General features: G+C 55.7%; 3 protein-coding genes across 5 annotated transcripts in view; all 3 read left to right on the top strand.

Moving 5' to 3' along the window:
- Positions 1–462: 462 nt before the first annotated feature.
- On the top strand, positions 463–20797 carry P2RX1 (purinergic receptor P2X 1). The gene is made up of 12 exons (XM_032138210.2): positions 463–838; positions 11369–11516; positions 11807–11878; positions 12334–12403; positions 12717–12813; positions 13110–13190; positions 13398–13539; positions 16915–17042; positions 18355–18445; positions 18832–18897; positions 19272–19373; positions 19512–20797. The coding sequence occupies exons 1-12, from the start codon at positions 702–704 to the stop codon at positions 19575–19577; spliced, it is 1200 nt and encodes a 399-aa protein (XP_031994101.1). The 5' UTR covers positions 463–701; the 3' UTR covers positions 19578–20797.
- A 3494-nt stretch (positions 20798–24291) lies between these two features.
- Positions 24292–56339, top strand: CAMKK1 (calcium/calmodulin dependent protein kinase kinase 1). Of its 2 annotated transcripts, none has more exons than XM_032138318.2 (16): positions 24292–24436; positions 32128–32530; positions 33430–33477; positions 33919–33972; positions 34376–34427; positions 34682–34815; positions 35291–35327; positions 36208–36229; positions 37422–37510; positions 41366–41565; positions 44373–44426; positions 45462–45535; positions 47199–47286; positions 47513–47641; positions 50303–50406; positions 55026–56339. In XM_032138318.2, the coding sequence occupies exons 2-16, from the start codon at positions 32171–32173 to the stop codon at positions 55189–55191; spliced, it is 1611 nt and encodes a 536-aa protein (XP_031994209.1). In that variant the 5' UTR covers positions 24292–24436; positions 32128–32170; the 3' UTR covers positions 55192–56339. The 2 variants fall into 2 exon arrangements, with proteins under 2 accessions (XP_031994209.1, XP_031994210.1); XM_032138319.2 differs by having other exon boundaries at positions 54349–56339.
- Positions 56340–67346: 11007 nt separating this feature from the next.
- The window catches only part of NCBP3 (nuclear cap binding subunit 3), a 44376-nt gene continuing 43336 nt past the window's right edge, over positions 67347–68386 (top strand). For both annotated transcript variants that reach the window (XM_032138926.2, XM_058431375.1), the window contains exon 1: positions 67347–67554. In XM_032138926.2, coding sequence (XP_031994817.1) covers positions 67372–67554 — 183 coding nt within the window. In that variant the 5' untranslated portion in view covers positions 67347–67371. The remainder of the gene's footprint in view (positions 67555–68386) is intronic.

Here is a 68386-nt window from a genome sequence, read left to right as displayed (position 1 = left end):
ACTGAGGTTGACTGGGCACAGGCCAGGCTGGAACTCAGAACCTCCTTCCTCTCTGCCCTGCTCGCTGCAGGCCCCCAGGGACGAAGCAGCCAACCCTGGTGGGGGAGGGCGGAGGGTGGTCGTGGATGGGGATGGGGCTGGGGATGGAGGTCTGATTCGGGCAGTGGAGGGGAGTTGGGGGAGGCTCCTAACCTGAGGAGACTCCAGCTTCCCCCAGGCCCTGGCCAGAGCTCCATCTTGCCAGGTTTTGCGGGGAGGATAACTTGAGGACTCGGCTGAGAGCTTTATCTTTGCCCCTGTGGCGGGTGGCCTGTGGTTTCCTGCCAACAACTTCTGTTTCCGGAGGCCCGACAAGGCCCACGCAGAGCCAGGAGGGGCAGTGGGGCTGGGCCTGGGTGGCCCCACCAGCCCCGCCCCGTCTATCTTTGGGAATTTATTTGTCCACGGGCGAGGCTGGCCTGCAGTCTGTTGCCTTCCAGGGGCCAAGAGCTGCTCTGACCACCCAGGGATTCTCTCTCCAACCCAAGTGCCTCCAGCTGACCTCTGCTCCGGTCCTCCGGCCCCACCTGCGCTGCCCTGCTCTTCCTAAGGGGCCAGGAAGCCCCCAGAAGCTCTACCATCGACGTGGGTGGTGGCACCCGGCCCACCCTGAGGGCAGAGGCCGTGCAGGGGGCTCGGTTCTGAGCCCCAGCCGGCCCACCATGGCACGGCGGTTCCAGGAGGAGCTGGCCGCCTTCCTCTTCGAGTATGACACCCCCCGCATGGTGCTGGTGCGCAACAAGAAGGTGGGCGTTATCTTCCGACTGATCCAGCTGGTGGTCCTGGTCTACGTCATCGGGTGAGTCCGGGCCCCTCCCGCTGCCTGCACCAGCCCCTACCCCGAGCCTTTCCTCCAGACTCTGAGATCCCTTGCGTGACACCAGCGAGCCCCTCTTCCTCTCCATCCAGGAGAAGGCCTTCCTGGCAAGCCACTGTGCGAGAATAGAAAATCTTCCCACGCACCGTTGAGACGCGGACAGGGACGAGGCCGGAGGGGAAGGCCTGCCCCGGGGCCTTCAGTGAACAGGAGGCAGAGTCTCTGGGTTCTGAGGAGCCGGCTCAGTGTTATGGCTCCTTTGCGTGGTTAGTGGTGTTCAGGGCCAGGGCCCCACCAACCACAGCCACTGAGTCCTCGACCTCTGACCGCCTGCCAAACCAGGCTGCCACGGACACACAGAGGCCATATCCCATACCCGTCACCCCATATGACAGGTTAGAGAGAGGCCGACTCTGCTGCCACCTTCCTTGCCTAAGCGAGGGACATCCAGGGACGTTTGAGGCCCCTGGAGCAGAGAAACCCTCACATACTGAAGACCTGGTGCCTTAGTGCCAGCATGTCAGGCAGAGGACGGAGATCGGTTCTGGTTTCAGGGATGATATAGTTCCTTTCTGGGCATCTCTGGACCTGGCCCGCCGGGCCGGGAGTGCAGAATCAGAGGCAGCGTGGGATGCTCCTGCGGTCTGGTTGTCTCGGGAGCCAAGACAGGCCTGGCAGAGGCTGGCACACTTGTGAGTGTGCATACGGAGCTCTGTGCCTATATGTGTCTGGGCGTGTGTCCCTGGGGCTGGGTGCCCACATGTGGGCACCCTCGTGTGTACATATGGCTGTGCCCATGTCTGCCCTGTGGCCGAGTGTCTGGGTGGCTGATGTGTGTCCCCTGTGTGTGATGCATCTTGTCTACTCACAGTGACTCTGCAGAGGGCTCCTGGAGGCCCCGGGGCCACTGGAGGGGGCTCAGCCCCTGCTGGGGTCCTGGGGGTGCCCAGTAGCCCCTGCCTGCCTTTGCCGTGTAATTCTGAGAGCTCTGCCCTCCCCATTTTTACCGTGGTTCCAAACCAGAACTGCTAAATGGAGTCCAGGACAGGCTGACCCAGGGCCCAAACAAAGACCACGAAGTCCTAGTCCCCTGGAAACTTCTGGCATCCAAAAGAGCCCTCCTTCTGTCCCACCAGTCCCCAAAACCTCAAAGCTGGCCAGGTGGACCCAGGGCCAGGCCCCAGCCTTGGCCTCTCCTCTCTCTTGTTCAGAAACTAATTTGACATCTGTGATGTTGTTTGAGCTTGTGAGGGAAACTGAGGCCCAGAGAGGGTCAGTGGGGTTTCCAGGTCCACAGCAAGTCAGCAGCAAACCCAGGGTTGGAGCTGAGCCCTCCTGACCCCCAGGCCTCTGCTGTGCCTTCTCCTTCCTCACCATCACAGGGGGCTGTGGGTCCTTCCTACTGGGCACTGATGGTGGGATGCCAGGCACAGCACGGGCCAGAAGTCCACCATTAGCATCACTCCTAACCCTCCCTGGGAGAGGCTGTCTGCTCGGGCCCAGCCTACCCTTGCTGGAAGAGGCTGGGAGAAGGCTGTCCTGCCCCTGCGGCTCCCTAGTTCTGCTTTCAGATCTGCAGGTTTGAGGGGCACCAGGTCCCTCCTGCGTGTGGGTCACAGGCTGTCAGCGTTGGAGGGACCCACCCATTCCCAGCCGTAGCCTATGCCCCAAGCTGCTGCCCAGCCGGGAACCTATACCTCCAGTGACGGGGACCTCACTACCGCCCTCCTGCCCGTCTTCCCTCCCAAGACTGTCTAATCAGTTTCCAAATGGATGTGGCCCTTCTAGGTGTCTGTGGGGCTCAGGGCCACAGGGATTAGCCAGGACCTCACAGCTTAGTAAGATATTAACCAGGATTTGAACCCACCTGCATGGCTCCAAAGTCAGCCTTGATATTCTGGAAAGGACACTTCCTCAGAGAGGGGGCACTGGCCTGCCCACGTCACACAGCAGAGGGTGGAAGGCAGGTTCCCTCATCACCAGCAACCCGAGGGCTGCAGGCCCAGGCTTCCAGCGCCTGCTCAGGCGGTGGCGCCTGCTGTCTCTTGCGCCCTCGTCTGGCCACTGCTCAGTACTGCACTGACCTCTCAGCCAGGAACCCACAGCCGCAAACCCAACCCCTGACCCAGCCTGGACTTGGTCTTGGCATCTCCGGGCTCAGCTTCCTAACCGGCCCGTAGGGCACGGGTTGCAGGGGACCCCCCCTAAAGTGCACTCAGCTTAGCACTTTGCTGTTTCCTGAGGAGGGCTTTGCTTTCATGTCTGATCCTGTGGGCACTGCCAGGGGGTGGAAAGGAACATGAGAGAAGAGCCAGGCGGCCCCTGTGTCCCAGACACAGGGCAAAGCCTGGGTGGGGGATGGGTGGACACAGAGACAGACCTGGACAGAGGAACAAACGCCGGAGCACAACTCAGACGAAGGAAGGGAGGTCCCGAGACTCAGAAATGGACAGAGTTACTGAGGCTGAGCAGAGAGGCTGAGATGCCAAGAACACAGACTCTGAGGAGGGAAACTGAGGCTGTGGTCTCTGCTAGTCATGCTCCTCCAGGACATCCCAGGCAAGTGCAGGCAGCGAGTGGGCCTGAGACCAGGAGGCTGAGCTGAGCTGACCCTCTTTCAGATCCAGTTAAGATGGTCTCAGTTAAGGCTGAAAGCAGTAGCTCACGCCTGTAATCCCAGCACCTTTGGGAGGCCGAGGTGGGAGGATCGTCAGCCTGGCCAACATGGTGAAAACCCGTCTGTATAAAATAGAAAAAATTAGCCGGGGTGGTGGTGATCCTGTAATCCAGTTTGGAGGAGCCAGGGAGGCCTTCCTGGAGGAGGTGACACACTGATGGAACCAGCCATAAGCAAAGGCCTGGGGGCTGTGGGCTGGGCTGGTCTGCTGTCAGCTTTCTCTCCAGTCCCTCTGGGTCTCTTCTCAACTAAGTCCTCACTCATCCCCTGTGCCTCCACACAGACCTCTTGAAATCACATGTTCTGAGATCTCCAAGTGGAGATCAGAGTGCACCAATCAGGGAGAAGGATGGATAGAAATTATTGTGGGGAGAAACACATCCAGGGACCGTTTCTGCAGCATCTTCTCCATGCCTGGTGCTGTGCCGGGGAACAGAGGTGGGACATGGAATGGAGAGAGGGAGAGGGAGGAACTGAGGGTGAATTAGCCAGACTCCTTTGGTTCCTGTGCCAAAAGCCCAATCAAACAGATTTAAAAGGAAGGGTGGGCCGGGTGCGTTGGCTCACGCCTGTAATCTCAGCACTCTCGGAGGCCAAGGCAGGTGGATCACTTAAGGTCAGGAGTTCGAGACCAGCCTGGCCAACATGGGGAAAACCTGTCTCTGCTAAAAATACAAAAATTAGCTGGGCGTGGTGGCACACGCCTGTAATCCCAGCTACTCAGGAGGCTGAGGCAAGAGAATCGATTGAACCCGGGGGGTGGAGATGGCAGTGAGCCGAGATTGCACCACTGGACTCCAGCCTGGGCAACAGAGTGAGACTCCATCTCAAAAAAATAAACAAACAAATAAATGAATACATAAATAAAAGGAAGGGTGGGGGTATCCGGTGGTTTATGTAACTGAAAAATCAGTGTGGGCTTCAGACCCGGCTGGATCCTCCGGGATGAAGACACGGGAGGAGTAAGGTTTAGAGGGGAGAGGGGATGAGGAATTCCCACGGGTCCAGTCTTGATTCTCAAAAGAAGCTGTCCAGGACCTGTCTCCCTTTCCTGGCTCTTCTTTCCTCTGTGGGGGCTTCATTCTCAGGCAGGTTCTTTGTCGTCATGGTGGTGACGTGACCACCAGCAGCTCCAAGCTGACATCTTACCAGCTTAGCCACTCCCGAGGCACAAGAGCGGCTCCTTCTCCAGAGCTCCAGCAAAAGTCTCAGGCTCAACCCTTATTGGCCGGGGTCGGGTCCCGTGCCCACCCCAGAACCAATCAATCATTGTGGTCAAGGAAATGGAATGCCCTGATTGGAGGAGCCTGGTTGCGTGCCCACCCCTTCCAGGCTCTCCTGTCGGGAAACAGAGTGTGAACCAAGGTCTTGGGGCGGGAGAGGAATAGAGAAGGTGTCACTGGGACTAGGCTGAAGGGGCCATAAAAGGAGCCCAAGGGAGAGGATGTGAAAGGGAGAGCAGGGGCGATGGCGAAAGCCTTTGAACACCGGGCTGAGGCGCCCGGATTTCTTCTGCAGGCAGAAGGGAGCCAAGGAAGGATGTCTAGCAGGGGAGGGCCTGGGGCAGGCAGGGGTGGGTGTGGGGGCCAGAGGCAGGACAGCTGTGAAGAGGCCGTAGGGATGGGAAGGGGGGATGGGGCTGGACCCAAGGCAGAGGCAGTGAGCACGGGTGACAGAGGGCGTCACCCCGGCAGGCCTCACGCCTGGGGCGGCCCCTGCTCAGCTTCTGCCCGTTGTTGCCGCAGCACGTAACACCTAGCACAGCCAGAGCTTCTGACGTCTCAAGAGAAGTGGGAAGTGAGATTTATGCATGAAAGAAACCGCTTGGTTTTTAGAGGTTGGTGACGTATTCAAAAAAAAAAAAATGAAAAACAGACCGGGTGCCATGGTGCACGCCTGTAAACCCAGCACTTTGGGAGGCCAAAGTGAGAGGATCACTTGAGCTCAGGGGTCCAAGACCAGCCTGGCCAACACAGTGAGGCCCTGTATCTAAAAAAAAAAAAAAAAAAAATTAGCTGAGTGTGGTGGTGCGTGCCTGTAGTCAGTCCCAGCTACTCAGGAGGCTGAGGTGGGAGGATCACCTGAGCCTGAAAAGTTGAGGCTGCAGTGAGCCACGACTGCACCAGTGCACTCCAGCCTGGAGGACAGAGTGACACCCTGTCTCGAAAATAAATAAATAACAATAAAAATAAAATAATTAAAAACACAGATCGTTGGCCTGAGATTCAATTCCACATTCAGTTAGTCATTCAACACACGGTGTTTATCGAGTTCCTATTATGTGCCAAGCACTGTTCTAGACACTAAAAATACAGAAGTGAACAAAACAAACCAAGATCCTGCACTCAAGGAACTTAACCCAGATGCCCCTCGACTTGTCTGTGGGTTGCGTGGGGGCCTCAGGGTGGGCCCCAGTTCTGAGCACATTCCCTCCCAGGCCTGGAGTCTGCTCATGCCCCTCCCCAAGGCTGCTGCTCCCCGACAGCACACACGCCCCATCTGTTCAACTCCTGCCTGTGGCCCATGGCCACACCCTGTGTCCCACCAGCCACCTGGCTTGTCCTCCCAACCCATGCCAGAGCTGCCCCCGCACCTGTACCAGCTCCTCCAGTGTCTCAGCTTTCCCACAACCAGCCCTTCTGGGTCCTTAGATGAAAGCCGAGGGAGGACCAGAAGGACTGGGGGACCCAATGAATGTGGGCATGATGGGGACGGTGACTGTGAGGATGCTGCCCAGGTGTTGAGCCTGGGTGATAGGGTGAGGACAGCACCATTCTCCATGACGAGGACACAGGGGAACAAATTCTAAAGGGAGACGAAGAGTTCAGGTTGATCCAGCTGAATTTCTGTCTGTATAGTGGTTAGTGCTTGGCACGAAATAGATTTCGTAGGCCGGGCACAGTGGCTCACGCCTGTAATCCCAGCACTTTGGGAGGCAGAGGTGGGTGGATCACCTGAGGTCAGGTCAAGAGTTCAAGACCAGCCTGGCCAACATGATGAAGCCCCGTCTCTACAAAAAATACAAAAATTAGCCAGGGGTGTTGGTGTGCGCCTGTAATCCCAGCTCCTCAGGAGGCTGAGGCAGGAAAATCGCTTGAACCCAGGAGGCAGAGGTTGCAGTGAGCCTAGATCACGTCATTGCACTCCAGTCTGGGAGATAGAGTGAGACTCTGTCTCAAACAAAAATAAAAGAATTTATCAGGACATCACCACATTGTAAGTTGAGAATCATCTGGACTTAGCGTGGTTTGACTTAGGATTTTTTGACCTTATGGTGGGCTTATCGGGGGTATTAAGAGCCTTTTTGACTCAGGATGGGCTTATCAGGTTATAGCCCCATCGTAATTCGAGGAGCATCTGTATAAGACCCTTGGGTGCGAGATTTTTGTTTGTTTTGTTCACTTTTGTGTTTGTTTTGTTCAATAGTGTTTGGCACATGAATAGGGGCTGGATAAATACGTGTTTGTTTCTGTTTTTTAGTAGAGACAGGGTGTTACTATGTTGCCCAGGCTGGTCTCTAACTCTTGGCCTCAGGTGAGCCTCCCCGCTCAGCCTCCCAAAGTGCTAGAATGACAGGCCTGAGCCACCACACCCGGCTCATGTTTGTTGAATGACTGAATGTGTGGAATTGAATCTCAGGGGCGAGTGCAGTCTGGAGATAGAATTCTGGGGACACAGCATGTCTGAGGCAGCTCACTCAGGGAATGGGGGCGGATCGACATTGAAAGAGGAATTTGTGAAGGAGGAACAGAGAACAGTGAAAATGGGAGGTTTTCGTTGTATGTGCCCACTGAGTGCCAGGCACTGTGCTAATTTCCTTAAGAGGGACTCATAGAGGCCTGGCGCGGTGGCTCACGCCTGTAATCCCAGCACTTTGGGAGGCTGGCGGGGGGAATCACGAGGTCAGGAGTTCCAGACCAGCCTGACCAACATGGCGAAACCCCGTCTCTACTAAAAATACAAAGAATTAGCCGGGCGTGGTGGGGTGCACCTGTAGTTCCAGCTACTCGGGAGGCTGACGCGGGAGAATCGCTTGAATCTGGAAGGTGGAGGTTGCAGTGAGCTGAGATCGCGCCACTGCACTCCAGCCTGGGGGACAGACTGAGACTCCATCTCAAAAAAAAAAAAAAAGAACTCATAGAAGCTTCCCCCAAACACTTACCTAGACGCTTCCGTCTCCTGGGGCCCAGGCTGAGTTTGTAGTAGGGCCTCACTAAACACTTAATGAGTAAGCAGCACCTTTGACGTAGGTGGCGTCACCTCTGTTTCATTGAGAAAACCAGAGCTCAGAGAGGTGTAGTCTCTAGCCTGAAGTCACACAGCTGGGGAGCAGCAGGGCTGGCACCTGACCCTCAGCCACTCCACCATGTGGCCTTTTCCATGGGAAAGCCATTGGAGAGCCCCAGGACGGGGGATTGCCGATGACAAGGTAGAAAGCATGGTGAGGGTTATTTCTGGAAGGGGAGAGGCTTCTGAAGACGCCTGTGTCTGACATCAGGCCCTCTTGGTTGTCTTCCCAGGGTGGTGACAACAAGGCCAGATCAAGGCATGGCTTTGGAGGAGTGGGCCTGGCACCATAGTGATTCTATTATTACTTTTTGGTTTTTTTGAGACGGAGTCTCACTCTGTTGCCCAGGCTGGAGCGCAGAGTGCAATCTTGGCTCACTGCAACCTCCGCCTCCGAGGTTCAAGCAAGTCTCTGCCTCAGCCTCCCAAGTAGCTGGGATTACAGGCGCCCGCCACCACCATGCCCGGCTAATTTTTGTATTTTTAGTAGAGTCAGGGTTTCACCATGTTGGCCAAGCTGGTCTTGAACTCCTGACCTCAGGTGATCCATCCGCCTCGGCCTCTCAAAGTGCTGGGATTACAGGCGCAAGCCACCGCGCCCAGCCCATAGTTATTCTATTATCACCAGAGTTGAGGTCATGAATGCCAGATTTGACCGACCTTTCCCTTCGACCCTCAGGACCAGCAGCTCCAAGGGCAGACACAGCTGCACGCTGAGTGCATCAGCCCCGGCGTGTGGGCTCCAGGTGGTTCTGTCTCTCCTCTGTGCTCGCCTCCTGGGAGACACGTGGAAGCCAGTGTTGCTCAGTGGAGGTGGGCTGAGTCCTGGGCTGGGTGCCTCAAGCTTGGGGACACTTGAGACCGCCACTCCTGCAGGCCTCAGCTTCCCTGTCTGTGTTATAAGTTGGTCTTGGGCAAAGATAGAGACGTTGCTAAGCTGTTGGGGCGGAAGGTGCCGAGACGGAGGTCAGTTCCTGTCCTGCAGAGGGGCTCAGGACATGGAAAGGCTCCTCCTCCCCTCTGCATCAGCTCCTTCTGGCTTGCACACAGAACCAGAGGCCTTCCTGGAGGAAGGGCCCAAGGAGGGCAGTGGGGGGATGGGCGATGCCCTCGCTCTCCCTGATGGGGCTGGAGGCAGTGTGACAGACTCAGGACACTGAGGATCAGAGGCCTTTGTCATGCCTCCACCTGTTGCTATCTGGGACCTGCAGGGGACAGCAGTGACCAAGCTTAGGCTTCGGGAGCATGTGGCTTGGCCCCAGTGCCAAGGTGAGAGGGGGCTTGGAGAAGAGGTTGGTGGGCCATGAGAAGAAAGAAGAGGACATTGGTGGGTGGCCTCCCTGGGGCCTGCAGCAGGGAGAGAGGTGACTCTGGGACTAAGAGGCCTGGAGAGTTCTGTTACCAGATCTGAGCCCTGAGGGAAGGAGAAGGGAGTCCATTGCTTTGAGCTCCCCTTGGACAGGTGAGCTCGGGGTAGGGTAAGGAGTGGAGGGGGATGACACATCTGGCCACAGGTGCACTCACAGATTTGCCCTGCAGGTATACAGCCACACATCCCATACCCCAACACACACACACACACACACACACACACACACACACACACACACGTTACCCTGAATCTCCACAAAGAGTCTTTCCTTGAGGAAGGGGCCGCAGCCTGGAGAAGAGTGTTATCCAGGACTATTTCATTTGCAAGCAACAGAAACCAAATCCAAACTGGCTTAAATAAAGGAAGGACATTTATTGGTTTATGTAACGGAAAAGTCCAGAAGTAGATTTTTCAAGTATGCTTCAGGTATGGCTGAATCCAGGTGCTCAAACAACATTGTCAGGATTCTGCCCCTCTCCATCTCCTGGCCTGGCTTTCCTCTAGGAGAGCTTCGTTGTCAGGATTGCTCTCTCCAGAAGCTGGCAAAGATGACTACCATAGTTTTCATCTTGCAGCCGCCCTGCTTAGCCACGCAGTAGACAGGATGTTTCTTTCCTGGCAATTCCCAGAAAAGTCCTGGCCTCATTGCTGAAACTCCTCAGATCATGTGCGTGTCCTTAGATCCGTCACTGTTACTAGGGGGATGGAACATTGATTGGCAAGCCTTGGTCATCTGCCCAACTCCTGGGGAGTTAGGAGGGAGTTTAGCCCCACGGAACCTTCCAGACTGAAAGTGGAGTATCCAAAGGAACGAGACTGCTCGATGCTGGGAAGGCAAGGCCAGAATTTCCCAAGAAAGCTGAAAGACCTCCCGACTGAGCCACTCCCACAGTGCCTCGACTGAGGGGCTGGACTCTGCAAGCCCTTCAGAGGACCACCTCCCTGCTCTGTTTTCCTTGCTGTCTCCCAGGGTGTCCCAGCATGGCTGGATCATAATAACAACTAATGTCTATACTGCATTCATTCTGTGCCATCCCCATTCTGAGTGTTTCTACATGTATGAACTACTCACTCACTTGATCATTACAAGAAGTACCATTGTTGGCCGGGCGTGGTGGCTCATGCCTGTAATCCCAGCACTTTGGGAGGCCAAGGCAGGCAGATAACGAGGTCAAGAGATCGAGACCATCCTGGCCGACATGGCAAAACACCATCTCTACTAAAAATACAAAAAATTAGCTGGGTACGGTGGCACGTGCCTATAATCCCAGCTAGTCAGGAGGCTGAGGCAGGAGAATCGCTTGAACCAGAAAGTAAGAGGTTGCAATGAACCGAGATTGCGCCACTGCACTCCAGCCTGGGCGACAGAGCGACACTCCGTCTCAAAAAAAAAAAAAAAAAAGAATTACCGTTGTTATTCCCATTTTGTAGATGAGGAAACTGAGGCACAGGGGGATTGACTAGCTTACCGCAGCTTCCACAGTAAGTAGTGGAGCTGGGATTTAGACCCAGACTGTTAGACATTGAAGACCATATTCTCAGCTTTCGTGCTCTGCTGGGACCTCCGGAAGGAGGAGCACCCTGGGAAGGATTGGGGTCCGAGAGGCTTGGCCTCCAGGCCCCAGCAAACTCTGTTCTTGGAAAAGGATCGGAAAGAGTATTTGAATCAGCAGTTTCTTTCTTTTTTTTTTTTGAGACAGAATTTTGCTCTTCTCGCCCAGGCTGGAGTGTGCAATAGTGCGATCTTGGCTCACTGCAACCTCCGGCTCCTGGGTTCAAGCGATTCTCCTGCCTCAGCCTCCCAGGTAGCTGGGATTACAGGCACCCACCACCATGCCAAACTAATTTTTGTATTTTTAGTAGAGACAGGATTTCATCATGTTGGCCAAGCTGGTCTCAAATTCCTGACCTCAGGTGATCCACCCGCCTTGGCCTCCCAAAATGGTGGGATGACACGCCCGTCCTGAATTACCATTTTCCTAGTGAAAAGCACCGTGGAACTTCAGGCCCCGGCCAGCAGGGGGAGGCAGGGGAGGCTGTCCTGCCTCTAGCCCAAGGTGGGAGCTGTAGGAGCAGATGGTGGCTCAGGGGCACATCTGGGGAGGGCGCGGGAAAGCGTGTGACGGGTCCAGCTGGTGCCAGAACCACAACTCCCCCTCTGTCCCCACCCGCACAGGTGGGTGTTTCTCTACGAGAAGGGCTACCAGACCTCGAGCGGCCTCATCAGCAGTGTGTCTGTGAAACTCAAGGGCCTGGCCGTGACCCAGCTCCCTGGCCTCGGCCCCCAGGTCTGGGACGTGGCTGACTACGTCTTCCCAGCCCAGGTGAGCTGGCTCAGGGCTGCACCTTCCCCTCACAGGGCCTGTCTCAGAGCTGGGTGGGACTCTGTCCCACGTCCCTGTGGGACCAGCCCAGCTCCTCTTTCTCTCTGGACCTCTGTGAATGCCGGGCAGAAGCAGCCTGGTGATATCACCCCATGTTGGTGGCACGGGGTGTGGTGGCTGCTGCGCGTCCTGTGGGCTCTAGGGGCCTCTGCTGGAGCAGCGGTGGGGCCCTTGGGGCTCTTCTCCCAGCTCCCAGCCCACCCCACCCTCCCCCTGCCCCTCACTTCTAGGGGGACAACTCCTTCGTGGTCATGACCAATTTCATTGTGACCCCGAAGCAGACTCAAGGCTACTGCGCAGAGGTGAGGACTTCTGCCCGCCAGCCCCCTTCTGGGACTCAGAGGGGAAAATGACGTGCAGAGAAAGTCTCCAGGGGTACTGGAGAGGAAGCCAGAGAGGCTTCCTGCAGGGGCCGTAGTGGTGGAAATTGGGGCACATATTCACACACAGCAACTGTCAACCCTTGCAGAGCTGAGCCTTCCCGCCCAGCACACGGTGTACCAGGCAGGGTGCCGAGACTTCATGCCCACCCCCACCGCCCAGCTGACACTGGCAGTGGGCGGCTGGGCATGAGCCCAGGGGGCGCCTCAGCAGAGCAGCGTGGGGGGAAACGGGGGAAAGGAGGCTGTGAGCAGGCGTCACTCCAGAGAGGTCTGAGACTCTGCCCCACGCTCTCCCTAGGGCCCTGGGGGCGGGAGGGGCTCTTCTCAGGACCCCACCCAAGGGGCCTGGGGCCAGCAGCTTTCGCCTCCCCCAGCACCCAGAAGGGGGCATATGCAAGGATGACAGCGGCTGTACCCCTGGGAAGGCCAAGAGGAAGGCCCAAGGTAAGGTCAGCCTCCTCCTGTCCCTCCACAGTCCCCCGGCTGTGGACCCTGGCGTCCTGCAGGCCCAGCTTGGTGCTGACCTGCCTCTCCCCACACCCCTCCCGCCGAGGCGGCCTCCGGGAGGGACTCCCTCCTGCCCTGTCCCCTCCTCCCCCCAGGCTTGGCCTGCCCGTCCCGGACCCAGCCACGTTTCTGTCCTTGGCTCCTTTGCTTGAGTGGCCCGTCACTGGGAGCTCCTGGAGAAGGGGTCTGGGGTGGCCTCCTCTACACCCCAGTTTAGTGCAGGCACCCAGGGTTTTCTCTCTGGCCCCAGGCATCCGCACGGGCAAGTGTGTGGCCTTCAACGACACCGTGAAGACGTGTGAGATCTTTGGCTGGTGCCCCGTGGAGGTGGATGACGACATCCCGCGGTAACAATCTGACCTTCCAGGGAGCTAAGAACAGGGTCCCAGGCCAGACAGAGGGGGGCCTGGGTCTAGAAAGGATCTTTACCCCTTTTTCTGACCCCACCCTCACCCCATCCGCGCAACCTAGGCTGAAGATTCCCCTGGGTCCTGGCCACGTTAGAGCATACCCACCCCTCCACCGGCCCAGGGCTGCAGGCGGGTCCCGGAGGCTCGGCCCACTCCCTGCTATGCCAAGCTCTGTGTGGGACACACAGGGGGCCTCCTGGGGAGGGGCGGTGAGTGAGTGTGGTGTCCTCCAGCCCTGCCCTTCTCCGAGAGGCCGAGAACTTCACTCTTTTCATCAAGAACAGCATCAGCTTTCCACGCTTCAAGGTCAACAGGTGCGTGGGAAATTCAGGCAGAAATGCAGGCAGCTGGCTGGGGCTGCTCCGGCAGCTCTCAGCTGTCTCTGTCTCCCTCCATTCCTGCTGGCATGGAAGGCATCAAAGGGGCATTGTGGAGCCTGTGAGGGGTCCCCAGGCTTTGGGGCGTGGTGGGCACCCTCCCGGATGACACACAGCTGCTGTCAACACCTTCCACCCCCATAGGCGCAACCTGGTGGAGGAGGTGAATGCTGCCTACATGAAGACCTGCCTCTATCACAAGACCCTGCACCCCCTGTGCCCAGTCTTCCAGCTTGGCTACGTGGTGCAAGAGTCAGGCCAGAACTTCAGCACCCTGGCTGAGAAGGTATGAGGCATGGTGCCAGGCAGGTGGGGAGGGCTGGGCCGCATGATTCTGATAAAGGCTTTTTAGGTCCAGTTCATCTTCCCAAGTCTCCTTGGTGAGGGCTGAGTATATGTATGGGTCTGTCCCCTGATACTGGGGCCCCCTGAGGGTCGGATCCGTGTCTTCAGCAGGTCCTGGCATGGAACTGGCACAAAGGAGGTGCCCAGAATGAATGGATGTGGGCAGACCTTGTCATCTGGATGTTTGTTGATGTCCTGCTTTAAAAAAAAAAAAAAACTAGATAAAAGCAGCTTGGTCAGGTGCGGTGGGTCATGCCTATAATCCCAGCACTTTGGGAGTCAGAGGCGGGTGGATCACTTGACGCCAGGAGTTCGAGACCAGTCTGGCCAACATGGTGAAATCTCCTTCTCTACTAAAAATGCAAAAATTAGCCAGGCAGGGTGACGTGCGCCTGTAATCCCAGCTACTAGGGAGGCTGAGGAAGGAGAATCACTTGAACCCGGGAGGCGGAGGTTGCAGTGAGCTAAGATTGCACCACTGCACTCCAGCCTGGGCAATGGAGCAAGACTCCATCTCAAAAGAAAAACAAAAACAAAAACTAGCTGGGCGCAGTGGCTCACGCCTGTAATCCCAGCACTTTGGGAGGCCAAGGTGGGCGGATCACCTGAGGTCAGGAGTTCAAGACCAGCTGACCAGTATGGTGAAATCCTGTCTCTACTAAAAATACAAAAAAATTAGCCAGGCGTTGTGGCATGCACCTGTAATCCCAGCTACTTGGGAGGCTGAGACAGGAGAATCGCTTGAACCTGGGAGACAGAGGTTGCAGTGGGCTGAGATCGCACCACTGCACTCCAGCCTGGGGGACAGAGCAAGACTCTGTCCAAAAGAAAAAAAAAATACAAAAATTATCTGGGTGTGGTGGTGGGTGCCTGTAATCCCAGCTACTCAGGAGGCTGATGCAGGATAATCGCTTGAACCCAGGAGGTGGAGGTTGCAGTGAGTCGAGACTGCACCACTGCACTAGTCTAGCCTGGGCGACAGAGTGACTCCGTCTCTAAAAAAAAAAAAAAAAAAAAGCAGCTTGAATCCTATAGCCTATGGCCCTGCGAAATCCTGTGCCCTGGCATCCTCGCAGTCACCTGGGATTCTGGAGAAGCAGTCCCTATGAGCACAGAACTAGCTGACTGGGTTCAAATCCCAGCTCTGCCCCAAACAAGCAGTATGAACTCAGACAAGTCTCTTAACTTCAGTGCGTCTGAGTTTTTGGACCCACCAAGGGGGGGCAATAATGGTGCCAGTCTCGTGGGGTTGTCCCGAGGGTCAAGTGAGTTGACACAGTATGCCTGGCGTGCCCCACTGCCTGGCACGTGGGAAGCCCATACACCTGGCAGCACGTGTTCCTTATTAGTCCTGCCCTTGCAGCTGCCTATTCAGGAACGAAATCAATCCCTTTTTTGTGATGTTACCAAAATAACCCACCACGACACATTTGTCTGTCTACAAGGGAGGTCAGCAAACTTTTTCTTTCAAGGGCCAGATAGTAACTATTTTCAGCTTTGCCGGCTATATGGGCTCCGTGCCAACTACCCAAGTCAGCTGTGGAAGGGCGAGAGGGCAGCCACAGACAATATGTGAACAGTGGACCTGGCCATGATCAGGCCCATGGGCCTCAGTTTCCTGACCCCTGGAGGGGGTTGACGCCAGAGCAACACACATGCTGAATGTTAGACCTCCCTGTTCCTAAAAATCTCCGTCATCGGGGCCGGGCGCGGTGGCTCACGCCTGCAATCCCAGCACTTTGGGAGGCCGAGGCGGGCGGATCACGAGGTCAGGAGATCGAGACCATCCTGGCTAACACGGCGAAAACCCGTCTCTTCTAAAAATACAAAAAATTAGCTGGGCGTGGTGGCGGGCGCCTGTAATCTCAGCTACTCAGGAGGCTGAGGCTGGAGAATCGCTTGAACGTGGGAGGCAGAGGTTGCAGTGAGCCGAAATCATGCCACTGCACTCCAGTCTGGGTGACAGAGCAAGACTCCGTCTCACAAAAAAGAAAAAAAAAAATCTCCCTGCCATCTTCAACTTGGAACTTCTCAGTAACTAGGCTCCTGGCAAGTTGCCCAGCTCCCTGCCCCCTTCTCCGACCACCTCTTCCAGCTCTTCTCCTGTTGCTCAGCCTATCTCCACCTGTCCCATTACTTGCCCCGCCCAGCCAAGAGGAGCTTCGCTTTCTCAAACGTTTTCTTCCCAGTCCAGGTCTTTACAGATTCCTTCTTTAATTAATGCAGTAATTGTTTGCTTGCCTCCCACACCGTGACCTGTGCCAGGAACTCAGGAGTTGATGATGAATGAAACAGATAGCTTTGTCCTCCTGGAGCTTACGGTCTTGGAGGAGATGGGTTAATACATAATCACATTAAATAAACTTATGATTATAAAGTGAGAAATGTTCTCAAAGAAAACACACGAGTGAAACAGAAGGGAATAACTAGGACATATCTGGGCTACAAGAGCAGGGCAAAAATAAATAAATAAATATGAAATGGTCAGAGAGCTGGAGTATGGAGGGTAATGGGAGGGAAGGCCAGTGAGGGTGACAGGACCTCTACCCCAAAACAGTTTCTCGGTATCTTTTCTTAAATAAAAAATGTTCAGTTTTTTTTGTTATTGTTGTTGATTTTTTGAGACAGAGTCTTGCTCTGTTGCCCAGGCTGGAGTGCAATGGCGTGATCTCAGCTCACTGCAACCCCTGCCTCTCAGGTTCAAATGATTCTCTTGCCTCAGCCTCCCAAGTAGCTGGGATTACAGGCGCCTGCCACCATGCCCAGCTAATTTTTGTATTTTTAGTAGAGACAGGGTTTCATCATGTTGGTCAGGCTGGTCTCGAACTCCTGATCTCAAGTGATCTGCCCGCCTCAGCCTCCCAAAATGCTGGGATTACAGGCGCGAGCCACCACACCTGGCTCCAAAATGTTCTATTCTTGAGAGAGTGCTAGTACCAACTGTGAGATGGGTTTTTTGTTTGTTTGTTTTTGTTTTTGAGATAGAGTCTGGCTCTGTCGCCCAGGCTAGAGTGCAGTGATGCATCTTGGCTCACTGCAACCTCCACCTCCCAGGTTCAAGTGATTCCCCTACCTCAGCCTCCCAAGTAGTTGGTATTACAGGCGTGTGTCACCACACCTGGCTAATTTTTGTATTTTTAGTAGAGACGGGTTTTCACCATGTTGTCCAGACTGGTCTTGAACTCCTGGCCTCAGGTGATCCACCCGCCTCAGCCTCCCAAAGTGCTGGGATTACAGGTGTGAGCCACTGCGCCTGGCTGAGACAGGAGTTTTTGATCCTGAAATCCCAGATCTTAACTACTTGTGTTCCTGGCAGGGTGGAGTGGTTGGCATCACCATCGACTGGCACTGTGACCTGGACTGGCACGTACGGCACTGCAGACCCATCTACGAGTTCCATGGACTGTACGAAGAGAAAAATCTCTCCCCAGGCTTCAACTTCAGGTGTCTGCCAGGCCCCCAGCAGCACATTCTTCCTTGTAGTCCTGCGGGCTTTTCTACTCCCAGAACACTTCAGGCCTGAGAAAGTGTCCCCAGAGGAGAGCAGAGGGTCCTGGGCAGCTCTCATTCTGCCTGGGTGGCCATGCAGGAAGCCAGCAGGAAGAAAGATATTGAAGTCTGAAATCCCCTGTCCCTGGGTCTCAGACCCCTTCAGGCCCACCCAGCCAGGACTAGCTGGGGCAATTGCTGACACTGGGAGCTGGGGCAGTGGCTGAGCACAGCAGCCCATACCTGTAATCAGGCGTCTCGGGAGGCTGAGGTGCGATTGCTTTGAGACCAGGAATCTGAGGCTGCAGTGAGCTGTGATGACACTACTGCACTCCAGCCTGGGTGACAGGATGAGACCCCATCTCTTTTTTTTTTTTTTTTTTTTTGAGGCAAAGTCTCGCTCTGTCGCCCAGGCTGGAGTGCAGTGGCGCAATCTCGACTCACTGCTTTTTTTTTTTTTTTTTTTGAGGCAAAGTCTCGCTCTGTCGCCCAGGCTGGAGTGCAGTGGCGCAATCTCGACTCACTGCAACCTCCTCCTCCCAGGTTCACACCATTCTCCTGCCTCAGCCTCCCGTGTAGCTGGGACTACAGGCGCCCGCCACCACGCCCGGCTAATTTTTTGTATTTTTAGTAGAGATGGGGTTTCACCGTGTTAGCCAGGATGGTCTCGATCTCCTGACCTCGTGATCCGTCTGCCTCAGCCTCCCAAAGTGCTGGGATTACAGGCGTGAGCCACCACACCCAGCTGAGACCCCATCTCTTACAAACAAACAAAAAGGAGTTGGGGCCAGGCGCAGTGGCTCACGCCTGTAATCCCAGCACTTTGGGAGGCTGAGGCGGGCAGATCACAAGGTCAAGAGATCCAGACCATCCTGGCCAACATGGTGAAACCCCGTCTCTACTAAAAATACAAAAATTAGCTGGGCATGATGGCACATGCTTGTAGTCCCAGCTACTCGGGAGGCTGAGGCAGGAGAATCACTTGAACCCGGGAGGCGGAGGTTGCAGTGAGCCGAGATCGTGCCACTGCACTCCAGCCTGGCAACAGAGCGAGACTCCGTCTCACAAGAAAAAAAAAAAAAAAAAAAGGAGTTGAGGCAAGAGTTGAGTACAACTTCCCTAGAATGAGGCCTGGGATCCTCTCCGGGGTTGGGGATGGGGCTGTATTCAGAGACCATTAAACCTCCTGCATCCCTGATGCACTAAGAACTCCAGACCCAAGACAGTCCCCTCCATCACCCTCCTGCCACCTCATCCCTTCCCCAAGGTTTGCCAGGCACTTTGTGGAGAACGGGACCAACTACCGTCACCTCTTCAAGGTGTTTGGGATTCGCTTTGACATCCTGGTGGACGGCAAGGTGAGTGTCCAGCGTGAGGGTGGTGGCAGCTGAGACACATTCTCAGCTCCTGTGAGTACCTTTGGGTGTCTACAGTTACAGACAACCGGAAGTTGGGTGGGTTCATTCAGCAGTTTTCCTTCTAATAACAGATGGGGCATGGGGCATGTCCAGGGCAGGGCTTTGCAACCTGTGGCCATGCCTCCCCCACAGTCTCCTTGGGCCCAGGGAGGCAAAGCCAAGGTCAAAACCCAGGTCTACTGACCAGCAGCTGGTGCCCCATGTGGAGTCCGAGGCGGGGACAGTTCACAGCCGAGAGTGGGGAAGTCCCCTTGTCCCAGGTCTGGCCTTTTCCAGCTGGGCCCCTCCCGACGGTTAGCCCTTCTTTCCCTGGGTCCTGTCACCAGGCCGGGAAGTTTGATATCATTCCCACGATGACCACCATCGGCTCTGGAATTGGCATCTTTGGGGTGGTAAGTGCTGGGGTCACCGGCTCACTGTGCTGGGGTCGGCCCCTCCTCTTCTGCAACTCAGTAGCAGCAAGACGTCCCTCACCCTAAAACTTGACTCTAACTGTCTATCATTTTTGAGCCAGCAGCTGCCCACCCCACCACCTACAGTAGATCTAAGAAAACCAAGGCCCAGAGCTGGGGCAGGACAGAGTTGGGGTGGAACCATCTTGGTCCCCTGAGAGTCCTGCAGGACCTCATCCACCCTCCAGGAAACTGGCCTCCAGCGAGGTCAGATCCAGCCAGGGCCACAACACCAGGGACTGAGGTGGGATGTGGAGGGCTCTGTACCCACCCCCGGATTCCCACGCTGTCTCTGTGCCCTTCCCTGACCCCAGGCCACAGTTCTCTGTGACCTGCTACTGCTTCACATCCTGCCCAAGAGGCACTACTACAAGCAGAAGAAGTTCAAGTACGCTGAGGACATGGGGCCAGGGGCGGTAAGAGAACCCCCTGAGCCAGGCCCTTCGAAGGCCTCCGGCGCGTGTGTCTGTGTTGCGGGGGCGGGGGGGGGGGGCGTGGGCAGCTGCTTCCCCAGCACTGACTTGTATCCCCCAACCCTTGCACCACATACACAGGATGAGCGTGACCTCGCAGCCACCAGCTCCACCTTGGGCCTGCAGGAGAACATGAGGACATCCTGATGCTCGGCCCCCGACTCCTGACTGGGTGCAGCGTGAGGCTTCAGCCTGGGGCCCTGGTGGGTCCCAGCCAGGGCAGTGGGGCCTCCTCAGGAAGTCTCCTATCCTCTCAGCCAGGCAGAGAGCAGTTTGCCAGACGCTCAGGGTGCATACTCGGAGAGACCTGTGCAAATCTGAGCTCTGGCTCCAACTCCACACCCCCTGAGGGAGCCCTACCCTAGCCTCAGCCGCTCCTGGTGGGGAAGGGCTGGGGCTGGGCAGGACCCTCCCACACACCTGTCCCCTAGCTTCGTGCTTCTCTCTCTGGACTCTCATTATCCAACCCGTTGCGTCCATTTCTCTAGATCTGTGCTCTCCAATGTGGCAGTCAGTAACCGTAGGTGACTAAGTTAAACTAAAATAAAATGGAATGAAACACAAAATTCAATTCCTCAGTTGAACTAGCCACATTTCAACTGCTCAGTAGACACATGTGGTTAGTGGCTGCCATACTGGACAGCTCGGGGCATTTTCACCATCGAAGAAAGTTCTATTAGACAGCCCTGCTTGAGCCCTGTTTCTTCCTGGCCTTCGGTTTCCCTGGGGAACTTATCGACAATGAGAGCTCCTGGGCCCACCCCAGACCTCCTGAACCGAAAGCTCCAGGGCTGGCCATATGATCTGCATGGATGGCAAACTCCCCAGGCCATTCTGGGACCTAAGTTTAAGAAGTGCTGTCCTCGAACTTTCTGACTCTAAGCTCCTGAGCGGGAGTCAGACTTAGCCCTGAGCCTGCACTTCCTGGCAGGTGCAGACACTGAACAGGGTCTCAAACACCTTCAGCGTGTGTGTTGTGTGCTCACGTGCCACACGGTGTCTCAGGCACACAACCCAGTGTACACACCACCTACGTGCACACAGCATCCTTCCACAGTGTGTATGCGAACAGCTTGGGCCCTGCAAACACAACCATCTACACACATCTACACCCCCAAGCACACACACATGGTCTGTGCCATGTCACCTCCATAGGGAAAGGCTTCTCTCCAAGGGTGCCAGGCCAGGACAGCCCTCCTAGCCATGAATCCTTACTCAGCTACCTCGGGTTGGGGTGGGAGCCCCAGCCAAATCCTGGGCTCCCTGCCTGTGGCTCAGCCCCAGCTCCCAAGGCCTGTCTGGCTCCGTCTGAACAGAAGGTCTGGGGGAAGCGAGGGGTGAAGTACAATAAAGGGAATGAGGACAAACCTCTGCCGTCCGTGCTTTCTTTCCAGACCTCTCTGAAACAGTGTGCTCGCCTGTGAAATGTGGGGCTGAGCCGGGCAATCTCTGAGATCCCTCTGGATCTGCCGGTGGGGACCAGTGAGCCGACTCATACGCCCGGAGCCCAGCAGGGTCAGCGCTGGGTGGAGAGGTCAGCTCACCTCTGTCCATGGGTTGCCATCTTGGCACATCCCTGAACGCTGGCACTCTTCCCAACCCTCCACAGCTGTGAGAGGCCTGGCAGTGGGACAAGTAGAGAACCCCAGGAGTGGCCTCATGAAACAGTGGGGAGGAAGGGGCTGCCTGTGCCAGGAGGGAGATCTGGGGGAATCCCAAAGAGGGGAGGAGGGACTTGACTGAGGCTGTGTGGAGGGCCCTGCTGTGGGCATGACCTCAGGCCTGGACTTACAGCCAGGTAGGATCTCTGGGCAGCGTCCCCCACCCAGTCACCATTCTCCATCTAGACCAGTGCCGTCCCGTAGAACCTTCTGGAATGATGGAAACATTCTCTATCTATGCTGTCCAATAGGGTACCCAAAAGCCACAGGTGGCCTCGGTGGAAATACGCAGCCAGGGAAATGAAATTTGTATTTTATTTACCTTTAATTAATTAATCAATTTTTTTTTGAGACGGAATTTTGCTCTGTTGCCCAGGCTGGAGTGCAGTGACACGATCTCAGCTCACTGCAGCCTCCAGCTCCTGAGTTCAAGCAATTCTCCTGCCTCGGCCTCCCAAGTAGCTGGCATTACAGGTGCCCGCCACCACGCCTGGCTAATTTTTTTTAATTTTTTTATTTTTAGTAGAGACGGGGTTTCACCACCTTGGTTGACCAGGCTGGTCTCAAACTCCTGACCTCAGGTGATCCACCTGCCTCAGCCTCCCAAAGTGCTGGGATTACAGACGGGAGCCACCATGACTGCCCAATTTACTTTTAATTAATTTAAATAGTTACATGTAACTAGTGGCTACCAGAATGGACAACACAGGCCAGCCCCTGCCATCTCCCTCAGGGCCTTGGCCTTCTGCCCTCTTCCCCAACCAAGATCCATCACTTAGATTTTATAAGACTGGAACTTCCTCTTCTGCCCCCCTCTTCTTTCTCCAGACACACCTGCTTTTGCACTTCCTGCCCCCTTCCCTTCCGAGTGAGCAGAAAAGGGTCCCTCCTCTGTATTTGCCTCACCACCCAGCCCAGAGGCTGCCCAGCAGAAGCCACCTCCGTTCTCCTACCCCTACATCTGTCCCCTTCTCCTGCCTCCTCCTGGCCCAGGTTCCCCAGCAGCTCTGCCCCCTCTCCCCTCACTGCAACCCTTCCAGAAAGACCAGTCCACACTTCCCTCTGCAATTGGCCTCCACCCCAACCACTTCTCCTAGGTGCCCTTGCCAAGGTCACTGGCAGTGTCCTGGTTGCCAAGTCTAAGCAGACACTTGGGCCCCATATCCTGCTTGGCCTGACAGCTTCTGACATTGTTGTCCAAGCCCTCCTTGTCAACGGATTTCCTTCCAGCAGCTCCTAGGACACACCCTTTCCTGACTTTCCAGCCTGTCTGGTGTGCAAGGAAAAGACAAGTTTCAACTGCAGCTCTGCCACAGTTCACTGTGTGTCCTTGGGGGAAGTGGCTTAACTCTCCAAGCCTCCTCTGTGAGTCAAGGATAATAACAGCTTTTTTTTTTTTAATAGAGACAAGAGTTTCACTATGTGGACCAGGCTGTTCTCAAACTCCTGGGCTCAAATGATACGCCCCCACCTCAGCCTTCCAAAGTGCTGGGATTACAGGCATGAGCTACTGCACCCGGACAATAATAGCTTTTAGCAGGGTTGAGGAAAGACCTATAAACAGCGCCTGGCATACAGTCGAGCTCTGCCCCTCAATCTATCCACCCTCTCAATGGTGGCGTCCACTAGTTGTTCCAGATATCTGTTCTCCCTGTAGCAATTCGGTCCTTGGTTCTTGGTTGGGCATGTGGCTGCCCAGAATGGAAGTTGCATTTCCCAGCTTCCTCTTGCAGCTGGGTCTGGTCACGTAAGTAAGCTCAAGTGGTGTATGTGAAAGTGCCATGTGGCAACTTCTGCGAACTTTCCTGAAAAGAGAGCTGGTGCAGACCCTCTGCCCTCTTCATCCTTTTCTCCACTCCACTGCCTGGAATGCGTATGTGATTGCTGGAGCTCTAGCTGCTATCCTGAAGTATGAGGTCAAAAGCCACACCCAGAAGTTGCTGGAATTATTCATTCAACAAACATCCATTAAGCACCTATGCCATGTGACAGGCTGTGTGCTGGACGAATCAGGCACAGTGCTTGCCATTGAGGAGCTCCCAGTCCTGATGAGGAACAGGCAGGTAAACAGATGCCAGGTACAAGGAAGTACCTGTGTGGGGCCACTAACCCATGCTAGAAGTGGGGAGGTCATGGAGAAGGTTTCCAGGCAGAAGTAGGATTGAATTGAACCCTGAAAGACGAGTAGGCATTAAACAGGCAGGTGGTTGGGAGTAAGGTTATACAGGGCTTGATTAGACCTGTTCTCAGGGTGAGCCATAGAAAATGCCTCTCGGTGGACTTGTGTTCCTGAAAACTTGCTCTGGCTGCCAGGTAGAGAAAGGCTAGTAGGAGGTGAGACTGGATGGGGCTGGAGGCCAGGGAGGAGGCTGCTGCAGCAATCAGGGGCAAGACGGTGGTAGCCTGAGCTAAGGGAGTGGAAGTGGGGTGGAGAGGAGTGGGCCGATTCCAGGGATAGTTAAGAGGCAGCATGGCAGGGCCTGGAGATGGACTGGTTGGAGCAGGAAACAGGGAGGCAGCAGGTGACTCCCAGGCTCCTGGCTCCACTTCGAGACAGGGACACAGGAGGTTAGGTTTGGGGGAAGGCTATGGGGCAAGTGGTGGTGCCAGAGGATTCACACGCGGAGGCGTTAGGGGAAGAGGTGGGGGCAGAGTTCCCAGGAACAGCCACAGCGAAGGTCATCTCACTGTCCTGCTGAGTTCCCTCCACTCCCTCGGCCCTCGCTAGGCCATTCCTGTCGCCGGCTCACCGAGCAAGCACTTCACTCTATGCTAAGCCACCTCTCGGCCTCTCTGCCCCCGCCCCGCAGAAGCTACACTCCTGGGCCTGCCATTCAAGGCCTTCCTCCCCGGGTCTCGCCCCTCCCTCGCACGCACCGCGCCTCGCCCGGGAGGGAGGGGCGCTCTGGCTCCCGCAGGCCGGGATGGGGCGCAAAGGGTTTGGCGGGGAAGCACCGTCCCCTGCAGGCTCAGGTGAAGGGCCCACGCCGCAGCCGATTGGGACTTCGGGGACCCCAGGACACCGGGGGCGTGGCAAGGTCGGCCCCGCCGCAGGGGAAGGAGGGCCCCTCCGGCGCCGCCAGCCGCGGTCCCTTAGTCCAGGAGGGGGCGGGAGTCCCGGGCTCCGATTGGGCGGCGCTGGCGGGGCCGTTCGCTCCGACCAATGAGTGCGGGCCGGGCGCGGCGGTGGGCGGGGCAGCGAGCGCTGCCCGGAGCCGCGGCGCCCGCGGGCTGAGCTCGGCGATCCGGGCCCCAGCGAAGCGGTGGGGCGGGGCGGGGCAGGGCGCGCAGCGGGAGCGAGCGGGGCCGCCCGCCGGGCCGCGGAGACTGTCGCCCGGCGCCCAGGTAGGGATCGGCAGGGAGGGGACGCGGGCTAGGAGCAGGAGGACTAACGCCTTAACACCTGCCCCGAGCCTGCAAGGGAGAGGCGGGGGGGTCTGCGAGGCAGCGTCTACGAGGGAGCTGGGATCAGCTCAGGGCGGGGATCCTTCCCTTTCTGTTCCCGGGGCCGGGTCTGCGGGGTGCCTCGCGGAGTCTGCTCGGGTCTGCGCCGGCCGCCGGGACCGCATCGCCGTGGGTGCCCCGCCGTCTGCGTTCTTCCCCGCTTCTGTCTGCGGACCGCATCCATCCCCGGCACCGTCCCCCGCGCCCGGCTCCTGGTGGAGGCCGCGTCTGTGCGGAGTGGGCCCGGCCCGGGGCACCCACGTGCGGTTCTCCGCGGAGCGCTCCTCCCACGGCCCTCCGGAGCGTCTTCCTGCAGGAGCCGGGGGCGGGGTGGGAGATGAATGGGGCGGCGGCGGCGCGCGGCTCTGGCTGCGCAGGGTCCTGCCTTGGCTGGGACGAGAGGGGGCGGCAGAGGCGGGCGCTGCGGCTTCGGGGCCCGGGAGGCGCAGGGCTGGTGGCTGGGGGGAGTGTCCACGTGCGCGGGGACCTGCGTGTGCTGTTTGGAGGCGGGTGTGCGTGTGTCACGTGGACGCGGGAGTGTGCCTGTGTCTGCGTGGGGGGTGCAGGACAGGATGGAGTGGTGTGTGAGGGCGGGTCACGCGGACACGGGCGTGTGCCTGTCAGAGGAGGGGGTGTGCTCAAGTCTTGAGGGCGTTGCAGGGCTGTGCAGAGAAGGCTGTGTCACAGGCCACAGGACCGGGCCTTGGTGGTGTTCGCAGGGCGGGCACAGGAGTGTGGGAGGGGCACACAGCCTGTGCGCTGGAGGATCCCAGGGAAGTGGCACTGGTCTCCCCAAGCCCTGCCCTCTTTCCTCCAGTACATACAAATTGACCCCCCACTGCGTCCCAGGCGCACACACTCTGGGGACCCTTCGCCTCCTCCTCGGTCTCCCACCCTCAGTCCTCACAGCAGCCACGGGAGTCGTTTTAAACTTCACCTAACCGAGGCATTCCCCTGCTCACAACCTCCCCCTGGCTTTGGGGGCCTCCTGGGCTCTGTCCACCAAGCTCTCCCCACCCCCAAACCAAGCCCGGAGTCCCAGCCAGGAAATGACTCTCCTATGCACAGTGTGAACTTCCATCCTCTCCTCGTCCTGAAATCCTGCTCAGTGCTCAGAAGAGAGCTCAGGTGCCACCTCCTCTAGGAAGCCATCCCTGAGGCCAACACAATGAGTGAGAGGGCTTTCTCTCCAGATGTAACTCCTCTTGCTATCAGGTGCCTCTTACGTGGGGAAGACTCCACTCCAGCCACGTCAGCCTCCCTGGGGTTCTTCATACTGAACAAGCACTGTCCCCTCATGGCGTTTGCACCTACTGGTCCCTGCACCCGAAATGCTCTTCCCCTGATAGCTACACTGCCTCCTCCCGCTTCCTTCCTTCAGGTGTCTGCTCCAATCCTGCACCCAAAAGGCCTTCCTGAACCTAACTGTATCAGCAGCATCTCCCAGCCCCTTTCTCTTGATCCTTCTTACTCTGCTGTATTTTTCTTTCTAGTATGCACCACTTGACATATCATATCTGAATCACTGGCTTTCTTGTTTGTTGCTTCTTGCCCCCACGAGAAATTAAACTGTATGAGAGCAGAGACTTGGTCTTTTTGGTTCACTGCTGTATCTCCCCACACAGGCTTGCACAGAGCCTGGCAGACAGCAGGTGCTCCGTGACTATTTGTGCTTGCATCCCAGGCGTCCATGTCCCTGGCTGCTCCCTAGCCTGTGACCGCCCCCCCCGCCCCCCGCCTCGTCCCCAGTCTGAGGCCACTTCTGCTCCTCTATCCATGACATTCCAAGTTCCTGGAAGGCCAGGTCTGGGAGAACTATAACCACATTTGCATGTTGGAAATCTCTCTAGCAGCTGGTGTGGAGGATGGGGTAGGGTGGGGTGGAAGTGTTAGCCTGGAGTCAGGGAAGACCCACATGGCGGGAAACGAAGCAGTGGGTGGAATCTGGACTTCTAAGGGGTTTGACTTGGTGACCTCACCTAGCCGGTAGTGGGGAGATCAGGGAGGGCTCTCAGAAGAGGCGATGTCTGAGCTGTCCAGGCAGCAGAGGAGAGGGAGGTGTGTTCCTGGCAGAAGGCACAGCTTGTACAGAGGCCTGACAGCAGAACAGAGTCTGCAATTTGGGAAGCTGTGGTGTGGCTGGAGTGGAGAGTAAGTGTGGGGTTGTGGGGAGCAAGGATGGGCAACGGGGAAAGGACGAGTGACAAGGAGGGTTCCTGGATTGCTAGCCTGGGTCAGGAAAGAATGGGGAGGGTGTGGTACCCGTCTTGCAATGGAGACAGAGGAGGACAAGCAGGTTGGGGGAAGATGCTGAGTTGAATCTGGGGCCTGTTGGATCTGAGCTGCTGGGGAACATGGATGGGGAGGCGGCAGCTAGCTGGAAAGAGTGGGGCTGGAGGCACAGACCTGGTGTGGAGGATGAGGAGGGGCAGAGGATGAGGCCTGGAGACCATCAGCCTCCATGGGTGGGCCAGGACGATGCGCTGGGGGTGGCTGTGCTGAGTCAGGCAACAGCCCGTATCGGTGCTTGGGGGCTCCCCAGGGATGGCGGGAGCGGGCGTCCTCACAGCAGGAGTCGTCAAGCATGACTTGGCACCAGACGCCTGGGCCTCCCTCAAGGGGACTGAGTCATCCTGGGTGGGGGCGGGAGCTGCGGAGGGCACCCGTTGCCAGGGCCATCCAGATACTCGTCAGAATCATAAACACAGGTCCAGTGAGGCGGCCCAGGGATGCGAGGACCACCTTCTATGTCTGGCCTGGGTGGCCGCCACCTCTGCGGCTTTCCCTTCTGTTCAGTCCTCTGCTGTTCAGTCCACAGCCTGCGCGCACATATTCCCTCCTGTGTGGACACATCCCCTCACCTGGACGTAGCTGGTCCCCTGCCTTGGCTTGGCACTGGGGTTCACAGCAGCCTTCCAGAGCTCAGAATGAGGCCTGACTGGGGGAGCTGCTTGAACCTGCGTGGGCAGCAGTGGGGTCTGCCTGCTCTGGGACGCCTTTGAGGGATGCAGCTGGATGGGGCATGTCCTGAGGAAGAAGCCAGACCAAGTGGGCGTCTGGAGCCAGGGGCCCACATTCCTTGGGAGTGGCCAGACGCTTGGGGGGTGGGGCACAGCCTAGGAGGAGAAACCTGGGTGGGGGGTATGTGCCAGGCCATCTTGGAGCCGGGGGCAGAGGTGGGGTTGGACCTTGTACATCAAGGCTCTCTTGGACGCTTCTAGACACAGCCACATCCCAGCCCCACAGTGCTGTGGCACAAACTACTCCTGTGTCCACACCTCATTCTATTCCTTCCATCGCCCTGGGAGTTGGCAGGACGGTGGCCTTTTGCTTGATGCACATGTTAGGAAACAGAGGCTCCAAGAGGCTCAATGACTTGTCCGAGGCAGCAGATCCCCAGTCTGGGAGGACAGGATTGCAGTAGTTTTTCCCAAAGAGGGAGGGCTTGAGTCTGGCTGTTCATGGCCACAGGACTAAGCCAGTGCCCATGCCCGTAGGAATCCTTTGCTGTACCATGGGCCTGGGTCCCAGCCTGTCTGTCCATCTTTCTGTTTGCCCACATGGCCCTAGTTATCCACCGAATTAAGTTTCTACAGAGTATCTACTGAGGCCTGAGCTTGGGAAGGGCCTTGAGACACCCCCTGTGTGAGCCTCCAGATGGGCCTGGGTTTCCGCCTGGGGCACAGAACCCAGCCCAGCAGGCAGTGCCAGGCTGGTGGGACCAGTGACTATGGGGGAAAGTCCAGATATGAGCTCTGGGACCAGGATCCCAGGGCCCCCAGGGGCACGGGCCACCCCCTACCCTGGGCATATGTACACGGAGACCTGCAGGCACACACGCGCATAAGCACACCTGCACACACACACATCACACCGAGGTTTTCATCTCCATGCGGTGCGCTCCTGTGTGGGGACCCACAACACACACACACACTCACACATACACACCGCCACCCCGGTCCACAGCCTGCGCGCACATATTCCCTCTTGTGCGGACACACGCCCTCACACACGTGGCCGTGGCGCCAGGCCACCCCCTACCCTGGGCATATGTACACGGAGACCTGCAGGCACACACGCGCATAAGCACACCTGCGCATACACACATCACACCGAGGTTTTCATCTCCATGCAGTGCGCTCCTGTGTGGGGACCCACAACACACACACACACACACACACACACACACACACACACACACACGCCACCACCCCAGTCCACAGCCTGCGCGCACATATTCCCTCCTGTGTGGACACATGCCCTCACACATGCGGCCAGGGCGCCAGACCCTGTCTCCCGCACATATATTGCCTCCTGTGGGGACACACGCCCTCACACGCATGGCCGGGGCGCCAGGCCCTGTCTCCCGGGCACACGGCAGGAACCTCGGGCCTCCCCGGCCAGCCGCCTCCCTCGCAGACGCGCTTAGTCACCTGAATTTGATCCAGGCGGGAGGGAGGGATGGGGAGCCTGACGTCAGCCCTCGCAGCCGCCTTCCGCCCGCCCGCGCATCCATCTGGGCCGCAGCGTGTCCCAAGCAATCACAACAGCGGCAGCACAACAACAACTCACTTTTAGGGCACCTCCTTAGTGGCAGGCCCTGTTCTGAGTGCCTTACGGGCATTCCCTCCTCAGCATCTCACCACGTGCGGTGAGGTGAGACCCACTAGAACCCCATTTTGCGGGCGAGGAAAACCCAAGGCACAGAGGCGAAGCCACCTGCTCACGGGCTCCCAGCCAGGAAAGGGTGCAGCCTGGCTGCCTAGCTTCAGAGCCTGGGCGCCAAACCGGGTAGCACGGCTCAGGCTGGAAGAGGAAACCTTCTGCCCCGCCTTGCTGGGTGACCCCGGGCCCATCCCCACCCGCTGGGCCTCCCTCTACCTATCTAAGAAAAGCGGGGAAAGGTGTTCAAGGGTAAAGGAGGATGGCCTCTTGCTGGAATGGCAACCTTAAGGAAATATGCAAATTTTATGGGCCCGGGCAGCCCCTGGCTTCTGCCTGTGGCGGCTCTGAGTCCCGTAGTCCCTGCCTAGGGCCAAGGAGCAGGAGCTCCTGACTCTGGAGTTCGTTCTCTTATGTGTGCTGGGGCCTGAGGCTTGCTGGGGTTGCCTCTCTGAGGCTGCTTTCTCATCTGTCTAATGGGGACAGGGCTGTAACAATCACTATGGCAACCACTCATTTATTCAACAAATATTTATCGAGTTCCTATCACACGCCAGGCACTGATGATCTTTTGGAGACAAGGCAGATGAGAGTCCTAATCTCATGAAACTTACATTCGGGAGGGAAAAACAAGGTGTGCGGAGTGAGGGGAAGGGGCGGAGGGGTGGGCACCTGGCGGGGCCTGGAGGGCGTTCCCAGCTTTGGCTTCCTCCTTCTTATGCTGTCTAGTTTCCAAGCTCTCCCCGAAGCTGCAGCCCCACTGACTGCTCCCTCTCACCTCCTCCAGGGAGGCCTCCCTATGCCACAGCCTCTCACCTCCTCCAGGGAGGCCTCCCTGTGCCACAATCCCACTCCCTGTCCCCTTTCACCTCCTCCAGGGAGGCCTCCCTGTGCCACAGCCTCTCACCTCCTCCAGGGAGGCCTCCTTATGCCACAGCCCCACTCACTGCTCCCTCTCACCTCCTCCAGGGAGGCCTCCCTGTGCTACAATCCCACTCCCTGTCCCCTCTCACCTCCTCCAAGGAGGCCTCCCTGTGCCACAGCCGCACTCACTGTCTCCTGCCCCCTCTTCTTGGGAGGCCTCCCTGATACTCTAGCCTCACTCAGCCTCCTCACCACCTTCACCTCCTCCAGGGAGGCCTCCTTGATGTTCCAGCCTCACTAACTCCCTCTCACTCCTCTGGGTCCAGCTTCCATGCCTTTTCCTGTTCCCAGTGTGGAGCCTCCTCTCTTCCTTTCTCCATGTCAGCACCAGCCCCACCGCCTCCAGGCTTCCACTCATTCAACACACTGCGTAGCAGGCACAGGGGGTCTGGACCTCACCTTTACCCTCAGTTTACCTCCAAACCCTGCTGTGAGCCTGGAAAATATGGGAAGGCAGGGAATCCACAGGACAAGTCGGGAGACTGGGGCTCAGAGTTGGGAAGGAGCTCGTCTAGGGCCCCTTGGTAGGTCAGCAGGCAGGACTGGAACCCAGCCCTGGCTCCTCAGTGGCCAGTGGACTCCAGCCAGCCCTGCCTCACTGACATCTGTCAAAGCAAGGGGATGGGGAACGAGGGGTGGAGCAGGCGCTTCACCATGCGTACTCTGGGTCTCCCTGAGACCCATTTTCTCAGTTGCTATGTGGGTACAGAGGAAGTTACCAGCAGACAGGAAGGATGGAGGGTCAGGAGTTCACTCACTTCCTTCTCCTGAGAAGATGCAGAGTCCAGCGCAAACAGGGGGAGGGGCATCAGGTTGGGCATGGCCAGCGCTCTACAAGCCTGGGACAGAGATGGGGGTCTCAGGCTGAGTGTCAGGGTTCAGTCCGGGGTCAGGATCAGTCCGGGGTCAGGGTTCAGTGTCAGGGTTCAGTCCGGGGTCAGCCCAGGGTCATGGCTGAAGGTGAGGGCTGGGGCTCACCTCCCTGATGTTTCAGCTGCCACGCAGTGACTTTGAGAGCATGAGTCTCGGGGATGTCATGCCCCTGTTTCACCCCTCATTCCCCTCATTCCCATCCCCTTGCTTTTTTTTTTTTTTTTTTTTTTTTGAGACAGAGTCTTGCTCTTTTGCCCAGGCTGGAGTGCAGTGGCGTGATCTCTGCTCACTGCAACCTCCACCTCCCATGTTTAAGTGATTCTCCTGCCTCAGCCTCCCAAGTAGCTGGGATTACAGGTGCACGCCACCATGCCCGGCTAATTTTTGTATTTTTAGTAGAGACAGGGTTTTGCTGTGTTGGCCAGGCTGGTCTCGAACTCCTGACCTCAGGTGATCTGCCTGCCTCGGCCTCCCAAAGTGCTGGGATTACAGGCATGAGCCACCATGCAGGGCCCATCCCCTTGCTTTGACAGATGTCAATGAGGCAGGGCTGGCTGGAGTTGGGAGCCCCAGGGAAGTCTTCCTGGAAGCAGTGAGAGGGATGGAGGTAGGAGGCTGAAACATCAGGGAGGGCTCCCTGGAGGAGGCGGGTGGGTCTGAAGCATCAGCAAGGCTTCTGAGTTACTAGTGCCTGGCTCAGCTTCCAGGAGGCAGTGCTGGAGTGCTCTGCTGTCAAGGGTTGGGACTCATGCCTCACAGGGCTGCATGCTGTGCTGGGGCTGAGCTGACCCTGAGCTCTGCCCCTTCCAGTGCTGCTGGGCCTCCAGGCTTCTGCCCTGTCTGTCCTGATTCCAGAATATCAGATTCTCTCTGCTTCCCTGTGAAGCCAGCAGGCAGAAGTGACTGCCTCTGTTACCGGCAGGGATACTGAGGCCTAGAAGGCTGGCATGCAGCAGAACCGATGTGAATTCATTCAGTTCATAGGGACAGACTTGAGTTTGGGTGTTGGCAATCCTGGTAGAGGGAACAGCCAGGGCAAAGGCATGGAGGTGGGACCCACAGGGCTGTGGCTACCTTACCTGGTAGCCAGCCTGACACCCAGGAATGAAGCCTTCTCTGCCCTCTTTTCTCAGGTTCCCAACAAGGCTACACAGAAGACCCCCCTTGACTGAAGCAATGGAGGGCGGTCCAGCTGTCTGCTGCCAGGATCCTCGGGCAGAGCTGGTAGAACGGGTGGCAGCCATCGATGTGACCCACTTGGAAGAGGCAGATGGTGGCCCAGAGCCTACTAGAAACGGTGTGGACCCTCCACCACGGGCCAGAGCTGCCTCTGTGATCCCTGGCAGTACTTCAAAACTGCTCCCAGCCCGGCCTAGCCTCTCAGCCAGGAAGCTTTCCCTACAGGAGCGGCCAGCAGGAAGCTATCTGGAGGCGCAGGCTGGGCCTTATGCCACGGGGCCTGCCAGCCACATCTCCCCCCGGGCCTGGCGGAGGCCCACCATCGAGTCCCACCACGTGGCCATCTCAGATGCAGAGGTTGGTGGAGCAGAACGAGGGGTTGTTCAGGAGCCCCTCAGTAGTCTGCAATGAAGACTCTTTCCTGCCCCTGTCTGTGCCACACAGCTATCTAGCTTTGGTTTGCATACCCTCAGAGCTGGGGAGATCACTACCTAACAATATAGCCTCTTCCCATCCAAGGGAGCTCCAGCTGAGCCAAAGGCTGCCTTCTCTAAGTCCTGCTATTCCCACTCCCAGCCCAGGCCTAGGAAATAGGTCTCTCCCTGGTCCCCTATGTAGTCTTCTTAGAGATGTGAAGATAGATGCTATGTTCCCCCTCCCCCTAACTCTTCCCCAGCTTGCACCCCTCGCCTCTAATTCTGCCTCTTAGAGTCTGCTCTGACTCAGAAGTGGCCAGCCTGCCTCCAGCCTCTGGGCTTCTGCTGGAGTTCTTGCCACTTAGGTCTGAAAGTGAACTCAGGTTCTAAGCAGTCTACAGATGACAGGGGCTGAGCTTTCTGTGCCTGAACCCAGGCTCTCAGCCTCTGTTCCCAGGGCTCCTCATCTTGTCCTTAGAATCTAGACCTTCTCATTCAGCTGCTTCTGGAAATAGTTGCTCATGGGTTTCTCATGGACTGGGGTCTCCCAGACTCCAGAATCCAGACAGGAATTAGCGTTTTCCCTTCACCACTGCATCTGGGGAACAAAGCACAGCCATGGCGTCACCATCCATGTTTTCAAACATGAGCCACGTCTTCTCGTCACATACGGGGGCGATGGCACCACCAACTTCCCCATCCAAACTCAAAAGCTTGGTGAGACCTGGGGGTCCGGGAGTGAGGGAACTGTGGCCAGAACTGGACCCGGAACGGGCTCTGGGGTAGGAGCAGTGCTGCCTCCGGACCCAGCTCCACCTGCTGCTCGCTCTCTCCCCATAGGACTGCGTGCAGCTGAACCAGTACAAGCTGCAGAGTGAGATTGGCAAGGTAGGAGTGGGCAGGCCGAGAGCAGTGGGGGCTTCGGGATTCTCTGCTTGGTGTTGTTCCTTCTCCTGTGTGGGAGGGAACGGGAGGCAGAGCCAGGCAAGTCCTAGCCTGGAGGTGAGGACAGTTTCGTGCCCTGTGGGAAATACCCAGGTACCCAGGGGGAGAGTGGAAGATGACTCCTGAGTCCTGACTCCCAGAGTTCTTGACAGTTGACAAGGAGAGACTGAGGGAGGCATGGAGCCGTGTTGAGCCAAGCAGGGGCAGTTACCAGTGCGCAGGAGTCCCCTCCCCATCTGCTACAATATTTGCCCGTGAGCCAGCTGGTGGGGGGAGGTGCAGATGGGGTGCAGGAGAGACCGGAGCTGCTCGGCTCCCCACCTCCTGAGCTGGTCTGGGAGGGGTTGCCCTGTCCAGGTGAGGCTGACTGATGCCTGTCTGCAGGGTGCCTACGGTGTGGTGAGGCTGGCCTACAACGAAAGCGAAGACAGACACTATGTGAGTCTGGGGATAGGAGGGAGGTGTTGCCCCAGCCAGGCCCTAAAAGGCTGAGGGGTGGGGCAGGAGTTGTGCTCAGAGATAGAGGACAGGGCTGCCTGAGAATGAGCTCCCTGTCCCTAGGGGTATGCAAAGGAATGAGCTTCCTAACCCTGGGGATATGCAAGCAGAGGCTGGATTCCTCGGAGGGGAGAGCTCCAGAAAGGCTAGCTGGGGGAATAAGGGGAAGGGCTAGGCTCAGATATGGCCACCCCCTAACCCCGCTTAACACATACCTGGGCCACACCCTCAGGACCAGTAGCAGATGTCCAGTGTGCCTCTCTGGACCTCAGTCCACATGTACCAGCCTGTTCTAGCCCCTGGTGGCCGCATACTAGTGACGCTTCTGTCCCTCCTTCCTTAGGCAATGAAAGTCCTTTCCAAAAAGAAGTTACTGAAGCAGTATGGCTTCCCACGTATGTATCTTCTGGTCCTGTCCCTGGGAGCTCCTAGCCTGGGAGGCAGAGGAGGAGACCTCGGTCCTGAGCTAATTTTGGCTAGGAATGGGGTAGAGAGGGAGATGGCGTGAGCAGAGGCCTGGGGATGGAATGTGCCTTGTGGGTTGGGACAAGACCATAGGTGTGCGAGACTCTTGCTTGAGACTGGTTTTGGGGCCACGGTGAGGCCCAGCCACCTGGAACAGGTGCTTGAGTTCTCTTCCTGGTCACAGGTCGCCCTCCCCCAAGAGGGTCCCAGGCTGCCCAGGGAGGACCAGCCAAGCCGCTGCTGCCCCTGGAGCGGGTGTACCAGGAGATTGCCATCCTGAAGAAGCTGGACCACGTGAATGTGGTCAAACTGATTGAGGTAGGGGGTGGTGGTGAGCAGGTGGGAACCAGCACCTGAGTCTCATGGGAGCCGCCTCTGGTGCTGGGGAGCCCCTAGCACAGACCCAGGGATCTTACCCAGGGAGCAGATATGGCTGAGGCCTCCCAGGACAGGGCCAGACTTGGGGTGGGGCTGCAGGGAGGCTTTGGGGGCCCAGCCTGGTCAGGGATGTTCCCAAGTTCCCACAGAGGGTGAGAGGCTGCCCCAGAGGCAAGAAGTGAGCCCCTCATTGCAGCAGGAGGGGAGGAAGGCTGGATGTCATGTGGCGGGCCAGGCTGGGGGTCGGTGACTCCTGAGGCCCCATCAGTCTGGCACGTGTACATTTCCTGCTCCATTGTTTGGGGTGCTTGCAGTGCATACTAAGGATTCTGGGGCTGGCAAGGACCAGGAGGCCTGGGACCTCCAACCCCGTGCCTCCTCAAGCCCCACCCCCATGTCTACTCCCTCTGACCAGGTCCTGGATGACCCAGCTGAGGACAACCTCTATTTGGGTGAGTGACCTGGCTCATTCCCACAGCAGCTCACTCAGGGCTGGCCCAAGGGCTCGCTTGGGACATGTATGACCTTCAGGTGGGCGGTGTAAATGCACTGACGTCCTGGGGACAGAAGAAAAACACACGTTCTGAAGCCCCGGGTTCCCTTGCCCAGCCCTGCAGAACCAGGCCCAGAATATCCAGTTAGATTCAACAAATAATTGCCAAGCCCCACTCCCTGCTTCCCTCTGAGCAGCAAGACAGTGGATCCACGTGGGCTGTGCGCTCAGGTAGATGCAGGAAGCAGGCCGCACGGGTTCCCAGACACTGCAGCTCTGTGCCTCAGTTTTCTCACCTATAAAACAGGGATACTAGTAGTATCTACCTCATAGGGTCGATGTGAAGAGTAAATGAGTAATTATTTGCAAAGCACATTCGTTATTATCTTTGTTAATAGTAATGTGATTATTTTAGTTCCTTGTGTCTGGTTCAGGGCTGGGCTTAGAGGAGGTCTCAGAAAATGGGGCAGAAGAAGAACTGGCTTAGGAATTAGAGGCTGAGGCTTTAGTCTCCACTCCCTACCCTACCTGCCTGTCTGCTATGACCTTTAGGAAAATTTCTGCCCCTTCTCTGTGCCTCAGTTTCCCCCTCTGTAAAAGGGCCCCATGCTGATGCTGATGGTTCTCACCTGGCACCTGAGGATCAGATGAGGCAGGTCCATAGCAGACCCCACTCTCATGCACTTATTTGCTCTGATATCCCAGGATCCCCTGTCCTGTCCCTGCCTCGAGTATGCCTGCATGCCTGCCCCCTCTCCTACCCTCCAGAACAGGGAGGGACCTTGGCATCGGCTGCTTTGCCAGCCAGCTACACCTTACCTTCTTGTCTTTTCTTTCAGTGTTTGACCTCCTGAGAAAGGGGTGAGTTCCCCGTCCTGATCAGGCAGGTCAATTCTCATCCAGGCCTTCCTTCCTTTCCCTCCCTGTGTCCCCAGCCCAAGGGTCAGCTACTCTAGGAGAAGTCAGAGACGGAGGCCCTGCCCTTAGGGGTAAATAAGAGACCAAGAGGACCATTCTTTGAAGGCTGATGGGGGTCAGTGAGGCTGAAATAGGCAGGGAGACCTCTGGAAAAGGGGACGGGTTTTGACCCAGGCCTTGAAGGACTAGGAAGATATGGATGGAGGAGAGGGGGAAGAAAGGAGTGTTTTTTAGGTACAAGTGTAGAGGTGGGACTCAACTCTTACCGGTATTCAAACCACAAAGGGTTTTTCAGCTTTCCAACAAGTCTGTGAATGGAGTGGGTGGGATTCCATTTGCTCCCATTTGTGAGAGGGAAAGCTGAGGACCAGAGAAGGTACGTGGCTTGCTTAAGGTCACACAGCGAGTCACTGATGGAACCCAGGCTTCCACATGTCTGCCCTATGCGGCTTTTCAGGGTATTTACAGAGCAGATGACATGGAATAACGAGCACGGGGCTGGGTGGTCCAGGACCCTCACTGCCAAGGCTTGAATGCAGGCTGCGGCTTGTCTCTTTGCCTGGGCGGCTCCCTACAGGCCAATTTGGGGAGAGGGACAGGGAGTGGTGTCCCTTTAAGACTTGGAGGCTTTCAAATGTTTTGACCTCTATCCAAAACAAGAAATATATATTTCTATTGCTATCCATATCTGTAACTAAAACCAAAGTTTTACAAAACAGCATATATCTTTACTACATGCAATATATTCTGATATATTCTACTTATTTAGGAAAAAAAAAAAGCAGTTGCCACCCACTAAATTGATTTCATGATCCTCTCTTGGGTCTGGATCCACGGTTTGAAACACAGTGCTCTAAATGGCATCTTTGCAATTGTTTGATTATAGACAATTAAGTACTTAGAAGAAGGAATATCAAGCCAATCAGAAATTAAGAGAAAGCTGATTTGAAATTATGATTGAAACGGGATACGTATGAGTATGTGTGCTTTACGTTTTTTATTATGTAGCAGAAAAAGCTAATATCTTGAGTTCTAGGGACTCATGTGGCACAGGTTTCCCGGGACGTCCCGACCGCCTGAATGGCCAGGTCCCCTGATTTCGGCTGAATGCCCCTCCCCACATCCTTCTCCATAGGCCCGTCATGGAAGTGCCCTGTGACAAGCCCTTCTCGGAGGAGCAAGCTCGCCTCTACCTACGGGACGTCATCCTGGGCCTCGAGTACTGTGAGTGCGGGGCAGCCTGCCCACCGGGGCTGAGGCTAGGGGATCTGGCAATCAGCAGAGCCCAGGTTGAGCAGGCTCTGAGCAGCTCCTGTCAGTCAGAGCTGGCCTGCCAATCAGCTTCAGTGGGAGTGGGGCATGCCCGTGTGGGCGGGGCCACAGGCCTCTTGGGGAGTGTGGGTGGGGGGTCGGTGGACTTCACTGGGCATGTGCCAGACAGATCCTTCGTCGTGTCTGGTCCTGTGGGTCTGAGCCCTGACTGTTCTGTATCTTTCTTCTGCTGAGTTCTTAGCCTAGCTTAGCATTGCCACGGGGCCTCAAGAGATGTGGGAAGGAAGGGATTTATGTCCAGCTGCTGGGGGAGAGTGTGTCCTGGCATGGGGCGGGGGGCATGGTGGCAGGGTGGGTTTACCTGTGAGGGGCCCTAGCCTGATAAGAGCTCAGGAGGGTGATGTGAGCTTGGCCTCTGTCTCATTTCATTCATTAGCTGCATTCACTTGCCTGGGGGCAGAGGGGTGAAAGACCCAGAGCTGGGTTCACGGCCTAGTGGGAGGGACAGGAATCTAGGCAGGCAGATCATATAGCGTGGTGCCTGCCAAGGCTGGGAGCCTAGAGGCTGTAGGAGTGCCCGGGGGGCTGGGGAAGTCTCCCTGAAGAGGCTACTTACGATTCGGGTCCTGAGGGATGAGTAGAGTTCCCTGCTCAGGTTTTGAGGGAAGGGGGCAGAAGACAGTGTGACCGGCATAGGCGTGTACTCTGAGTCTGGGGAGACGTGGAGTCTGGCTGAAGCCTCCAGTGGGCAGAGGAGGGCAGTGGTTAGTGAAAGATGCTGCTGGAAACACTGTCCAGGCCACAGCATGAGGGCTGGGAATGCCTCCCCTGAGGTCTTTGCTGACTTGATCCTGCCAGCTCTGTGAGGCCCTGAGAGCTTTAAGCATGGGGAGGGGTGATGGGATTTGTGCCTGAGAAAGCTCTGTCTGGCAGCTGTGTGGTGGCTGGATTGGAGTGTGTCATCGGAGGGTGAGAGGCAGCCAGCTGGCCAGGGAGGAGGCTGTTTCTGCAGCCCAAGTGACAGATGGTGAGGTCTGGATTAAGGCAGTGGCAGCGGGGTGGGGATAGGAAGGAGGTGGGGTGGTCAGCATGGGGTGACTTGCCGGTCTGGAGAGAGGAGAGCCCCTAGACACCTAGGGTCCTGGCCTGGGTTGGGGACCAGGGGAGATGCCCATCTCTAAAACCTTAGCTCACGCCTGTAGTCCCAGCACTTTGGGAGTCCGAGGTGGGTAGATCACCTGGGGTCAGGGGTTTGAGACCAGCCTGGCCAACGTGGCGAAACCCTGTCTCTACTACAAATACAAAAATTAGGCTTGTGTGGTGGCGGGCACCTGTAATCCCAGCTACTCGGGAGGCTGAGGCAGGAGAATCACTTGAACCTGGGAGGTAGAGGTTGCAGTGAGCCGAGATCACGCCATTGCACTCCAGCCTGAGTGACAAGAGCGAAACTCCATCTGAAAATAAATAAATAAATGCATACATATATACATACATACATAAAAATAAAAAATAAAATTTTAGCTTGGTTTCTTGGGAGCCTATTCTTTCCCTGGGGGAACAGGGTGGGGATCTGGCTGAGGTTTGACCTGCCGTGACAGAAACAGGACTGTCTTTATCCTGCTCGAGCCTCTCTTTGCCTTCAGATTAAGCATCTCTTTGCACATATGGGGAAACTGAGGCACACAGAGGGGAGGGCTTTGCAGAAAATCCCTACCAAGGGCCTATAGGCATGGGATGGGAAGGGGACATTTTACCCCTGGTATGGTCAGCAGCAGGCACAATCCTGTACCAGCTTTGGCTCCACCTCCTTCCTATTGTGGTCCCTTCTCTCCCCTGAAGTCCTGTTGTCTGCTATCCCCTAGCCTCCACAAAGAAATGAGTTTATCTTACCTGGTTCTTGGGTAAAGCCTCATCAGGACCCAGCTAATCACAGTGAAGGGCTTCCCTGGGGCAGAACGGTTAGCGCCAGGGGCTGGACAGGTGGATGAACAGAGGCACGAGGGTGCTGAAGACCTGCCTTGTGATTCTGGCCCCAAGAAGGGAGAGTTGAGGCTGCCCTGAGAGGGCTCGGTGGTCAGGGCGGCCAAGGCCTGGTTCTCAGTCGATGGGGGCAGGTGCGACGATGCAGGTGATGAGACGCAGTTGGATCTGGAATAGATGTGAGAAGCTGAGCTCACAGACCTTGCTGATGAGCAGAGTGTGGGGTCTCAGAAGAGGAGTTGAGGATGATCTTGAGGTTTTTGCCCTTTCACAGAATGGAAAAGAATGGGGAGCAGCAGGGGCTTTTTGTTTTGTTTTGTTTTTGTTGGTGGTGGGGGTTGCAGGCAGAGAAATCAAGTTCTGAATTAGACATGTTATTGCACTATGTTCAGATATACAGAGACATATATCGATGCCTAGCTGCCTAGTTATCTACCAAGATGTCTATTGGAAATCCATGTGGGTAAAGAGCTGAAGTTCAAGGGAGAGGCTAGGGTTTGAGAAAAGAACATGAGACCACTTTCCATGGTCAAATATCCACCCCCCTGAGCTTCTGTGCCCTGATGGGTGTGTGTCAGATTCCTCGTGTGTGCCTGGCTCATAGTAGGCAATCAAGAAAGTGCCACTGGTTTTATGGTTGTTGTTATATGGCACCCGCCCTCTCTGCCCCCAGCCTCCCTCTCCTCCTCTCCCTTCCCCTCTCTTCTCTCGCCTTCTCTCTTCCCTCGTCTCCAGCATCCTGGGGTCTGTTGGTCCAGGGGAAGGTATTTGCCAAGGAGGGAGCCCATAGCTCGATGGTTGTGGGATGGAGTCAGTGTCTCGCATGGCTGGGACCTTACCAGCCATGTCAGCTTGAGCCACCTGTCACTTCATGGTGGTGCTGGGCCCAGGAAGCAGGGCAGGCCTCCAGCCTATTAGGTCATTTCTGATTTGAGATTCAACCTACTATATGTGGCTGACCTTACACCCCAGCTGTGTCATCCTGCTCGTCCCAAGGCCTGGGATGCCATTCATCTCTGAAACCCCATCAGCCCATATCCCGAGGGCTGAGATGGTGCCTCTGTAGGATAGCAGAGTCCCTACAGTCTTACTCTCAGTCCCAGCAGCAGGGACATCTTTGCCTAGTCTGGGTGGGGGATGGAACTGGAGAAAGGTTTTGATGGGCTTTGGGCCTGCAGATGGCGCTCACAGGGAAGGGGCAGAGCTGGCCTAGGAAGAACTCTGCTCCCAGCTGGGCGCGGTGGCTCACGCCTGTAATCCCAGCACTTTGGGAGGCCGAGGCGGGTGGATCACCTGAGGTCAGGAGTTCCAGACCAGCCTGACCAGCACGGCGAAACCCCGTCTCTACTAAAAATACAAAAAGTAGCTGGGCGTGGTGGCAGACACCTGTAATCCCAACTACTCGGGAGGCTGAGGCAGGAGAATCGCTTGAACCTGGGAGGTGGAGGTTGCAGTGAGCCAAGATCGTGCCATTGCACTCCAGCCTGGGGGACAGAGCGAGACTCTGTCTCAAAAAAACAAAAACAAAAACAAAAAAAACAGCAACTCTCCTGCCCTAGTCTCCTCTGACCTCCCCACTCAGCAGCAGGTCCCTTGTTTGTCATGGAGAGGGCGGTGGACTTGGAATCAAAGACTCCTAAGATTCCAGTCCTGGCTCTGCTGCTCACAGCCTGGGCTCAGTGTCTGCACCTGCATGGAGAAGATGGCCTTGACATCCTCTTCCCAGGTCGTCACCTGGCCGGCATCCCTGGCTGGGCAAGGACGGGTGTGGGGTCCTGGCCAGTGGTGCCCAGGCCAGCGCTCGGCTCAAGCTCCCCTTCTCTACAGTGCACTTCCAGAAGATCGTCCACAGGGACATCAAGCCATCCAACCTGCTCCTGGGGGATGATGGGCACGTGAAGATCGCCGACTTTGGCGTCAGCAACCAGTTTGAGGGGAACGACGCTCAGCTATCCAGCACGGCCGGGACCCCAGCGTTCATGGCCCCCGAGGCTATTTCTGATTCCGGCCAGAGCTTCAGTGGCAAGGTGACTCGCAGGCCCTGGGCCAGGCTGGGGTTCAAGTTGGGGATGTAATAGCTTGCTGCGGGGGCCCGGTTTCTAACCTGAGGGTGCCAGGGTCCTTGTGTCTAGGGAGTGACATATTTGCCTCTTCCTTGGAGTCTGACAAACTCCGCACCTTTGACCTTCTCCTGTTTTCCAGCAAAGTGGTCCCAAATCTCCCTTGCAGATATTTACTGTTGGTTGCTCTGTGCTGGGTTCTGGACCGGGCTGTGGAAGAGGCAGAGACAAAGAGAACCCTGTTTCCTGCCCTCTGGATGGTTTCGGGGGAAGTTGGGGGTCCCCGCAGATCTTGGGACATGGCAGGATTTGAACTGGCCCTTGAAGAATGGGGAGGATCTGAGCCAGACCTGGAGCCTAGAGAATAAACCAGAGAACAGAGGGGCTCAGGGTGGGCGGCAGAGGGCAAACGGCCTGGGAGTTTGGGCTTTCTCCTGAGTGACAGAAGCATAGGCAAAGTCGTCTGAACAAGAGGTTACACAGTCTGGCTCAGCTCCCTGGGCACATGGCTGTTTCACCTGTGGAGTGCCAACCACCCCACTGCCAGGGAGGCTGTGGGTGAGAGGCATTTGGACACGTGTGAGTAACCAGGAAAGAGGTCAGGAGGCCGGGCACATGCCTGTAATCCCAGTGCTTTGGGAGGCCAAGGCGGGTCTCTTAAGGCTAGGAATTTGAGACGAGCCTGGGCAACACAGCAAGACTCCATTTCTACAAAAAAATGAAAACATTAGCCAGGTGTGGTCATGCGCACCTGTAGTCCCGGTTACTCGGGAGGCTGAAGTGGGAGGATCGCTTGAGTCCAGGAGTTGGGGGCTGTAGTGAACTGTGATCACACCACTGCACTCTAGCCTGAGCGACTGAGCGAGACCTTGTTTCTAAGAAAGAAAGAAAGAGGTTGGGGATGTTGATAAAGATTTTTTGGCCGGGCGCGGTGGCTCACGCTTGTAATCCCAGCACTTTGGGAGGCCGAGGCGGGCGGATCACGAGATCAGGAGATTGAGACCACGGTGAAACCCCGTCTCTACTAAAAATACAAAAAAATAAGCCGGGCGTGGTGGTGGGCGCCTGTAGTCCCAGCTACTCGGAGAGGCTGAGGCAGGAGAATGGCGTGAACCCAGGAGGCGGAGGTTGCAGTGAGCTGAGATTGCGCCACTGCACTCCAGCCTGGGCGACAGAGCAAGACTCCGTCTCAAAAAAAAAAATAAATAAATAAAAATAAAAATAAATAAGATTTTTTGAAATGTTTTATTTTCATATAATTCTAAATTTACAGAAAAGTTGGAAGAATAGTACAAAGAAATCCCATATATCTTTTTACCCAGATTCACCAGTTATTGACATTTTGTCCCACTGGCTTTTTTATCATCTTTTTCTATGTATCTGTATTCATACTACATTTTTCTGAGCCATTTGAAAGTTACACTGAAGGTATTATGCCCCTTTATCACTAAATACATTAGTGGATATTTCTTAAGAACAGGGACATCCTCTTAAATAACCTCAATACAATGATTAAAATTAGAAAATTCATCACTGATAAGACTTATATATAGGCTGGGCATGGTGGCTCACGCCTGTAATCCCAGCCCTTTGGGAGGCCAAGGCGGGTGGATCACCTGAGGTCAGGAGTTTGAGACCAGCCTGGCCAACATGGTGAAACCCTGTCTTTACTAAAAAATACAAAAATTAGCTGGGCATGGTGGCAGGAACCTGTAATTCCAGCTACTTGGGAGGCCGAGGCAGGAGAATCGTTCAAACCCAGGAGGCAGAGGTTGCAGTGAGCTGAGATCATGCCATTGCACTCCAGCCTAGGGGACAGAGCGAGACTCTGCCTGAAAAAAAAAAAAAAAAAAAAAAAAGACATATATAATCCACAGACCTTATTTAAATGTTATCAGTTGTCCTGATACTGTCCTTCATAGCTTCTTCTTTTTCTGGTCCTGGAATCCAATCCGGGGCCACTTGCTGCATTTGCTTTCTTGTCTGTGGTGTCCTTTCATCTGGAAGAGGGCCTTGGCCTTCCTTTGTCTTTCCTGATCTTGACATTTTTGAAGAGAACCAGCCTGTTATTTTGTAGAATGTTGTCAGTTTGCATTCGTCTGGTGTTCCCTGATTGGATTCAGATGATGCATCTGGGACAGGGATATGTAGGTAGAGACTGAGAATCATTCGCGTAAGCAGGAAAGTGGAAACCAGAAGAGGTGGCGTTCCGGGCGGAAGGTAGAGAGAGCACACATTGTAGTCCGGGGCGCGGGGAGGCCTGGGGGTGCTTGGGAGCCCGGAGGAGTTGTTGCAGTGGCAGTGGACGAGGGTGTGAGTGGACAGGGCCTCTGTGTGGGCAGGGGCTGCTTGCAATATCAGGGAGAAGGTGGATTATGAGGAGAAGGGATGACTCCTTGAAGCCCGAGCTGGTTTAGTGAGCAGAAGTTCCACATATACCATCATTCCTTGGGTGCATCTGTGACACGGGAGCGGCCCATGTGACCCTCTGGATGAAGGAGGTTTTGTACCTGTTGAGTTGGAAACATACCTGGTTAGAGCCTGTCCCAAGGAGACTGAGAACCCCTGGAGGGTGGAGGCCTTGTTCTGGCCGCCCCTGTGTCCTCAGCACTCAGCACGGGCCCAGCATCGAGCAAGCACCGGGGAGTGTTTGTCGAGTGAGTACATGACAGAGGAAGGAGGTTCCCTGCAGGCCTCTCCTGCAGACCGCTGGAGCTGGGTGGGCAGAGGTGGCTGTGCCTGTTGGGGACTGATGTGGGCATGTTTCTTTCCAGGCCTTGGATGTGTGGGCCACTGGCGTCACATTGTACTGCTTTGTCTATGGGAAGGTGAGTGCCGGGGATGCCAGCAGAGCTGGGGCAGGTCCAGTGAGGCGGGCACGGGCGACGGATGCAGGCTCTTCCTTTCTGTCCTTAAGTAAAGTGGCTTTTGAAAGAGCCCACCTGTCTCAGAGAAGGCTGAGAGAGAGAAGAGGCTTTTTCTGTCTTTCTCTGGTCCCCTGCGGAGGGATTCTTGCAAAGGAGTCACAGGACAGCAGACACCCAAGGGGAGGTGCTGACGGTGGTGTTGCCACCACCCCAGCCAGAGTGCTCCCCGTCCCTCTGTCCCTTGACGCCATTCACTTATTGAGCCACGTGTTCACTCCCTTGCTCATTCATTCGACAAATTGTCCTTCACCCTTACCCTGGCTGAGGCTGGACCCTGGGGACACCCAACGCTGACGTAACAGTGATCCCGGCCGGGCGCGGTGGCTCAAGCCTGTAATCCCAGCACTTTGGGAGGCCGAGGTGGGTGGATCACGAGATCAGGAGATCAAGACCATCCTGGCTAACATGGTGAAACCCCGTCTCTACTAAATATACAAAAAAAAAAAAAAAATTAGCTGGGCGTGGTGGCGGGCGCCTGTATTCCCAGCTACTTGGGAGGCTGAGGCAGGAGAATGGCGTGAACCCAGGGGGCGGAGCTTGCAGTGAGCTGAGATTGCGCCACTGCACTCCAGCCTGGGCAACAGAGCAAGACTCTGTCTCAAAAAAAAAAAAAAAAATACTGATCCCTACCCTCAGGTGCTCAGGGGCAAGTTTCAGTGAATGTTTCCCAAGTCCAGGCCTGGGTGAGGCCTGGCCAAGGGGGTAATGGTGGGTGGGTGACCAGCCTGGTGTTCCCTCAGCAGCTCATTCATTCAGTCAACATTTGTTGAACATTTGCAGTGTGCCAGGCCCTAAACAATGAGTTGAGGTCCTTCTCATGTAATGGGAGCCCAGAGCTGCCCCCTATCCCTGCCCCAACCAAAGGAGGGGGGCTGGTCCCCTGGCACAGGTCAAGGCCCTGGACCCACATCCTTTGTCTGCCTCTCCACCCCACAGTGCCCATTCATCGACGATTTCATCCTGGCCCTCCACAGGAAGATCAAGAATGAACCCGTGGTGTTTCCTGAGGAGTGAGTTGTCCACCCAGGGGACCAAGGGGGCTACCACCCACTCCTGGTGTCTGAGTTTTAGCAGAGCTTTTGCCCTTTGAGGACCCCACCCCAGCCTGCAGATATGAAGGTGGCAGTGCTGTTCCTTGGGAGGGACCCCTGAATAGATGGACGGGTGGGACTCTGGAGCCAAGGGTCTCCGCGACGTCACTGTATGGATGGGAACCCTGAGATCCAGGGATGACCACAGGCATCATTCACACCACTCCTTCACCGCAGGCCTGCCTGGGGTCAGTGGCGCCAGCCCCACCCAGCCCCTGGACTCAAGGGGAACTTCTCCTTCCACCACTCAGGATCGGGGAGCTTCAAGATGCCAGTGCGTGCTCCCCATTTCACAGATGGGAAAGAAGACGCTCTGAAGGAGAGCGGTCAGGGGGCTGCGACTCAAGCCACTCCTCCCCACTCCTCCCATCGTGACTGACGTCTCTGAGCATAGCAGGGATGTCAGGGAGGCCTCTTGCTCATGCACGGTTCGCCTCATGATGGTTTGGCCACTGTGGCAGCCACAGCCTGAGCTCCCTGGCTCCTCTTTTCAGGAGTGCATTTCAGGAGTGAAATGGAGGCCCAGTGTGGTGGCTCACGCCTGTAATCCCAGCACTTTGGGAGGCCGAGGTGGGCAGATCCCCTGAGGTTATGCGTTAGAGACCAGCCTGGCCAACATGGTGAAACCCTCTCTCTGCTAAAAATACAAAAATTAGCCAGGCGTGGTGGTGCACATCTGTAGTCCCAGCTACTCGGGAGGCTGAAGCACGAAAATTGCTTGAACCCGGGAGGCAGAGGTTGCAGTGAGCCTGGGCAACACAGCAAGACTCTGTCTCCAAAAAAAAGAAGAAGAAAGAAACTGAAGGCCGGGTGCGGTGGCTCACGCCTGTAATCCCAGCACTTTGGGAGGCCGAGGCGGGCGGATCACGAGGTCAGGAGATCGAGATCATCCTGGCTAACACGGTGAAACCCCATCTCTACTAAAAATACAAAAAATTAGCCGGGTGCAGTGGCAGGCGCCTGTAGTCCCAGCTACTCAGGAGGCTGAGGCAGGAGAATGGTGTGAACCCGGGAGGCGGAGCTTGCAGTGAGCTGAGATCGCGCCACTGCACTGCAGCCTGGGTGACAGAGCGAGACTCCGTCTCAAAAAAAAAAAAAAAGAAGCCTGGGGTTTGGGCAGAGAGAGTTGGGGCTGATGTGGCGCTGAGGGGGCTGCTCCCTCCCATCTGAGTCTCCCATCTCTGCCTGCACTCTTCTGGCTGGCACTGTGCCAGCCTGCTAACCTCCCTGGGCCTCAGTTTCCTCCTCTGTCAAATGAGAGAGGATCTTCTCTGGGTGTAGAAAAGGATGAGGTGGTGAGTGGGACTGAAGCCCCTGGTGTTCCATAAAGCGACTCTCCTCACCATCTTTGCTACCCAGTGGGGTGTCCAGCACCCATGGAAGTCTGTTTGTGCCTCTGTCCTGGAGGGAGACTTTACCCCCTGCTCAGGAAAGCCTCTCCAAGCACTTGTTGTGAAATTCCCGCCTGCTGTCCGGAACTCAGTCTTCCCATCCAAGGGATGAGGGTTTCGGGAGGAGAGGTGGACGGGAAGGGGTCCTCGTCAGTGGTCCCACCCTCCTCTCCTTCCTTCGCCCTCTCCAGGCCAGAAATCAGCGAGGAGCTGAAGGACCTCATCCTGAGGATGCTAGACAAGAATCCTGAGACAAGAATTGGGGTGCCAGACATCAAGGTCGGGGAACTGGAGGTCTTGGGCTGGACTGGGCTGGGACACAGAAAACAGGCGTCAGTCTCCCTTTCTGGAGAGAGGGACACCAGGATGCATGTGTGTTGGGTTTTAGTCTGTGGACTTTGGACCCCTCCAGGTAATTCTGGTAAAGGTCTAGAGTCCTTTGCTGACTGAGTGTCTGCCTATGGCCTGACCTCTCCCCCTCTCCCTGCCCTCCCGGCCCCGACAGTTGCACCCTTGGGTGACCAAGAACGGGGAGGAGCCCCTTCCTTCGGAGGAGGAGCACTGCAGCGTGGTGGAGGTGACTGAGGAGGAGGTGAAGAACTCGGTCAGGCTCATCCCCAGCTGGACCACGGTGGTAAGAGGGCCAGGGTAGACGCTCCCTTGTCCTGGAGGGCCTGGGGGGCCTGAGCCTTGCTCTGTGCCTAGCTCCTTGCGGGGACAGAGGCCTGCCTGGCCAGCCAGCTGTGATCCTGGGCCACTGGAGCCGCCATTCTGCTGGAGGCCAATGGAGAAGGAGGTCTTGTGGTCGGGAGACCAGGAGGCTTGGTGAGGAGAGTGCCTGATTTGAAGAAATACCGGGTGTGGGGCTGGGCGTGGTGGCTCACGCCTGTAATCCCAGCACTTTGGGAGGCCGAGGTGGGCGGATCATGAGGTCAGGAGATCGAGACCATCCTGGCTAATACGGTGAAACCCCGTCTCTACTAAAAATACAAAAAAATTAGCCAGGCGTGGTGGCGGGCGCCTGTAGTCCCAGCTACTCGGGAGGCCGAGGCAGGAGAATCGCTTGAACCTGGGAGGTGAAGGTTGTAGTGAGCTGAGATCATGCTATTGCACTCCAGCCTGGGTGACAGAACGGAAGCATTTCCTTCCCTCCAGATAGTTACTGAGCTTCCGTTCTGCAGGCACTGCACAAGGTGCCGAGGACAAGGCAGGGGAACGGCCTGGGCAGCCTTTGGATTGGAGAAGTGGCCCCAAAGCCCATGTATCAGGCAGCGCCTGTGTCTCCCCCAGAGCCGGCATGTCAGACGGCGCCTGCATCTCCCCCAGAGCCCGCGTATCAGTTAGAGGGCGCCTGCGTCTCCCCCAGTGCCCGCTGACATTTCAGTTTTGCTCCTCTTCCTCTGCTCAGCTTCTGTGTTGGTGCTTGGAAGTGATTCACGTAGTCCCTGGTGGCCACTTGGGGCCACTGAGAGCCCTGCCCTGCCCCTGCCTGAGAGTCGAGTGAGTGAGGGCAAGCACAAGGCCAGGAGCCAGAGCCGGGGCCACTGCCGTTGGCGGGGCCTGTCCTTGCACTTTATCCCCCTCTGCAGGGTCCCGGCCCAGCTAGGACCAGCTGGCTGAATCCCTGCCCCCTATGCTTACTTGGCTCTGTGGGGTCCCTGGAACCAGGCAACTCCCACGGGGTCCCCAGGACCGCTTCCCTGCTCTTAGCCACCATCTCCTCTCTCCCAGACCACTGGAAGAAGCTCCCACGCTGTACCTTGCTTCTGCTCTCACTCCCCGTCCCCCTGGTCAATGCTCAACTCGGCACCCAGCATGGTCCTGGTGGCATGAGTGTGTCACCTCCCAGCTCAGAGCCTACTTCTCACTTGGGCTGCTGTGTCCCTCAGAATCAGACCTCCAGCCTGTGCCCCGCCACCCGCCCTGTTTTTCTGCAGGGCTCCTGCCCCGTCCCCCCATCATGCACTCGGCTCTGGCCACATGCCATGGAAGGGGCTGCCCAAGAGCCTTTAGATTTCGCTTCCCTCTGCCTGCGGAGCCCCACCCGTGATGGCCACGGGACTCGCTCCCTCACTTTGGCTTTTTACGCCAGGGTCCCCTCCTAGAGAGAAGCGAGCCTTCCCTGACCCTGTAGCTTCAGGCTCCCCTGCGTCACACCTCATCGCCATTCCCTTGTTTTATTTTTTTCCTTTCCACTTACTGACATACATATTTTACTGATTTTTCTTCTTTACTTATCGCCTGTCTCCCCCAACTAGAATATAAACTGTATGATGGCTGGGTGCAGTGGCTCACGCCTGTAATCCCAGCACTTTGGGAGGCCAAGGCAGGAGGATCACTTGAGGTCAGGAGTTTGAGACCAGCCTGGCCAACATGGTGAAGCCATGTCTCTTCTAAAAATACAAAAAATTAGCCGGGTGTGGTAGATGCCTGTAATCCCAGCTATTCAGGAGGCTGAGGCAGAAGGATCATTTGAACCCAGGAGGCAGAGGTTGCAGTGAGCCGAGATTGTGCCACTGCACTCCAGCCCTGGGCAACAAGAGTGAAACTCCGTCTGAAAAAAAAAAAAAAAAAAGGCTATATGGCTATATGAGGGCAAGAATTTTGGCCTCAGTGTGGCCCCAGTGCCTAGAGTAGTGTCCAGCACACGGTAGGCAGCCAGTGGTGACCAGTGTTGACAGGATGGATGGAGACAAGCGAGTGAGTGAAGGGACTGGCAAGCGTGCCGCTGGCTCTTTGCATGCGTGTGAGTCGGCGTGTCTGTGGGCAGGGCATGGAACCGTCCTTGTCACGGAGGAGGGACAAAGGCAGAGAGCCAGGCTGCGGCAGCTGCTCCCCTCCTGGCAGCCCCACTGGCTCGGCCACCGGCTGCGGCTCAGCCGCTTCCCGGGCCGCCCTGCAGTAGCATCTTGGCATCCTCTCTGCGGCCGGAAGGTGGGAAGGATGGCACAGCATCCCTCCATGGCATTGCTGCCGTAGCGAGAAGGTATCTTCTAATGGACTCCCACTTCCAGCCCTGGCCCTCCCCACTCTTTCAGCCTGGCCTCTCGGACCCTTCATGGGCTGGTCCCAGCCCCCTCCTCATGCACCAGCGGCACCCAGCTCCTCACCATTCCAGGAATTGGCCCCCAGCCGCCGGCCCCCTGTGTTCTTGCCCCTGCCATTTCATGCTGTGCTGACTGAAATGGGACCCGCATTGCGGCCCCCTTGGCAGCTGCTCTCGGGGAATCGGAGCAGAGGCTCCATGTCTGGGAGCCTGGGGCCTGTGCTCCTCACGCCGCCGTGTTCTCCTCAGATCCTGGTGAAGTCCATGCTGAGGAAGCGTTCCTTTGGGAACCCGTTTGAGCCCCAAGCACGGAGGGAAGAGCGATCCATGTCTGCTCCAGGAAACCTACTGGTGTAAGTACTGGTGGGCCGGGGCCTGCCGGGCACTCCCTGGAGTTGGGTGGGGAGGCCTGAGGCCCATCCTCCCACTCTCAGTGTCGCTGGGCCGAGGCCAGAGCCTGGGGACTTGGCCAGGTCTCGGAGTTGGCCCCATTTGCATCTCTGTCCCCAAGGTTAGTCGGGGCTAGAAGGGACCTTTTGGGCCCAGCCCTTGCTTCATTCCTGGGGCCAGCATCCCTCACACACACACTTCCAGGGATGAGGAGCTCACGCAGCCCCTCCATGGGACAGGAAGACCCTTCTTCCATGAAGCTTGATGTCACTCTCTCACTGGGTCCAGCCCCTCTGGGGTTTCAAATCTGCGGCCCCCTCAGCCCTTGGCAGCCTGGCAGGGGTTTGCAGACAGGCTGATGTTGGCTTCCTGTAGGAGGCTGGCGGGCTGTAGAGGAGGGGTGCTGGCCCCTCTGCCTCACCCTGGGGACTGTCGGCTGCTCTCCCAAGTGGCCCAGGCTGCCTGCAGCCATTGCTGGGGCTCTGCGCCCAGTCAGCGCTTTGTGAGTGCTTGTCTGGTGAATAAGCAGGGACAGGCTGGCCGGTGGACCGCGGGAGAGGAACCCGCATTTACCGAGGGCTCCCTATGGTGAGCCACGCCTGTGGGTTCACCACCTCCTAGGAGGGTCCAGCAAAGCAGCTCCCCAAGCCTGTGCGCCTCATCCTCAGCAGTTCCACCTTCTTCCACTATAATAAAAGCCAGTCTGGGATGCTAACAAGGCCTGTGCTGGAGTTTGTACACAAACTTGCAGAGAGAAAACCGGCGGGGTCCTGAACCACAGCGTGGTCCTGGGACAGCCACTGCCTTCCTCTGGCCCCGGAGGGAAGCTTCGGGGAAGGGGCTGGTGGGAGTTGTTTGCCCCACCCCAGCCTGCTCTGTGTGGAAGGCGCACTCCCCAGAGGGGTGAGTGCCACGTGCTGTCTGGGTGCCTTGGCTTCACGCTGTCATCTGATCTGTCCAGGACCACCATGTTGGTTTCCCGTGAGGCCTCCCTCTCGTAAGAGAGCCCTTCAGAAGGGTCGGGTCCCCTCAGAGTGGACAAGCTGACATCTGCTCCCTGCTGGAGGTCGCTTGCACCCAGGGAGAGCCTCATAATGAGGTGGGGGGCCTGGGAGAGGCCTGGAGGTCCCAACTGCAGCTTTTCTATCATCTCTTCAGTGAGGTGGTTGCGGTTGGGGGAGGATTCTCTGAGCTCATCCAGGAATGTAGGCCCCTGATGCTGGAATTGTGCTTAGTGTAGGGGTTTTGGGCGGGGGGCGCATATATAATTTGGCATCCAAATGGGGACTTTTTTTTTTTTTTTTTTGAGACGGAGTTTCACTCTGTCACCCTGGCTGGAGTGGAGTGCAGTGGCATGATCTCGGCTCACTGCAACCTCTACCCTCTGGGTTCAAATGATTCTCCTTCCTCAGCCTCCTGAGTAGCTGGGAATACAGGCGCCTGCCACCGTGCCCGGCTAATTTTTTGTATTTTTAGTAGAGATGGGGTTTCACCATCTTGGCCAGGCTGGTCTTGAACTCCTGACCTCGTGATCCACCCGCCTTGGCCTCCCAAAGTGCTGGGATTACAGGCATGAGCCACTGCACCCGGCCAAATGGGGACATTTTTGAGAGTAAAAGGGGAAGCCATTAATAATTATGCCAGCACGGCCGGGCGCAGTGGCTCACGCCTGTAATCCCAGCACTTTGGGAGGCCGAGGCAGGCAGATCACAGGGTCAGGAGATCGAGACCATCCTGGCTAACACGGTGAAACCCCGTCTCTACTAAAAATACAAAAAATCAGCTGGGCGTGGTGGCGGGCGCCTGTAGTCCCAGCTACTCAGGAGGCTGAGGCAGGAGAATGGCGTGAACCCGGGAGGCGGAGCTTGCAGTGAGCCGAGATCACACCACTGCACTCCAGCCTGGGCGACAGAGCGAGACTCCGTCTCAAAAAATAATAATTATTATGCCAGCACGGTGGCTCATGCCTATAATCCCAGCATTTTGGGAGGCCAAGGCAGGATTGCTTGAGGCCAGGAGTTCAAGACCAGCCTGGACAACATAGCAAGACCCCATCTCTAAAAAAAAAAAAAAATTAGCCGGGCGTGGTGGTGGACGCCTATAGTCCCAGCTACTCAGGAGGCTGAGGTAGGAGGATTGCTTGAGTCTGGGAGGTGGAGGTTGCGGTGAGCTGAGATTGCACCACTGTACTCCAGCCTGGGTGACAGAGCCAGACCCTGTCTCAAAAAAAAAAATAATAATAATAATAATAATAATAATTATGCCAGGACAACAGGTGGACACCTGGTCCTTCTGACTCAGAGCCTGTGGTCCAGCACCCCCTAGTGGCGGAACAAGCCAGACACAGGATAAAGATACATTTAGTGCCTAGATTGTGCCTGGCAAACAGTGACAAGATGGGGCTTACTACTTTCCAGCTATAAAATTCTAGAATTCTGTGACCCAAGTTTAATTTAGGGTAGAGCTTTTTTAAAAAAAATAGAGATGGAGTCTTGCCACGTTGCCCAGGCTGGACTTAAACTCCTGGCCTCAAGCAATTTGCCCACCTTGGCCTCTGAAAGTGCTAGGATTACAGGCATGAGCCACCACACCCAGCCTCCAGGTTTAACTTTGAAAGAAGATTTTACCTCATCATCAAGTCCCAATATTTATCCTTGATAGGCTGTTTTGGTTTGTTGGTTTGTTTGTTTTGAGATGGAGTTTTGCTCTTGTTGCCCAGGCTGGAGGGCAGTGGCGCAAACTCAACTCACTGCAATCTCCACCTCTCACATTCAAGCAGTTCTGCCTCAGCCTCCCAAGTAGCTGGGATTACAGGTGCATGCCACCACCACACCGGCTAATTTTTGTATTTTTATTAGAGACGGGATTTCACCATGTTGGTCAGGCTGGTCTCAAACTCCCGACATCAGGTGATCTGCCCACCTCAGCCTCCCAAAGTGCTGGGATTACAGGCGTGAGCCACTGTGCCCAGCCATAGAGTTTTTTATACTTTGGGATAATTGTAGAAGCTCCGTAGTACAGTTAAGTGGGGTTGGTCCTTTTTAAAGACATCAAAACCCATTTACTGGTTATTTTAAAAAGAGACATTTTGGGAGGAAAATTAGATATAGAAATCTGTTGAATATGTGACAGAATCCCAAGACTGATAGATGGACTCTGCCCTGTGAACAAGGCAAAGAAAAATGCAAAATGAAAGCCTCTCTACCCAGATCTGCTGGGGGCTGACTGAGGTCAACACAGAAGGCCCTCAGGCCAGGCACGGTGGCTCACGCCTGTAATCCCAACACTTTAGGAGGCTGAGGTGGATGGATCACTTGAGCCCAGGAGTTTGAGACCAGCCTGGGCAACATGGGGAAACCCTGTTTTTATAGAGATAAAAAAATACAAAAATTAGCTGGGCGTGGTGGCATGTGCCTGTAGTCTCAGCTACTCAGGAGGCTGAGGTGGGAGGATCGCTTGAGCCTGGGAGGCAGAGATTGCAATGAGCTGAGATTGCACCACTGCACTCCAGCCTGCGCGACAGAGCGAGACCCTGTCTCAACAACAACAACAAAACCACACACACGGAGAGAAGGCCCTTGACGAGGCTGATAGTCAGAGGATGTAGGGAAGTCAGCTGGGTCAGACCGCGAGCGGCCCCGGAGGCTGTGCTGGGAGGTTTAGACTTCATCTCTGGTCAATGGGGGGCCACGGAGGCATTGTGGGCTGAGGCCGGGGGCTGGGAGGGCGGCAAGGAGCGACTGCCGTGATGTAGGGAGGCCAGAGGGAGGCCAAGCTTGGGGCAGTGGGTGAAGAGGGCTTTGAGAGATCGTAGGATTCAGATTCCTGGGTGTGTGAGGGAGAGTGTCTCCCTGAGTGCATATTCTGACCCTGAGGTCCCTCTGTCCCTGGTGTCCTCTGAACAGGAAAGAAGGGTGTGGCGAAGGGGGCAAGAGCCCAGAGCTCCCAGGCGTCCAGGAAGACGAGGCTGCATCCTGAGCCCCTGCATGCACCCAGGGCCACCCGGCAGCACACTCATCCCGCGCCTCCAGAGGCCCACCACCCTCATGCAACAGCCGCCCCCGCGGGCAGGGGGCCGGGGACTGCAGCCCCACTCCCGCCCCTCCCCCATCGTGCTGCATGACCTCCACGCACGCACGTCCAGGGACAGACTGGAATGTATGTCATTTGGGGTCTTGGGGGCAGGGCTCCCACGAGGCCATCCTCCTCTTCTTGGCCCTCCTTGGCCTGACCCATTCTGTGGGGAAACCAGGTGCCCATGGAGCCTCAGAAACGCCACCTGGCTGGTTGGCATGGCCCGGGGAAGGAGGCAGAGGCAAGAGATCAAGATGGCAGGTGGAGGCCTGGCTTACTGCAACTGAAGAGACCTCCCGCTGGGGCCGGGCAGGCCTGGCTCAGCTGCCACAGGCATATGGTGGAGAGGGGGGTACCCTGCCCACCTTGGGGTGGTGGTGCCAGAGCTCTTGTCTACTCAGATGCTGGTATGGGGGCTCGGACCCCTCACTGGGGAGAGGGCCAGTGTTGGAGAATTCTGATTCCTTTTTTGTTGTCTTTTACTTTTGTTTTTAACCTGGGGGTTCAGGGGAGAGGCCCTGCTGGGGAGCATCTCACGAGCTTTCGTACAGCTTCCATGGTTCCCAGCACACCCCACCATTATTTGGCAGTCAAGTGGATGGAACTCACTTTCCTGGACTGTGTTTCGCATTCAGCGTTTTCTGGAAAGTGGACTGAACAGAATCAAGCTCTGAGCAGAGGCCGAAGCGGAAGCACCACATCGTCCCTGCCCATCTCCCTCCCTTGATGATGCCCCAGAGCTGAGGCTGGAGAAGACACCAGGGCTGACTTTTACCGAGGGCCATGGACGCGACAGGCCTGTGGCCCTGCGCATGCTGAAATAACCGGAACCCAGCCTCTCATCCTACACTGGCCTACCCATCTGGCCCCAAGAGCTGCACTCACATTCCTACGACGAAGGACAAACTGTCCAGGTTGGAGGGATCACGAGACACAGAACCTGGAGGGGTATGCTCACCGGCAGGTGGCCTCTGCGGCAGTTGCCTCACCCTGAGGACATGAGCAGTCAGCCTGCTCAGAGCGGGGGTGCTGGAGTGCGTGCAGACACAGCTTTTCTGGAGCAGCCTTCACCTTCTCTCTGGGATCAGTGTCTGGCTGGCCGGCGTGGCATTTGCTGACCGAATGCTCATAGAGATTGACCCCCACAGGGAAATCACACAGGACTCGGACACTGCCCTGGAAACATGGATGGACAAGGGATTTTGGCCACAGGTGTGGGTTTCCTGTTGGAGGAGGGCTTATTTGGAGAAGGGAGGCTGGCTGGGGGAGACACCTGCATCCCGCTGCATCTCCGCGCCCGTGGGTGCATGTCACGCCTCCACGCGCACACGCATGCGCGTGCCCATCTGCTGCACACAGCTCACTCATATGTCCTGCACTGGTACATGCGTCTGTAATACAGTTTCTATGTCTATTTAAGGCTAGGAGCCGAATGTGCCCCATTGTCAATGGGTCCACGTTTCTCCCCGGCTCCTCTGTGCTAAGGCAGTGTGGCCCAGGGCTTAAAAAGTTACTCGGTACTGTTTTTAAGAACACTTTTATAGAGTTAGTGGAAGGCAAGTTAAGAGCCAATCACTGATCCCCAAGGGTTTCTTGAGCATCTCCGAGCGTCTGGTTTGGGGGGACCACGTCAATCGGACCCACCCTTGGAAAGCTCGGGTGGGCCCAGTTGGGATGCTCACCCCGTCACTGAGGGTTTTGGTTGGCATCGTTGTTTTTGAATGTAGCACAAGCGATGAGCAAACTCTATAAGAGTGTTTTAAAAATTAACTTCCCAGGAAGTGAGTTAAAAACAATAAAAGCCCTTTCTTGAGTTAAAAAAAAAAAAAAAAAGGCTTGTGTGTACATTTTCTGCATCTGGATATACGCTGTTTCTCAGCAGCTGGAACAGCTGGCTTTGTTGAATTTTCTGGAAGCGTCTGAGGCACCGTAAGTCCCTGAGCAGGACAGTGGTGAGAGGTGCTCTTGGGGGAGGGAGGGAGAGGGAAGGTTTGGCTCAGGAGGTGACGGGGCTGCAGTCCAGGGTACAGCTGAGGCTCCTGGGTGGCTCCGTGGCCACTCCTTGGGAAGAACTGCCTGTTTCACAGGGGCTCAGGAGGCCAAGGTCGGGTCCAGGTAGGAGCCATAGCTGCTTCTTTTGGGGCAGAGGTCCCTATGGTGTCACAGGAGTGCCTGTGACACCAGCCTAGTGACCTCCCATCCCCACTTAGCCTTAGACACTGGTACAGACTTTTAGGACCCCACACCTCTGTTCCCATGGTCATCATTGAGGTCACACAGAAAGATGTCATCATTGAGGTCACACAGCCCTGAGCTTGAATCCAAGCTTTGCTACGTAAAACTTGTGTGACCTTTGGCAGGTCATTGGAGGAGCCTCAGTTCCCTTATTGGTGTCATGGGAATGTTCCTGTGGGGTTTTTTGTTTGTTTGTTTGTTTGGGTTTTTTTGAGACTTGCCCTGTTGCCCAGGCTGGAGTGCGATGGCAAGATCTCGGCTCACTGCAACCTCTGCCTCCTGGGTTCAAGCGATTCTGCCTCAGCCTCCTGAGTAGCTGGGACTACAGGCATGTACCACCACGTCCTGGCTAATTTTTTGTATTTTTAGTAGAGATGGGGTTTCACCATGTTGGCCAGGCTGGTCTTGAACTCCTGACCTCAGGTGATCTGCCGGCTTAGCATCCCAAAGTGCTGGGATTACAGGCATGAGCCACCGTGCCCACCTCCCATGGGGTTTGAATGCAAAAAATGCAAACGTTTTCTTCTGCTCTCACACCACAACAGTGAACACAGAAGACTTCTGTGACCAGCCGGGCGCGGTGGCTCACGCCTGTAATCCCAGCACTTTGGGAGGCTGAGGTGGGCAGATCACGAGGTCAGGAGATCGAGACCATCCTGGCTAACACGGTGAAACCCCATCTCTACTAAAATACAAAAAATTAGCCAGGCGTGGTGGCGGGCGCCTGTGGTCCCAGCTACTCGGGAGGCTGAGGCAGGAGAATGGCGTGAACCCGGGAGGTGGAGCTTGCAGTGAGCTGAGATCGCGCCACTGCACTCCAGCCTGGGCGACAGAGTGAAAGTCCGTGTCAAAAACAAAAACAAACAAAAATATGTTCTGTGATCAACTATGTGGAGTCCCCCCCGCCCCATATCCCTTCTGCAGCAGACGCCAGCCAGGTGTCTTCTAACTCAATTCCAACACTGTCTGCTTGGAAACAGTATCGGATCCCACAGGTTGAGGACACAAGCCCACAAGACAGTCCCTCAGTCAGACACCAGTCACAAGTCCCGGCCTCTGGAGTTTCTGTCCTACTGGCTTCAAGTTGGGGTTCCCACAGCCCTCTCTTTGGGTTTGATCAATTTGCTGGAGCAGCTCGCAGAACTCACGGAAACACGTTTACCGGTTTATTATAAAGGATTTGGCAAAGTATACAGATGAGGCGATACACAGGGCAAAGGACGCGGGAGGGGTAGAGAGCTCCCATGGCCCCCCAGGGTGCCGCCCTCCAGGGATCTCCATGTGTTCAGCTCTCCGGAAGCTCCCCAAACCCTGTCCTTTTGGGGTTTTTGTGGAGGTTTCAATACCTAGGTATGATTGCTTAAATCATTAGCCATTGGTGATCAACTTAACCTTCAGCCTCTCTCTCCTCCCCAGAGGTAGGGGATGGGCCTGAAAGTCCCAACCCTCTAATCCTGCCTGGGTCTTTCTGGTGACCAGACCCCATCCTGAAGCCACCTAGGGGCTGCCAGCCACCAGTCAATTCATTAGCAAAGAAAAAGCTATCCCTGGCCGGGCACGGTGGCTCACGCCTGTAATCCCAGCACTTTGGGAGGCCGAGGCGGATGGATCACGAGGTCAGGAGATTGAGACCATCCTGGCTAACACGGTGAAACCCCGTCTCTACTAAAAATACAAAAAATTAGCCAGGTGCGGTGGTGGGTGCCTGTAGTCCCAACTGCTCTGGAGGCTGAGGCAGGAGAATGGCGTGAACCCAGGAGCCGGAGCTTGCAGTGAGTCGAGATCGTGCCACTGCACTCCAGCCTGGGCGAAAGAGCGAGACTCCGTCTCAAAAAAAAGGAAAAAGCTGTCGCTTCGGAGATCCTGAGGATTTCAGGAGTTGTATGCCAGGAAATGGGCTCGAAACCAAGGATGGTTCACAGTACTGCAGGGTTCTCGTGACGGTAAATGAAGTCCTTGTGCCAAGCGCCTGGTACAGTGCTCAGCACATGGTAAATACTCAGCAAATGACACCCTTAAAAGGAACCTCTCTGCCTCAGGTCTGCCGGACCCAGCCTTGGAGGGTCACGGTCTCAGCATGTCCTGCATGACTGGTATTTGCCCAGCTGTGGAGCTTCCCTTTGGGTGAAGCTTCCGTCTGGGTCCATCAGAGCTGATGAAGACCAGGAGGGAGACCAGGCTACAGGCTGCCCAGTGGGGTGATCAGGTTTTCCGTCTGGGTCCATCAGAGCTGATGAAGACCAGGAGGGAGACCAGGCTACAGGCTGCCCAGTGGGGTGATCAGGTTTTCCGTCTGAGAAACAGACCAGAGCTGCTCCTGCGTGCTTTCTGGTGGTCCTGCGAAGCTCCCGTGAGGGGCTGTACCACGCCCTCTTCAGGAGGGGTGCTGGTGGCCAGGCTGAAGCTCCCCAGACACCAAGACCAATAAGCCCATCTTGTTCTCATTTCCTCCCCACCGCTGGAGCCCCTCAAATGCAGCGTCGCCATCTCTCACCTCCTCACTAGTCTTCTAGTCTTGGTCCTTGGCTCTTTGGTCCATGCCCTCCCTGGCTGCCCGAGTGATCTTTCTGAGCACCCACCTGACCATGCCCCTCTCAGAACCCTGCCATGGTCCCCACGGTGCTCGGCCTGGTGCTCAAGGCTCCACCAGCCTCTCTGGATGCCCTCCCCACTCATGTCCCACTGACTCGCCTTGCTCCCATTCCTCTTCAGGCCCACCCATTCCGGCGGGACACTGCCTCCCCTCAATCCCTGCCTCTGCTTGTCAAGGTTGACCCCGCCCTCCAAGTCCTGTTCAGCAGCTGGAAAAATCCCTAAGTGGGTTCATTGAAATGGTCACCAGATCCATGCAGAATTGCAGCACAGGAGGGCACCGGCTAAACTTCTCACTCGGTCCCCACCAGAGTCCAAGAGGGACCGTGCCTAAGGCACTGCAGCTTTCACAAGGACGAGATTCTCCGTGCCCTCAGGTGTTCCCGCTCCTTTAAGGCAATCTGTGCCAATATCTATCTACCTCCCTTGGAAACCCACCCCAAAGCTGAGAAAGGGCTCCCCGCTGCAGTCTACCTGCCTGCTCCCACCCCAACCCCCAGCTCCCCATTCCCCATTCAGTTCGAAGGGGTAGTCCTAGAATCTCCTAGGGAGCTTTTAAAAAATCCTCATGCCTAGGACCCACCTTCAGAGATTCTGGTTCAAATAAATGGTCAAGGATGTAGTCTGGGTGTCAGGATTTTTTTTTTTTAAATATTTTGTATTAAAAAAATTATTTTAGCAGTTTTAGGTTTTTAGAAAAATTGAGCAGAAGATACTGACAGGGCCAGGAGTGGTGGCTCACGCCTGTAATCCCAGCACTTTGGGAGGCCGAGGCAGGCGGATCACTCGAGGTCCGAGGAGTTCGAGACCAGCCTGGCCAAAATGGTGAAACCCCGTCTCTACTAAAAATACAAAAATTACAAGGGCATGGTGGCGGGCACCTGTAATCCCAGCTACCCAGGAGGCTGAGGCAGGAGAATCGCTTGAACCCAGGAGGTAGAGGTTGCAGTGAGCCAAGATCACGCCATTGTACTCCAGCCTGGGTGACAGAGTGAGACCCTGTGAAAAAAAAAAGGAAGGAAGGAAGAGAGAGACAGACAGACAGTTCCCATATATCCCCTCAACCTCCACCTCCTGCCCCCCAATTTCTCTTATTATTAACATCTTGCATTGGGGTACATTTGCTTCAATTTATGAGCCAATATTGATATATTATTGTTAACTAAAGTCCACGGATTACATTAGGACTCACTGAGTTGTATTATTCTATGGGTTTTAACAAATGTATAATGACATGTATTCACCATTACAGTGTCACATAGAATAGTTTTGCTGTGGCCGGGCGCGGTGGCTCACGCCTGTAATCCCAGCACTTTGGGAGGCCGAGGCGGGCAGATCACAAAGTCACGAGTTGGAGACCAGCCTGGCCAATATGGTGAAACCCTGTCTCTACTAAAAGTATGCAGATTGGCTGGGCGCGGTGGCTCACGCCTGTAATTCCAGCACTTTGGGAGGCCGAGGCAGGTGGATCACGAGGTCAGGAGATCAAGACCATCCCGTCTCTATAAAAAACCAGAATAGCCAGTTGGGGAGCAGTCTAATATAGATTTTATATATAGAATGGATGAATATGTATATATATACACATATAATGCTGGGCATGGTGATGGGCACCTGTATTCCCAGCTACTCCAGAGGCTAAGGCAGGAGAATCACTTGAACCTGGGAAGCGGAGGTTGCAGTGAGTCTCAAAAAAAAAAAAGTTTTGCTGCCCTAAAAATCCTGTCCTTTACCTATTCATCTCTCCCCCTCCTTTCTCCCTTTGATAACGACTGATCTTTTTACTGTCTCCATAGAATTGCCTTTTCCAGAATATCATATTGTTGGAATCACACAGTATGTAACCTTTTCAACTCCCCAGGTGATTTTTTTTTTTTTTTTTTTTTTTTCGGGGTCTCTTTCTCTTGCCCGGGGTGGGGGGTGGGGGGGCAGTCTCGGCTCACTGCAACCTCTGCCTCCCAGGTTCAAGCAATTCTCTTGCCTCAGGCTCCCGAGTAGCTGGGATTACAGGCGCCCATCACTATGCCTGGCTAATTTTTTTGTGTTTTTAGTAGAGACGGGGTTTCACCATGTTGACCAGGCTGGTCTCGAACTCCTGGCCTCGTGATCCGCCTGCCTTGGCCTCCCAAAGTGCTGGGATTACAGGCGTGAGCCACCGACAGCAGGGGTTGACATGAATAGCCCTGGTCTAGAATTTGGTAAAGAGAGGTAGTAGCTCTGAGGCTCTATGTCACTAAATCTAGTATGGGCAAAAGTCTCATTTCCTTTTGATATGTCCATCTGTCTGTCATCCATCCATCCATCCTTCAACATTTGTCCCGGGCTTCCTGTAACCAGGCTCTGAGTTAGACACTAAGCCAAACCATCACAGTTGCTGCTCTCATGGTTCTCGCTTTCTGCTGCAGGAGACAGACACGAATCAAGTTGCCATGCACGTGCTTGGATGATTTTGAAGCAATGGGCGCTTTATAGGAAAGGCCTGTGGTGAGTGGCTCTCTGCGAGTAGTTAGGAAGGCTTCCCAGAGGAAGGAAGGTTCCAGCTGTGATCTGAAGTTGAGACAGAACTCACTAGACCAAGGGAAGGAGATGGAAGAAAGCTCTGAGCAGGGAGCCTGGCTTGTGCAAGGGCCTGTGGGAGGAGGGAGAATGGTGCTTTCCAAGAACTGAAGTGTTGATGCTGGGAGTGAGGAGAGAGTCGTGAGAGATGAAGCTGGAGAGCGGACAGGGGCTGCAGCATGTGTGCTGAAAAGACAGATCACTCAGGCCAGGCGCCGTGGCTCACGCTTGTCACCCAGGCACGGTGCCTCATGCTTGTAATCCGGATGTGGTGGCTCATACTTGTCATCCTAGCACTTTGGGAGGCCAAGACAGGAGGATCACTTGAGCCCAGGAGTTCAAGACCAGCCTGGGCAACAAACTGAGACCTCAACTCTACAAAAAACAAAAATTAGCGGGATGTGGTGGTGCATGCCTGTGGTCTCCGCTACATAGGAGGTTGAGGCAGGAGGATCACTTCAGCCCAGCAGGTCGAGGCTGAGGGAGCCAAGATGGCACCATTGCACTCCAGCCTGGGCAACAGAGCAAGAACCTGTCTCAAAAAAAAAAAACCAAAAAACAAACAACAACAACAGCAACAACAACAATGAAGATTTCTCTGGCTACAATGTAGAAGGATGGGAATAGAAGAACCAGAAAAACAGAGAGGGCAGTGAGGAGGCCGTGGCAGTGTCCACTCAAGGGATGGTAGTAGGATGTGGCCAGGATGAAAAAAGGCAGACGGACATGAGGGATATGCGGGAGGCCAGAGTGACAAGACCATGCATGGGCTGGTCGTGCGGGTGGGAGAGGAAGGGGTCGGGGGGCCTCAAGCTTCCAGCCATGCCCACCTGTATCGACTGTGGTGCTGATCAGGGAGGGAGGGAACGCAGGAATAGACCCGCCTTGCTACATTCAAAGGAAGACGTCCAGGAGGCAGTTGGACGTGCGGATCTGGAGCTCGAGGGAGAGACAAGAACCGGAAATGGAGACGCGGGGGCCCTCAGCATGTGGACAGCCGTGGAGTTGGAAGCCATGCGTGTGATGAGCTAGTCGAGGGAATGAGAAGAAAGGGGCCCAGGACTGAGCTCTGGCAGAATGCCACTGTTGCGGAAGTTGGAAGAACCTGCAAAGGCCCTAGGGCAGGAGTGGTGGAGAAAAAAGAAAACCACGAGTGGCATGATCACAGCAGAGCATGTGCGGTTTCGGGAACCGGGAGTGGCCCTCAGCGTCCATGATGCCGAGTGCTCAAGGGAGGTGAGGAGAAGATCGAGAAAGTGAGAGACATGGCCGGGCATGGTGGCTCATGCCTATAATCCCAGCACTTTGGGAGGCAGAGGGGGGGGTGGATCACGAGGTCAGGAGTTTGAGACCAGCCTGGCCAAGAGGGTGAAACCCCGCCTCTACTAAAAATACAAAAATTAGCCAGGCATGGTGGTGGCGCCTATAATCCCAGCTACTTGGGAGGCTGAGGCAGGATAATTGCTTGAACCCAGGAGGTGGAGTTTGCAGTGAGCCGAAATCACGCCATTGCACTCCAGTCTGGGTGACAGAGCAAGACTCTGTCTTGGGGGTGGAGGGGAAGAAAGTGAGGGAGATGGAGAGAGGGAGAATGGAGAAGGTGAGGGAAGACGGTCCTCGCAAGAATTTAGCTATGACCGGGCGCGGTGGCTCACGCCTGTAATCCCAGCACTGTGGGAGGCTGAGGTGAGTGGATTACCTGAGGTCAGGAGTTCAAGACCAGCCTGGCCAACATGAAACCCCGTCTCTACTAAAAATACAAAAAAATTAGCCAGGCATGGTGGCAGCCGCCTGTAATCCCAGCTACTCGGGAGGCTGAGGGAGGAGAATTGCTTGAACCCAGGAGGTGGAGGTTGCAGTGAGCTGAGATCCAGCCTGGGTGACAGAGAGAGACTCCATCTCAAACAAACAAACAAACAACAACAAAAAACAAAAAAACAAAAAAACAAGAATTTAGCTATGCAGTGGATGTGGCACATAGATACAGTGCCCCCACCAGGGTCAGCTGCCTCATGACCTTTTCTTCAACCACGGAAACTTTTCCTTAATGACTGATGTGCGCATGTTGCAAGGACAGACATGAACTGAGGAGTGCGAGGTGTGCAGGTCGCGGGCACCCAGCTTCCAACTGCACTAAAGAACATCCCTGCTTCAATCAGCAGGGCATCAGCTCAGGCCAGTGCACCAGGCTACCAGCCCTCAGGGAGCGTCTGATTTCTCCGGAGGAGCTTGCATTACCTTTCCATGGCTTTTCCCTGTGCCACTCCAGGAGCGGTAGGGTTCCATTATTTTTATTCCCCTCCTTGCTGGGTAAGAGAGGAAAGGAATAAGCAGAGGGAGAGGGCTGGGTGTGGTGGTTCATGGCTATAATTCCAGCACTTTGGGAGGCCAAGGCGGGAAGACTTCTTGAGCTCAGGCGTTCAAGACCAGCCTGGGCAACATGGTGAAACCCTGTCTCTACTAAAAATACAAAAATCAGCCGGCCATGGCCGGGCGCGGTGGCTCACGCTTGTAATCCCAGCACTTTGGGAGCCCGAGGCAGGTGGATCACGAGGTCAGGAGATCCTGGCTAACACGGTGAAACCCCGTCTCTACTAAAAAAAAATACAAAAAATTAGCCAGGCGTGGTGGCAGGCGCCTGTAGTCCCAGCTACTCGGGAGGCTGAGGCAGGAGAATGGCATGAACCAGGGAGGCGGAGGTTGCAGTGAGCCGAGATCGCGCCACCGCACTCCAGCGTGGGTGACAAAGCGAGACTCCGTCTCAAAAAAAACAAAAACAAAAACAAAAACAAGTAAATAATTCTTGGCCAGTAGTAATGCAAATGTTTTCTGTCTGGTGGTAAAGGGAATCCCGGAGGTTATAGTTTCTTGCCTTATAGGACATTAACTTGCCTTGTCAAATTCATCTCAGCATTTCTTTGACTGACCAACCACATATTCATTCAAGTTCCCCTTCAAACTATTCTTACTATTTCTACTGGTTTCCTCATTTACTAGTGACTGGGTAACAGCTTTGACGTGTTCATTTTACATCTGTTTGAGAGTCATGTTTTTTAACTTTTTGAAAATCAGCCCTTACCACCTTCCTAAATTCTCTGTCTCCAACTCAGCAGGCTGCATTGCGAACAGGAAAGGGGGTGGGAGACGGTGACTAAGGTGACCACAAAGAGCAAGGCACGGAGGGCTTTCCTGACAAGCGCCTAGGAGCCTTGATGTTTGCCTGATGTCCCGGCTTGTCCTGGACTCATCATGTACCTGCCAGCTGGTGTGCCGGGGCGCTGGGGCTCTTCTGAATGGCACCGAACTGCAACACTGAATCCTCACCGAATTGCATCCTCAAGCAACAATGCGCCTCCCCAGGAGGGAGAGGGACCTGCCCAGCCTTCTCTACTGGCCTCCTGGTGTCCATAGCTGAGGAGGGATTGCTTCTTCCTCTCCCATCCCCTAACCCCACAGGCCTAGTAATGGTGGGGGCTGTGACTGTCACCTATAGCTGGCCACCCCAACTATACATTTTGTTTGAAATTAAACACACACACACACACCCACACACACCCACATGTATTCTATGTATGCATTGAACCCATTTTTTTTGTTGTTTTTTTTTGGAGACGGAGTCTCCCTCTGTCACCCAGGCTGGAGTGCAGTGGCATGATCTTGGCTCACTGCAACCTCCACCTCCCGGGTTCAAGTGATTCTCCTGCCTCAGCCTCCCGAGTAGTGCATGCCACCATGCCCGGCTAGTTTTTTTTTTTTTTTAGTAGAAACATGGTTTCACCATGTTAGCAAGATGATCTTGATCTCCTGACCTCGTGATCTACCCACCTTGGCCTCCCAAAGTGTTGGGATTACAGGCATGAGCCACCACGCCTGGCCTCAACCCAATTTTTAAAACTACTTTGTGTCCCATTCATCAAATAAAACTAGTCCTCTAAAGAGCTCTGTCTTGTGTTTATCCTGTGGTTTAGCCCAAATTTAAGAAAAACTGTGATGTACTGCTTCCTTTCTGTTGGACCCTATATCTACATATAAACTATCACATTTAACCCTCACGACCTCCTTTGGAGGTAGGTAATGGTCCATTTTAGTAATGAAGGAACTGAGACTCCAAAGTGCTAAGCAGCTTGCCTAAGGTCACACATGGTGGATGGGGCACGGCCAGCCAACTCGAAACCCAGGTGTGTCTGATGCTGACCATGCTCTTCCTTGGTTTATCATTATTTGCTCCTCCATGGTCAGAGCTGGTAGGGCCTCAGGGCCTCAGAGACTGTAGGGTCTCACCTATGCCCTCCTCAGATGGGAAAACAGACCCAAAAACCTGTCCAAGTTTACCCAGGGAGTAAGATGCAAAATCAGGACTCAGGCCAGGCTCGGTGGCTCACGCCTGTAATCCCAAGACTTTGGGAGGCCAAGGTGGGTGGATTGCTTGAGGTTAGGAATTTGAGACCAGCTTAGCCAACATGGTGAAACCCTGTCTCTACAAAAAAGAAGAAAGAAAGAAAGAAAGAAGAAAGAGGAGAGGGAGGAAGGAAAGAAAAGAGAAAGAAGAAAAGAAGAAGAGAGGAGAGGGAGGAAGGAAAGAAAAGAGAAAGAAGAAAAGAAGAAGAAGGAAGGAAGGAAGAAAGAAAGAAAGAAAGAAAGGGAAAGAAAGAAAAAGAAAATCAGGACTCAGAACAGCAGCTGATCAGTGACACCCTCGGGACCCGTAGACAACCCCTCTCCTCCACCAGGCTCTCGTTAGAAATATCCGCAGGAAACTATGCTCACAGGTCTACAGTGGATGGCACCTTCAGGAGTGAGGAAATCGGCGTCCAAGTTCTGGCCTCTGGGCAGGTCCCTTCCTCTTGGAGTCTCAATTTTTGTGTATGTAACATGGGCTAATTTTGGGGAGACTTTTAAGAGACAAAGACTGGCAAGGCAAGTAACTTTATAAACCTACAGATTGCCCAGAGGTGATATATCAAGGCTCATTGTAAACTCTGGAAGACTTAGATCCAGCTTTTATCCCTTAAATGGCGTCACCTTGGGTCAATTTCTATGCCTCAGTTTCCTTATACATGAAATGGGGGTCATAATAGGATCTACTTCATAGAGTTGTTCTAAGGGTTCGAGAGCTTGGAAGTGTCTGTCCCATAGTGATCGCTCAGTAAAGTTGGCTTTTAGTACAGGTTTAGCCTCAAGGCGCAGCTACATTGTAACCCTTGACTACCCCGGTCTCCTCCAAGCTCCGTCGCTCCCGCAGGCCCCGCCCCCGTCCCAGCTCAGTCCCGCCTTCTCCTCCCCAGGTCTCGCCCGCGCAGCCCGCCCGGTTTCCTCCCGCCACTAGGGGGCGGCGGCGCTGAGGGCGGCCTTCTGGCCGAAGCCGGCGACGCTCTAGGTGGCTGCGGCAGCTCCTCTGTGGCCAGTGGCAGCGGCGCTCTAGCCGGCGGCCGTGAGGGGCGGGCTCTCAGTGGTGCGGCCGGCAGGCAGCGATGGCGGCCGTACGGGGCCTGCGGGTGTCGGTGAAAGCGGAGGCCCCGGCGGGGTCGGCCCTGGGGCTCCCGTCCCCTGAGGTGGAGTCCGGTGTTGATCGTGGCGAGCCAGAGCCCATGGAGGTGGAGGAGGGCGAGCTGGAAATCGTGCCCGTGCGGCGCTCGCTCAAGGAACTGATCCCGGTACGGGCGGGGGTCGGGGGGCATGGAAGAGGTCGTGGGGCTAGTGTCTAGCGCCGGAGGGGGCCGGAAGGGGCGGTGGCCGGAGCCCCAGCCGGGGAAGTCAGGGGAGCGGGAGAGGAGGGAGCCAGCCTCCTGGGGACGGGGACGCCGGGCTGGAGGAGGGAGTCGGAGCGAGAGAAAGGACGCCGGGGCGCCGGAAATGGGTGTTAAGTGGGCTGGAGGGGGTGGCGGAGAGCTGGGAGAGAGTTGAGGACCCCCCTCCGCTGCCCCCTCTGAGCCGTGCTGTGCAAGGGGGTGAGTGAGGAGGGGCTGGGAGGATGAGAGAAAGGGGGAGCCCTGGGCGGGAACAGAACCAGGGGCAGCCCAGAAGGAGCTGTTGGGTGGCGCCAGCAAGCAGGTCTCCTTGTGGGTCTTACCCCGGAGGAATTTGTATCTGGGAAACATGGCACTCGCTCTTTGTCTTGAGAGGGCTGCATTTGTCAGCAGCAGAAACTCACTGTTTCTGTCGTGACTTCAGGGTCATCTTGCCCCCCGCGCAGCTCCAATGGCACCTACACCGTGGCCCCAGTATCTGACTCTTAATGAAAGCAAACTAGCAGACGACCAATAGACATCCTTGGTCCCTCATTTACCGCGCTGGGGATGGTGAGAGGTGTTTTGCCTGTGACTTGGTGGCTGTATATCCAGTTCTTAGAGCTGGTTTCAGGCCTGGATGACTCCTCTTAATTTCTCACCTAACATGAACTACTTTTGACCACATGTCAACATATTTAGACTGAAGTTACGGAGAAAGGTTAAGATATGATCGCTAGAGATGGCAAACGTTATGATT

The sequence above is a fragment of the Hylobates moloch genome, unplaced genomic scaffold (assembly GCF_009828535.3).
Source record: "Hylobates moloch isolate HMO894 unplaced genomic scaffold, HMol_V3 SCAFFOLD_19, whole genome shotgun sequence".
NCBI lineage: Eukaryota > Metazoa > Chordata > Mammalia > Primates > Hylobatidae > Hylobates > Hylobates moloch.
This window is presented reverse-complemented; position numbering and strand designations above follow the sequence as displayed.

What these genes read in the sequence shown, in the direction of transcription:
- P2RX1 (XM_032138210.2), top strand. Translation starts at nt 702, where the DNA reads ATGGCACGGCGGTTCCAGGAGGAGCTGGCCGCCTTCCTCTTCGAGTAT. An exon ending in CCACGCTTCAAGGTCAACAG is followed by an intron (nt 13,191 to 13,397) that starts GTGCGTGGGAAA and finishes CCACCCCCATAG; the next exon opens with GCGCAACCTGGTGGAGGAGG. An exon ending in GAATTGGCATCTTTGGGGTG is followed by an intron (nt 18,898 to 19,271) that starts GTAAGTGCTGGG and finishes CCCTGACCCCAG; the next exon opens with GCCACAGTTCTCTGTGACCT.
- CAMKK1 (XM_032138318.2), top strand. Translation starts at nt 32,171, where the DNA reads ATGGAGGGCGGTCCAGCTGTCTGCTGCCAGGATCCTCGGGCAGAGCTG. An exon ending in TTTGACCTCCTGAGAAAGGG is followed by an intron (nt 36,230 to 37,421) that starts GTGAGTTCCCCG and finishes CCTTCTCCATAG; the next exon opens with GCCCGTCATGGAAGTGCCCT. An exon ending in ACTGCTTTGTCTATGGGAAG is followed by an intron (nt 44,427 to 45,461) that starts GTGAGTGCCGGG and finishes TCCACCCCACAG; the next exon opens with TGCCCATTCATCGACGATTT.